The 72,089-nt window shown below is 43.6% G+C and overlaps 2 protein-coding genes across 2 annotated transcripts in view; both read left to right on the top strand.

The window, feature by feature from the left end:
* Nucleotides 1-1,774: 1,774 nt before the first annotated feature.
* Nucleotides 1,775-31,445, top strand: LOC311133167 (rho GTPase-activating protein 40-like; the record flags this gene model as incomplete). Its single annotated transcript, XM_084166608.1, is given in 17 exon segments — nt 1,775-1,850; nt 1,853-1,881; nt 1,885-2,030; nt 8,252-8,493; nt 8,998-9,266; nt 10,006-10,111; nt 15,250-15,413; nt 20,481-20,646; nt 20,788-20,879; nt 21,016-21,093; nt 21,279-21,438; nt 22,603-22,685; nt 26,515-26,730; nt 26,924-27,064; nt 27,271-27,407; nt 27,659-27,726; nt 28,490-31,445. Coding segments are annotated over 17 exon segments (2,289 nt in total). The 3' UTR covers nt 28,606-31,445.
* Nucleotides 31,446-70,703: 39,258 nt separating this feature from the next.
* Nucleotides 70,704-72,089, top strand: part of LOC311133225 (vesicular inhibitory amino acid transporter-like) — a gene marked incomplete at both ends in the record, with an annotated part of 3,014 nt that continues 1,628 nt past the window's right edge. The window contains one exon of the mRNA XM_084166712.1: nt 70,704-71,123. Within this exon, the coding sequence (XP_084022838.1) occupies nt 70,704-71,123 (420 nt within the window). The remainder of the gene's footprint in view (nt 71,124-72,089) is intronic.

A 72,089-nucleotide genomic window follows, 5' to 3' on the forward strand; every position in this document is an offset into this window, starting at 1 on the left:
TATACGCCCACCCATCCACCCCAACAAACCATCCTCCTTTCCTGCAGTTAAATTACCAAAGTGCCCTCTAGTGGCCTCAGCTGTCTGCAGAGCTCCGAGACAGGATTGTGTCGAGGCACAGATCTGGGGAAGGGTACCAATACATTTCTGCAGTGTTGAAGGTCCCCAAAAACACAGTGGCCTCCATCATTCTTAAATGGAATAAGTTTGGAACCACCAAGACTCTTCCTAGAGCTGGCCGTCCGACCAAACTGAGCAATTGGGGGAGAGGGGCCTTGGTCAGGGAGGTGACCAAGAACCTGATGGTCACTCTGACATGGCTCCAGAGTTCCTCTGTGGAGATGGGAGAATCTTCCAGAAGCACAACCATCTATGCAGCACTCCACCAATCAGGCCTTTGTAGTATAGTGGCCAGACGGAAGCCACTCCTCATGAAAAGGCACATGACAGCCTGCTAAAGACTCTCAGACCATGAGAAACAAGATTCTCTGGCCTGAATGCCAAGCGTCACGTCTGGAGGAAACCTTGCACCATCCCTACGGTGAAGCATGGTGGTGGCAGCATCATGCTGTGTGGATATTTTTCAGCGCCAGGGGCTGGGAGACTAATCAGGATAGAGGGAAAGATGAACGGAGCAAAGTACAGAGAGATCCTTGATGAAAACCTGCTCCAGAGCGCTCAGGACTGGGGCGAAGGTTCACCTTCCAACAGGACAACGACCCTAAGCACACAGCCAAGACAACGCAGGAGTGGATTCGGGACAAGTCTCCAGCCAGAGCCCGGACTTAAACCCGATCGAACGTCTCTGGAGAGACCTGAAAATAGCTGTGAGGATCTGCAGAGAAGAATGGGAAAAGTCTCCAAATACAGGTGTGCCAAGCTTGTAGTGTCATGCCCAAGAAGACTCTAGGCTGTAATCGCTGCGAAAAGTGCTTCAACAAAGTACTGAGTAAAGGGTCTGAATACTTATGTAAATGTGATGTTTTTAGTTTTTTAGTTTTTATACATTTGCAAACATTTCTAAAAAACTGTTTTTGATTTGTCATTATGGGATATTGTGTGTATATTTATGAGGGGGGAAAAAATCAATTTACTCCATTTTAGAATAAGGCTGTAATGTAACAAAATGCGGAAAAAGTCAAGGGGTCTGAATGCTTTCCGAATGCACTGTATGTCTGGTGTTTCTATGTCAAATGGTTTTGTTATATTTCAGTTTTCTGTGATATATACAAAGTTTAATATTGGGATGCAAACTCAAAATATATTTCTACTCTATATCTGACATGGTACAGGTGTCTTATTGTTTTAAGCCCATAACCATGTGTGTAATGTGTATACCTTTGTTTCAAAGTAGATTTGTTTAAGACTACTAAGAAACACTCTGATTTAGCCCACTGCAGTAACATGTTTTAACTTAAGTAACCTACTGTCCATACCAAACATAATATATCATACTAATTTGAGTGTCCCGGATTTACCTCTACTATGTTACGTCTAGTCGATGTAATGTAACCTAACGTAAAGTAACATATCATACTAAATGGAGTGGCATGGATTTTTGTCAAATAAAGACTGCCTTGGTAGGTGGGGGTGTTGTAGACCCACTGGCTAGAACCAGCTAGGCATGCTGCCCACAACTCCCAGCCCCCTATCCCTACAACCATCAGCCTGGCCTTCTCCTTTCCTGTCTCAGGATGCGACGGACAGTGTGACGTCCCACTAACACAGTGAGACCAATGAAACAGTCCCTGTTCTAACCTCCTTGCTGACTGTAATGTGTTTACAGCCTGAGGAGATTACAAGGAAGCAGCTTGCAGAGTTGAGCGAGCGGGGAAAGCTGGGGGCAGCTAGGCAGGAGGCAGCTGCTGTTTTCTATACTACTAGGCTGCAGTAGGCAGCGTTAGCAGCAACAATCACAGCCTGCCTGGGGTAGAGGGGGAGACAGGCAGGATGCCATTGTGGAGAAGTGGCTCCCGGGCCAGGCAGCAAGGCTCAGAAAAAGCTAATGGACCACCCAGACCCAAGGCAAGGTAGGCCTGTACTAGGCCCTTATAGGCCCTAACCTCAACTCAACTCTGGGTTTATGGGACCGGGCTGCTGCTGGATTATGTCAATTAACTCTCTTTAATCCCCTTCACCCCTTACTAGACATATAATAGACTGAGTTACCGTGTTGACATATAGAACTTAATTCTGAATGAATCGCTTACTTCTACCAATGCTCTTATTTTTACTCAGAAGCACAATACATTGTGTGCTGGGAATAGACAAACATTTTTGAGTACTGATTGATTGATAATGAGCTATGTTGTCAACTTCCAACCAATCAGAGCACTAACCAGAGCACTTTCCTTCACTGAGCCTTTCTGTTCGTCCTTCTTCCCTCCATGTACTGTGGTGATCACCCGTGGAAAAGTCTCTATCCCAGGTCTGCATTAGTCTGCGTACCAGTCTTTTTGACATTTGGCAAATGACAGGAGTGGCAAGGAGTGGAATGTTATAGCTGAACAGAGACGGCAACCAGGCTAGGTCTGCATGACTTAACTGTTGAATTCTCTAGTACATAAGAGGATTCCAAAGGAATTCAGCTGTTAGGATTAGGAATGTGGCCTAGTAGTCGCTAGTGTATCAGTGATGAGACGACCGAGTAGATTACTTCATTTCTTGACTTTGTAGCCATTGGGTTACTCTGGGTTGTTACAGTATTAAATAGGCTTCAAGTCCACGTAGCAGATAATGGACCTTATCAGATATTTATGTAGTTGGTGCTGTATATTAACTAATATACATGGGTTCTAACTTGAAAAAGTATTTGTTAGTTTACAATTGTACAATGTACGCTCCCCGCATATAGAAACCACGAAGACTGCCGGAAAGCCCCGAACGCAAGATTGTAATTTTCTATGACTCCCACAGTGGAGGAATATATTGCCTGTATCCTACTGTACATGGTCAACTGTAAGTGGCACTTCACTTTTTAGTATGGAAAACGTCTGTGAGGATTTTTCTACAATATTCACAACAAATTGACACAATTACAATCTTTATAGAAAGTTAATTCTCTCCACTCTCTCCCCGGTTTTAGCTTGCGGCTATCACTGTCTAACTGGCTAGGTTTAGGATATTTACTAGTCCATACCAGTGACAAACGTAGCGATGTTATCAACATATGGCAGTACACAAACCAAATCTAACTCACTTACAGTATATTACAAGAAATAGCCACGAATTCATTCAGAAATGGAGGAAGAGGATAGCTAGCTCTAGCAAGCTAACGTTATCTGCTGCCTCTTCAACAAGAAGCAACTGTGACCACATTGATCCTAAGATCCAAAAATAAACTTTCCCATGGCTCAAAATCCACAATCCACCCCTCCAAAGAAAGCCGGTCGGCGATTAGATCCATAGCCAAAGCGTCGCATTTCAGTTTAGCCTGCACTCGGCAGGCCATATAGAAAACTCCCCCAGAGCCACAGATCGACCGAATTACCGCATCGCGCAGTCCCCACAAACACCTTGAAAACTACTCTTTCCCATAGTACAAACCTATCTATGACAGCATCAGCAGTTAGCTACCAACAGCTGGCAGACATGTTTACATTTGGTTAGTTTTATCAGTGTTATTTAGATGGAAGACGTGAGCTAAATGTGGGAGCTCTATACCTAACTAACGTTAGCATAGAGGTAGCAAGCTCGCTACCTATCTCTTTCACTTACCGGGTTCACTGATACCTCAGGGGAATATTCCTGTGGTTGTAAACATTGTTTGGGACTTTCTAAGGATAGTGCTGCTCTGAGCTGATTGTATTTATTTTCAAATGCTTCAAGACTGGTTTTCAGACAAAAATAAAACAAAGCCTAATAAAGTATTTTTCATACCTTTTTCATTTGATTATAAAAGCATATGTAATATGCTACTTGTGTCACCACTTTCCTGCTTCCATACAATAGGCTGTAAGGTTCATTGAATCAAAGCGTAAACATATCACCCACAAATCAGCCTGAACTGCTTATTCTGCTGTAAGCGTTTATCTGATATCAATATTGAAGATAATGTAGAGCTTATATTTGACATACAATGAGGAGAGTTTTGATATCCAGCTGGTCTGTTGTTGATTAAGTCTCAAAACAACATGATTTCCCCCCCTTTCACGTGACGTAGCCTGTCTGTTCTGTTTGCATCATCTCTTGAAAATGTAGTGTTGGCGGGAGCGGAGATAGTGAACGAGGGAGAGTGAAAGAGAGTAGATGAGGTAGGAAGGAGGAGGTTCATTGGCAGATAATGCTGACAGGCCTGTTCACCTGGCTTTCTCAACCCTGTCACCTTACACAGGTATGGAGACTATTCATAACCAGGTATTTACCTTCAAGGAATGACGATGTCACTACAGCTATCTTCCTCATTTTGATTTATTGGATTGAGCTGATGGAGATTGTATTTAGCTGTAAAAACAACACCAAAAAAACAGTGAGTTTTGTGAATACGCAATACATTACATTTACATTTTAGTCTTAGCAGTTTGCTATATCTGCTACAGCAAACCAACTTATGGTCTGTGTCAATGTGGATGGTAAAAAGGAATGATTTAGATGTATTTGTATCAGTTTAGTGGCATTAAAAGGGCCACTGGTTTCTGATCTTGGTAGGTCTAATTAGGGTGGGAAATGTAACTTTTTGGTCCGCAGTGGTTAAAAAATAATGAAGATAAATCACAGAAAACACTGTACCCCATCCCGCTTTCACCACTCTACCATTGAGATTCTCTCTTCCAGAGCTGACACACACACCCATGCTTTTGATTTTTTTTTTTATGCTCTCAAATGCTCTGTGTGACCATCCACCAATGTGGCTGGTAAGAATAGACATTCTACCAGCAAATGTCAAAATCTACCAGCATTTCCCACCCTGGGCCTAATTATCTCCTATATGTCAACATTTCTGTTATCAATAACCTATCAGCTTTGGTGCACTGACATTGTCTTAGTTGGAGTTGATTTGTGATGGGAGTTTGTTTTGGACTTGGACTGGAGGGAGCTGCAATGTGTGTTTCTGTGAAAGTTGTGTGTGTTTTATGGGGGGGGTGGGGGGTGTTGCTAATGTACTTTGGCTCTAGATGTGTGGTAGTATAGGAGCCAGGACTACAGGGTTAGGGTCCCCAGAGAGAGGGGACAGCTAGCCAGGTGTTGATGACTGATGTGGTGTGGTGGCGTAGCCACCATCGCTCACACATTCCTTCTTCAGTCACGCCACATACCTCTAACTCTACATGCACTCGGCCAGCAAAAGCCCCGGAGCACTGACACATTTCTGACTAGAGCACTGACACATTTCTGACTAGAGCACTGACACATTTCTGCCCTACTCAGTTAGGGCAGAATCTTAACTTGAGATCACAGGCTTTACTCAGACTTTGAGTAAATCATGATGTCAATTATTGAGTAATGCGGCACTTATACATACTACAGTGCTATGAAAAAGTATTTGGCCCCTTTCTAATTTTCTTGACTTTTGCATATTTGTGATACTGAATGTTATCAGATCTTCAACCAAAACATAATATTAGATAAAGGGAACATAAGTGGACAAATAACACAACAATTACATATTTATTTCATTTATTTTATAAACAAAGTTATGCAACACCCTATTCCCCTGTGTGAAAAAGTAATTGCCCCCTTACACTCAATAACTGGTTGTGCCAGCTTTAGCTGCAATGACTCCAACCAAATGCTTCCTGTAGTTGTTGATCAGTCTCTCACGTCACTGTGGTGGAATTTTGGCCCACTCTTCCATGCAGAACTGCTTTAACTCAGTGACGTGTGGGTTTTCAAGCATGAACTGCTCGTTTCAAGTCCTGCCACAACATCTCAATTGGGATTAGGTCTGGACTTTGACTAGGCCATTCCAAAACTTCCAATTTGTTGCTTTTTAGCAATTTTCATGTAGACTTGATTGTGTATTTTGGATCATTGTCTTGCTGCATGACCCAGCTGCGCTTCAGCTTCAGCTCACAGACGGATGGTCTGACATTCTCCTGTAGAATTCTCTGATACAGAGCAGAATTCATGGTTCCTTCTATTAAGGCAAGTCGTCCAGGTCCTGAGGCAGCAAAGCATCCCAGTAATGACTGGCGAAAACCCACCACTGCATTCCACAGTAAGAACATCATTCCAAAGGTCAAGCATAGTGTCACGCCCTGACTCAGGGGACGCTTAAATGTTGAGTCAGGGTGTGTATATTCTTTGTTGTGTGTTTTCTATGTTTCGATCTATTATGTGTAGATCTATGTTGGCCGGTGTGGTCCCCAATCAGAGGCAGCTGTAGCTCGTTGTCTCTGATTGGGGACCATACTTAGGCAGCCTATTGGCACTAGTGGGTTGTGGGATCTTGTTCCGTGTAAGGTATGTTGTGTGTGCTACCTTGGACTTCACGTTTCGTTTAGTTTGTTGTTTTGTCTTTGTGTTTATTTGGTTTAATAAACATGTACGTATATCACGCTGCGCCTTGGTCTGACCCGTCCTTCAACGAACGTGACACATAGTGGTGGTGGTGTGATGGTTTGGGGATGCTTTGCTGCCTCAGGACCTGGACGACTTGCCTTAATAGAAGGAACCATGAATTCTGCTCTGTATCAGAGAATTCTACAGGAGAATGTCAGACCATCCGTCTGTGAGCTGAAGCTGAAGTGCAGCTGGGTCATGCAGCAAGACAATGATCCAAAACACACAATCAAGTCTACATGAAAATTGCTAAAAAGCAACAAATTGGAAGTTTTGGAATGACCTAGTCAAAGTCCAGACCTAATCCCAATTGAGATGTTGTGGCAGGACTTGAAACGAGCAGTTAATGCTTGAAAACCCACACGTCACTGAGTTAAAGCAGTTCTGCATGGAAGAGTGGGCCAAAATTCCCCCACAGCGACGTGAGAGACTGATCAACAACTACAGGAAGCATTTGGTTGGAGTCATTGCAGCTAAAGTTAGAAAGGGGGCAAATACTTTTTCATAGCACTGTATATGCCCATTCCACGGCACAGTACTGTCTCACTGTCAACACGGGTTACAATTAATCAACAGTAGTTTCCTTATGGTTGGCTGACTGACTGTGGAAGCAGAATGTGTTTATTGCTGATGCTGTTTGTTTGCCTATTTTGTCTGTAGGACTTAGTTATGTGGGTCATCATGTGCTGTGCGCATTCCACAGGTTGTAGCAGGTTCAGCCTATTTTAGGAGGGCACAGATGGAGAGGGAATGGGCTGTCGTGTGTGTGTACTACAGATGTTCTGTGATAAGTGCAGTTCTGTTCATATGATTTTGTCTGGAAGGTTATCTGAGCATTAATAGTCAGGCTTACAAAGTTGTGAGGGAAAATACCAGATACACCTTTTTCTTGAATATTATTTGTTATATGTTCTACGACTCTGTTGTGATTTTGAAGAACTGAACCTTTCTATAGTATGCCAGAGAAATAGTGTAGGATGCTAAAATGTTTTAAGAATGAGGAAAACAGAAATTGTCCACAAAATGAAAATTTGTATTTTTATCCATTACGGTTTTGGGACGGTTTTGGGTCTTTCTTTGGGACAACTTGCGAAATATCCAGAACGGTCAGCCTGTTCTTGGATATCAAGGGATTATCTGTTTATTTCAACATTATTCTAAGAAGCTTTTTAAACAGGGTCACAGAAACTGGCAACACCAGTCAATCCTCCCCTGTACCATCCCTTGTATAAAGGGCTGGATAAATGCAGGGGCTTACCGCCCAGGCCCGTGGGGGGGGCCCAAGAGGCAGCATGAAAATAATAAAATTATAATTATAATTGTTAAATAAGGAATTAATTATGTCAACCATGCTTAGAACATTATGCAACAGTTGACTAGATATCTGGAATTCATGTCGATACACATTATGCCATCACAATCAGTGGATGATTCCATCTCATTTTGACTACATAAATCAAAATGAGAGAAAAGCTTGGTGGAAAGAGCGCCACAGTGACATCTAGGGGTCAGACAGAGTAGCACGCCTGCGGGACTATTATTGAGAACAATGGAAACCTGAGTCTTTGTGTCCAGTCCACGCTCTCTCTCTCTCCTCCTTCCTCCCCTCCCTCCATGCATCCCTCCTCCAGCTTTTATCTCTCTATCTCTCTGGAATCTGGATCCTCCCCGTCTCTCTCTCACTTTTATTATCCTCTCTGTTCATCTCTGATATTTTATGATTGTTTCTTCCTGTCTATCTGGTTGTCAGGAGCCCTAGTCCCTCCGAGATGAACGGTAAGCCTTGGGCCAGGCCAAGCTACCAGGACCAAGCTGCAGCTGAACACACACAGGACAAATGTACAGCGTCCCACCAGGAACCACAACAACAGCACCCTGACAAACTGTGCCTGGACTCCTTCTGGAGTGAGGTGGAGACCATACGCAGCCAGGATAGCGGTTACATTGACCTTGACACTGACAGTGCCAGACGAGACTCCAGACACTCTGAAGGTAAACAGAGAGACAGAGGAATAGTGTCAGTCAGTCAATTACCTGCATAGGCCTATTGTTATAATGTAAACAATGAGAATTGGTTGTTATTTGGTTGCCTGTTGTTTTTTAGCGAGTTGTGTTGTGTTGAACCATGTGTCTGCCATGTGTCTGCAAAACATGGAACGACAATATTATGTGCAATATTGCAATGTGCTCTCCCTATAAAAAATACAGTTTTAGTCATTACTCAGACGGTACATATGTTATGCATGGAACTGCAAGTAATAGTATAATATGCACACTCACAAAAGCATGCATGCATCATGCAAGCACGCATGCAGGCAAGCACACACATACACACACACACACACACACACACACACACACACACACACACACACACGTACACAAGCATGCAGTATGTATAGTCTCTGTAATGAAGCTGTTACAGTATGTGTTTCAGAGGGAGAGCAATAACTAATAGGTTGATTTAATAAAGTCCTATTGTATTATGTGTTTCAGAAGGGGAGCAGGAGGAGCAGTGGCTCCAGGATGCAGGTCTGTCCACTCTGATAAGACAGCAACAGCAGAGACCAGACAGAGACCGGGAACAGGACAGGAAGGACCAGGATGTTGACCAGGCCATCCTACTGTCCACTCTGACCCGTACGCAGGCCGCAGCCGTCCAGAGGAGGCTCGATTCCTACACCCTGTCCCTGAGGAAGAGGAACAAACCCCCGCCGCGCGACGTCAGGGATGTCTTTAGCGTCTCACCCTCCTCTATCGCTCAGGTCAGACTGACCACTTACTTTCATACTGATACGGAACAGCCAGGAGGTTGTCCTCACTGTGTGACATGTTGTTTGGTACTGGCTCTGTTCAATCAAGGTGCAATCAATCCATAGCTTTTCTGTTTCCTGTGATAACAAAATGGATTTCCTGTACAAGCAGCTGAAACAAAACAAATACACACATATACAATTCTATGAATGCTTTCAGCCTTTTATTCTTTGATTTTGCACCAGCAGCCACTGCTGAGTCAAGTAGACATCAACAAACATGAAAAAATGCTAAACACCTTAGAGAATCTCTTTTGTTAAACAGTCTAATTCATTCATTCCTCTGGTGTCCATTCTCAAAGCAGCAGAACAGTTCTAACTGACTCTATTAAGAAAGACAGTTGACCTATCAGAATAAAGGGAAATCACGTCTCTGAGCAGCCCCGAGATGGGAATAGAACTGCTGTTCCTCTGATCATATCAGTTATTTAACACAAGAAAACACCTCTTCTCTCTCCCTGCTCCCATTCATCTGACAGTGAAATGATGCAAAAGGACAGCTAGGACCACAATGGAAATAAGTGTTGTATAATGCTCTCATGTGTTATTCTCTCTGGGATTTGTATTTTCTTAACTGTAGGCCACAATCATATATATAAAAAACAACAACATCAAATCAACTGGTACAGTAGCTTGTCAACCCCATTGGTAGACTTGTTTCTGATTGATGCCTTCTATCCTCCCCATGCAGACGCCTCTACCAGAGTCTCAAGACCCTGAGCCTATAGAACCTAGCGCATCTATATCATCTATACCAGAGGACAGCATGGACACTATCAACAAGACCCTACTACAAGGTATCAGCTAGCTCCACATTTCTACTCTGCATCCTTTGTTCTAATTTGTTCAGATTAATCCTGAACACTCTCTCCCCAGACCAGCTGGCCTTGCTAGTCATAATAAACTAAACTTAATTTAAGATCACCTTTGGGATCAGCATGCATTGAGCGAACATTCACTTGTGTTTTATTACCTCAGATATCTCCATTATGCTAACCATTATGGCTACTATGAGGCACACTATTATTTAGGGCGGCAGGTAGCCTAGCGGTTAGAGGGTTGGGTCAGTAGCTGAAAGGTTGCTGGTTCGAATACCCGAGCTGACAAGGTTAAAAATCTGTCGATGTACCTTTGAGCATGGCACTTAACCCTAATTTGCTTCAGGGGCGTCATACTATTATGGCTGACCCTGTAAAACAACACATTTCACTGCACCTATCCGGTGTATGTAATTTCAAATCCAATTTTATTTGTCACATGCGCCGAATACAACAGGTGTAAATGCTTACTTACAAGCCCTTAACCAACAATGCAGTTTTAAGAAAAAATAAGACTTAAGAAAATGTTTACTAAATAAACGAAAGTATAAAAAATAAATTAATAAATAACACAATAAAATAACAATAACGAGGCTATATACAGGGGGTACCGGTACCGAGTCAATGTGCGGGGGTACAGGTTAGTTAAGGTAAAATGTACATGTAGGTAGGGGTAAAGTGACTATGCGTAGATAATAAACAGTGAGTAGCAGCAGCATAAAAAAAAAAGGGGGGGGGGGGGGTTCAAATCAAATAAAATCAAATGTTATTTGCCACATGCGCCGAATACAACAGGTGTAGACATTACCATGAAATGCTTACTTACAGCCCTTAACCAACAATGCATTTATTTTTTAATAAATAAGTAAAATAAAACAACAACAACAAAAAAGTGTTGAGAAAAAAAGAGCAGAAGTAAAATAAAATAACAGTAGGGAGGCTATATACAGGGGGGTACCGGTGCATAGTCAATGTGCAGGGGCACCGGCTAGTTGAGGTAGTTGAGGTAATATGTACATGTGGGTAGAGTTTAAGTGACTATGCATAAATAATTAACAGAGTAGCAGCAGCGTAAAAAGATGGGGTGGGGGTGGGGGGGCAGTGCAAATAGTCCGGGTAGCCATGATTAGCTGTTCAGGAGTCTTATGGCTTGGGGATAGAAGCTTTTGAGAAGCCTTTTGGACCTAGACTTGGCACTCTGGTACCGCTTGCCATGCGGTAGCAGAGAGAACAGTCTATGACTAGGGTGGCTGGAGTCTTTGACAATTTTGAGGGCCTTCCTCTGACACCGCCTGGTATAGAGGTCCTGGATGGCAGGAAGCTTGGCCTCAGTGATGTACTGGGCCATATGCACTACCCTCTGTAGTGTCTTGCGGTCGGAGGCCGAGCAGTTGCCATACCAGGCGGTGATGCAACCAGTCAGGATGCTCTCGATGGTGCAGCTGTAGAACGGCCAGGTCTCTGACCTCCTCCCTATAGGCTGTCTCATCGTTGTCGCTGATCAGGCCTACCACTGTCGTGTCGTCGACAAACTTAATGATGGTGTTTGAGTCGTGCCTGGCCATGCAGTCATGGGTGAACAGGGAGTATTGGAGGGGACTGAGCACGCACCCCTGAGGGGCCCCCGTGTTGAGGATCAGTGTGGCAGATGTGTTGTTACCTACCCTTACCACCTGGGGGCGGCCAGTCAGGAAGTCCAGGATCCAGTTGCAGAGGGAGGTGTTTAGTCCCAGGATCCTAAGCTTAGTGATGAGCTTTGAGGGCACTATGGTGTTGAACGCTGAGCAGTAGTCAATGAATAGCATTCTCACGTAGGTGTTCCTCTTGTCCAGGTGGGAAAGGGCAGTGTGGAGTGCAATAGAGATTTCATCATCTGTGGAACTGTTGGGGCGGTATGCAAATTGGAGTGGGTCTAGGGTTTCTGGGATAATGGTGTTGATGTGAGCCATGACCAGCCTTTCAAAGCACTTCATGGCTACAGACGTTAGTGCTACGGGTCGGTAGTCATTTAGGCAGGTTATCTTAGTGTCCTTGGGCACGGGGACTATGGTGGTCTGCTTGAAACATGTTGGTATTACAGACTCAGTCAGGGACATGTTAAAAATTTCAGTGAAGACACTTGCCAGTTGGTCAGCACATGCTCGGAGTACACGTCCTGGTAATCCGTCTGTGAATGTTGACCTGCTTAAAAGTCTTACTCAAATCGGCTACGGAGAGCGTGATCACATAGTCATCTGGAACAGCTGGTGCTCTCATGCATGCTTCAGTGTTGCTTGCCTCAAAGCGAGCATAGAAGTCGTTTAGCTCGTCTGGTAGGCTTGTGTCACTGGGCAGCTCGCGGCTGTGCTTCCCTTTGTAGTCTGTAATAGTTTTCAAGCCCTGCCACATCAGACGAGCGTCAGAGCCGGTGTAGTACGATTCAATCTTAGTCCTGTATTGACTCTTTGCCTGTTCGTCGGAGGGCATAGTGGGATTTCTTATAAGCGTCCGGGTTAGAGTCCCGCTCCTTGAAAGCGGCAGCTCTACCCTTTAGCTCAGTGCGGATGTTGCCTGTAATCCATGGCTTCTAGTTGGGGTATGTACATACGGTCACTGTGGGGACGACGTCACCGATGCACTTATTGATGAAGCCAGTGACTGATGTGGTGTACTCCTCAATGCTATCTGAAGAATCCCGGAACATGTTCCAGTCTGTGCTAGCAAAACAGTCCTGTATCTTAGCATCTGCGTCATCTGACCACTTTTTTATTAACCGAGTCACTGGTGATTCCTGCTTTAGTTTTTGCTTATAAGCAGGAATCAGGAGGATAGAGTTATGGTCAGATTTGCCAAATGGAGGGCGAGGGAGAGCTTTGTATGCGTCTCTGTGTGTGGAGTAAAGGTGGTCTAGAGTTTTTTTTCCTCTGGTTGCACATTTAACATGATGGTAGAACGGATTTAAGTTTCCCTGCATTAAAGTCCCCGGCCACTAGGAGCGCTGCCTCTGGATGAGCGTTTTCCTGTTTACTTATGGCCTTATACAGCTCATTCAGTGCAATCTTAATGCCAGTATTGGTTTGTGGTGGTAAATAGACAGCTATGAAAAATATAGATGAAAACTCTCTTGGTAAATAGTGTGGTCTACAGCTTATCATAAGATACTCTACCTCAGGCGAGCAAAACCTAGAGACTTCCTTAGTATTTGATTTTGTGCACTAGCTGTTGTTTACAAATATACACAGACCGCCACCCCTTGTCTTACCGGAGTCAGCCGTTCTATCCTGCCGATGTAGTGTATAGCCCGTCAGCTGTATCTTGTCCATGTCGTCGTTCAGCCACGACTTGGTGAAACATAAGATATTACAGTTTTTAATGTCCTGTTGGTAGAATAACCGTAATCGTAGGTCATCTAATTTATTTTCAAATTATTGAACATTGGCTAATAGGATTGATGGAAGAGGCAGTTTACTCGCTCGCCGTCGGATCCTTACAAGGCCCCCCGACCTACGTCCACGATATCTCTGTCTCTTTCTCCTGCGAATGACAGGGATTTGGGCCTTGTCGGGTGTCTGTAGGATATCCTTTGCGTCCGACTCATTTAAGAAAAAATCTTCGTCCAATACGAGGTGAGTAATCGCTGTCCTGATATCCAGAAGTTATTTTTGGTTATAAGAGACGATGGCAGAAACATTATGTACAGAATAAATGACAAATAACGCGAAAAAACACACATAATAGTACAATTGGTTAGAGGGCTGTAAACATGCAAATAGTCTGGGTAGTCATTTGGTATTTTATTAGGATCCTCATTAGCTGTTGCAAAAGCAGCAGATTCTCTTCCTGGGGTCCACACAAAACATGAAACATGACTTAATACAGAACATTAATAGACAAGAACAGCTCAAGGACAGAACTACATACATTTTTTGTTAAAGGCACACGTAGCCTACATATCAATACATACACACAAACTATCTAGGTCAAATAGGGGAGAGGCGTTGTGCTGTGAGGTGTTGCTTTATCTGTTTTTTGAAACCAGGTTTGCTGTTTATTTGTGCAATATGAGATGGAACGGAGTTCCATGCAATAATGGCTCTATATAATGCATGTCTGGTGGGGGTAAGTGTGTGTGTCAGAGCTGTGTGTAAGTTGACTATGCAAAGTATTTGTGATTTTCAACACATTAATGTTTCTTATAAAAAGAAGTGATGCAGTCAGTCTCTCCTCAACTCTTAGCCAAGAGAGACTGGCATGCATTGTATTTATATAAGCCCTCTGATTACAATGAAGAGCAAGACGTGCCGCTCTGTTTTGGGCCAGCTGCAGCTTAACTAGGTCTTTCCTTGCTGCACTGGACCACACGACTGGACAATAATCAAGATTAGACAAAACTAGAGCCTGCAGAACTTGCTTTTTGGAGTGTGGTGTCAAAAAAGCAGAGCATCTCTTTATTATGGACAGACCTCTCCCCATCTTTACAACCATTGAATCTATATGTTTTGACCATGATAGTTTACAATCTAAGGTAATGCCAAGTAATTTAGTCTCCTCAATTTGTTCAACAGCCACACAATTCATTACCATATTCAGTTGAGGTCTAGAACTTAGGGAATGATTTGTACCAAATACAATGCTCTTAGTTTTAGAGATGTTCTGGACCAGTTTATTAGTGGCCACCCATTCCAAAACAGACTGCAACTCTTTAAGGGTTTCAATGACTTCATTAGCTGTGGTTGCTGATGCGTATATGGTTGAATCATCAGCATACATTGCCAGTGGCAGGTCATTGGTAAAAATAGAAAAGAGTAGAGGGCCTAGAGAGCTGCCCTGTGGTACACCACACTTTACATGTTTGACATTAGAGAAGCTTCCATTAAAGAAAATCCTTTGAGTTCTATTCGATAGATAGCTCTGAATCCACGATATGGCAGAGGTTGAAAAGCCATAACACATAAGTTATGGTCAATAATATCAAAGGCTGCACTGAAATCTAACAGTACAGCTCCCACAATCTTCTTATTATCAATTTCTTCAGTAATTTGATTAACTGTTCAGCAGTCTTATGGCTATGTGACATTAAAACATATTTATATATTTTTTTACACTATCATTAACACATCAACGTGTGTGTTTGCCAGAGCTCAGCTTGGAGCAACAGCAACAGCATGGAGGAGCTCCTAAAGAGGATATCTTCATCACAGACATCGCATACTGTGAACAGGCGGCCATCTTGTTGAAACAGGCCATGCTGCCACAGATACAGAACAACGACCGGAAGAGGAAGGAGGACGGCACACTGCCTGTAAGACTCTCTCTCTCTCTCTCTCTCTCGCTCTCTCGCTCTCTCTCTTTCTATCTCTCGGTGCAACTTCCTCGCACTTTCTCTATCTTCACACACTGGTGTCGCCTTACATCATTGAAAGCACTGAAACTCACACCGAAAAACAATTCTCGGGTTAATCCCCCTGTACAGTATGTTAGATAAGTGTTATGACCTGTATTAGAATGAAGGATTTAGTATAGGACAAAGAAAGGATGGTTTTATGTACATCTTCATTTCTAAGTACATGTTTGTCTTCCTCACGCAGAGCTTGAAGGGAAACGAGGTGAGACACCTCACTCCTAATATCATAGAACCGGGGTTACATTAAGTAACCTTAAATTCTATTTAAAATACTTGTTCGTTGTCTCACGATGGGGAGACGTGGTGAGACACCTCACTCCTAATATCATAGAACCGGGGTTACATTAAGTAACCTTAAATTCTGTTTAAAATACTTGTTTGTTGTCTCACTATGGGGATATAGCCAACTCCTGTAGTGCTCATATACTCTCCGAAGCCAAGTCTAGACAGGATCAACCCTTAGAAGTCCTGACACTAAGCACCATGTGCATTAACAAGGGCGCAGTGACGTTGTCCCAGCTGGTACTCGATGTCGGACCCTCCAGGCCCTCTAGGTTTGGACGCCATCGCTCACGATTGGCCGGCAACGACACTTTGTGTTCCCACCATTTCCCCTGATCACAGCTACACTAGACAGGGTCATTTTGAAAGGCCACTGGCTGCTCCTGATAGCCCCATACTGGCCAAGACTTGGTCCAGCCTCCTGTTGATTAAATTACATTTTTACCCTCATCAATCAACACACTACCCCATAATGACAAAGCAAATTGTATCAAATTTATTACAAATAAAAAACAGAGACCTTATTTACATAAGTATTCAGACCCTTTGCTATGAGACTCGAAATTGAGCTTAGGTGCATCCTGTTTCCATTGATCATCCTTGAGATGTTTCTACAACTTGAAACGGAGTCCACCTGAGGTAAATTCAAATGATTGGACATGATTTGGAAAGGCACACACCTGTCTATGTAAAGTCCCACAGTTGACAGTGCATGTCAGAGTAAAAATCAAGCCATGAGGTCGAAGGAATTGTCCGTAGAGCTCTGAGACAGGATTGTGTCGAGGCACAGATCTGGGGAAGGGTACCAAAAAAATTCTGCAGCATTGAAGGTCCCCAAGAACACGGTGTCCTCCATCATTCTTAAATGGAAGAAGTTTGGATCCTCCAAGACTCTTCCTAGAGCTGGACGCCCGGCCAAACTGAGCAATCGGGGGAGAAGGGCCTTGGTCAGGGAGGTGACCAAGATCCCGATGGCCAATCTGACAGAGCTCCAGAGTTCCTCTGTGGAGATGGGAGAACCTTCCAGAAGGTCAACCATCTCTGCAACACTCCACCAATCAGGCCTTTATGGTAGAGTGGCTAGATGGATGTCACTCCTCAGGAAAAAGCACATGACAGCCCGCTTGGAGTTTGCCAAAAGGCACCTAAAGACTCTCAGACCATGAGAAACAAGATTCTCTGGTCTGATTAAACCAAGATTGAACTCTTTAGCCTGAATGCCAAGTGTCACGTCTGGAGGAAACCTGGCACCATCCCTACGGTGAAGCGTGGTGGCGGCATCATGCTGTGGGGATGTTTTTCAGTGGCAGGGACAGGGAGACTAGTCAGGATCGAGGGAAAGAGAGATCCTTGATGAAAACCTACTCCGGAGTGCTCAGGACCACAGACTTGGGTGAAGGTTCACCTTCCAACAGGACAACGACCCTAAGCACACAGCCAAGACAACGCAGGAGTAGGCCCAGCCAGAGCCTGGACTTGAACCCAATCTAACATCTCTAGAGAGACCTGAAAATAGCTGTGCAGCAACGCTCCCCATCTAACCTGACAGAGCTTGAGAGGATCTGCAGAGAAGAATGGGAGAAACTCCCCAAATACAGGTGTGCCAAGCTTGTAGTGTCATACCCAAGAAGACTCGAGGCTGTAATCGCTGCCAAAGGTGCTTCAAAAAAGTACTGTGTAAAGGGTCTGAATACTTATGTAAATGTGTTATTTAAGTTCTAGTTTTTTATACATCTGCAAAAATTTATAAAAACCTGTTTTTGCTTTGTCATTATGGGGTATTGTTTGTAGAATGATGAGGGAAAACAACTATTTTATCGATTTTAGAATTAAGGCTGTAACGTAACAAAATGTGGAAAAAGTGAAGGGGTCTGAATACTTTCCGAATGCACTGTATTTGGCCGCAATTTCGGCGTGCCATGACGATGGCCCGGAGGGACCCATGGGTGGCCACCCATTGCTCTCCAAGTTTATGAAGTGAGTTAGACGTCTGCATCCAGCGAAGGACCGTTCGGTGCCAAACTGGAACCTTGACGTGGTGCTGGCAGCACTTGTTAGGCCACCCTTCAAGCCCCTGGCGTTAGCGTCTTTGAAGCACCTATCCATGAAGGTGGCATTCCTGTTGGCTATTACCTCCACTAAGATGGTTAGTGAACTTTATGCTCTTTCAGTGAGCGCTGAATGTTTCTGAATGGGTGCAGGCAGGGGGAGTGTTATCCTCCGGCCTAACCCCTCTTTCTTGCCAAAGGTCCTGTCTGACAGACATGTGAATTGGCTCTCACATTTGTCCGCATATGCACCTCCCATGGCTGCGAGTGGGCTGGGTTTTTCCCCAAGTGTGCTGTGCCCGTTGAGGGCACTAGACACTTATGTTACACGGACTAAGACAATATGACAGTCGGATCAGCTGTTCGTGTGTTATGGTCAGAGTTCTGGGGAAGAGCCTATCGAAACAGAGACTCTCACATTGGATTGTGGACATTATTACTACAGCATATCAGCTGGCCGGCCGGCCTTTGCCGTCTGCTGTGGTGGCATATTCTACTAGAGGAGTAGCTACATCATGGGCCCTGCTCCAAGGAGTTCCCCTTGATGAAATCTGCACCTCGGCTAGTTGGGCGTCGGCTATCACTTTTGCTAGGTACTATTGAGTCAATGTTGCTGCCGCCAACCAGGTCGGGACGGCCATGTTGGGTGTTGCCTCCACTTCCCTGGAGGGGGATGGAGGGACACAGCAACCAAGACTGCCCTGAGCTCAGTCCTACGGGATTTTACTCTTGTCTGGCCATGCCTAGTTCACCGATTTAATCTGGTATTGTGATATGATATTGCAGTGATCAAATATAGTGCTACATAACAAAGGTTACGTATGTAACCACGGTTATGTGAGCTATTGGATCACTCCAATCATCTTGTCAGTGATCTACGACGCCTCGAAAAAAAACATGAGGTGGGAGTAATACGGCAGCAGCTATTTAACGGGGTCAGTCGCAGCACTACCTGGTACACGGGACTAATATGAAATTCTTACTCGGAATGTATCCTGCCGAGCGGAAGGATACCATTTTGGATTGATCCAATAGCTCACATTACCGTGGTTACATACGTAACCTTTGTTACCTGGGTTAAGCGTGTGCTAGATGACGCTAAGCCATGAGATTCTCGTAATTGGTTTTAGCTAGCGAGTAGTCCCCCAGTGGGTTACTATTCTAGCTATAGCTAGCACCGTGTTAGCCGAGGAGAACCGTGTTGCTCTTCGGTCTGGAGAGCCTCTTTTGACCATTGTATTGTGCGGTGTAACTGGTCAGTTTAGCCGTCGGTAGCTAGAAAATCCAGGAATTCTAGTGCTTGGCTTAGTTTGCCGAGTACGGGGAAAGCAGTAGCCATAACTCTGGGAGAGATGGTTCTGTTAGCCGGGTTATACTGTACATGTGCTACTCAAAGCCTGACCGTGGGGTCCGTACAGCTCAACAAACTAGTAGGAGCCTAGTAGCTAAACACCTCACTGTAGTTAGCTCTTTGTTAGCCGTAGAGCACCGTGTTGCTCTACAGGCTGAAAATCTCCCATGACTGCAGTACTGAGAGGCAAAACAGGTCAGCATAGCCAGCGAAGTTGCTGGTAAGCTAAACGAGCGGAAGTAATGCTACCCAGTTTAGCTAGGAAGAGCTAGCTCTGAGCGTGTACTGGCCAACATTCTGTGGAGCTAGTCCTGGCATTAGCTAACTAGTGTTCACCCTGTAGGTTAGTAGTCTAGCCATTGCTAGTACACTGCTAGCTGAAGACAAAGTGTGTGGCGTAAGTTTTTGGTGAGCTAGCTGGTTAGCTTCGCGTTGTAGCGTGGGCTAACTGAGCTCCAGAAGTCGACACAGATGGAATGTGTGTCCCTCCCTGACATGAAAGACCCACACTGGCAAGACGCTGGTCTTGTCCTGTGCAGGGGTAGAGGTAGCCATAGCGCCGGTATGGAAACCCGGGCTATGCGTGTGCTGTTCGATGTTAAACTGTGCAGCTAACTAGTCCTGTTGTAAGGTAGCTAGTGTTCACCCAGTGGGTTAGCAGCCTAGCTATAACAAACACACTGCTAGCTGAAGAGAATATGCATTCTTCTTTAGCTAGCTAGGTTAGCTTAGAGTGTGGCTAACCAAATCTCAAAAGTATCTTTCCTTTCTTCCATCTCAGTGGGAATAAGCAGCACAAAGCAGGTAGCTTAGTGGGCTGGTAGGGCAAGAGTTAGCCGTGTGGCACTAGCTGAGCCAGATACTGAGAAGTAGCTTTCGACGAGAAGCTGCTGTCCTAAGCTCAGTGGAGTCCTTGACGGCCCACCTGTGAACAGGTTAGCAGGAAAGCAGTGGTCCATGTCGATGTTGAGGAGAGTTTTAGAGGATCTAATCGAGTCCGTGAGGAAGGTGAAAGAAGTGAAGATGGGAGCGGACTACGGCCCAGTATATGGGAAGTGGAGTGGTCCACTATTGGCCGTCTACGACAGACGACTTGTGATGGGATCAATTCAAATAGAACACGTTAAGTAAACACACAAGGCCAACAATATCTTTGTTTTCATTTTTTGAGTTATAGGCATTCCATACAGAGAGAGAAAGGGAAATATGAAGAGATGTTTAACAAAAACAAACTGTTGTTTCTGATCCCTTGCTTATATTCCCCCCCCCACCACACACATACAGAGGATGATCTGCCCTCAGTGTCGTCTGGGTGTGACTCGTATCCAGGACCTGTCCAATCAGGACATGAAGAAGGTTCGTCAGCTGGCCCTCATCGACATGACAGCGCTCTGCGACCTGCTGGAGCTCGACGTGAAGAGACACAAAACTTGCAAGAGGAAGATACTAGGTATGTGAACTCCCTGTAACATGACATGCACACCACATGCCTCTCCTGTCTCTGCTGCTAAATGCATGTCAAGCCCTGGGAGAATGCCAAGTTGTATAGGGTTGCTATGCTAACCTCTCTCTCGCGCTCTCTCGTTCAAAGAGAGCACCCTGTTTGGGGTTCCCCTGGCCACGCTGTTGGAGAATGATCAGAAAGTCAAGCCCACTGCCACCACTCCTCTTATCCTGCAGGCGGTAAGCTAAACAGCTTTAGTTAACATCATCCCATTTCTAGTATCTACTGTATATTGAAAACCTATGCAAGAGCATGATGACCTGCATGACTGCTGTTGCTCTTAGGTTTATTTATATTTCTCTCTCTCCTCTATAGCTGCTCTCTTTCCTGGAGAAGAGAGGAGTAGACTCAGAAGGCATTCTGCGGGTTCCAGGTTCTCAGTCCAGAATCAAGGTGAGATCATTTCAGGATGAACAGACACTTTTTTCACACTCATTCATATCCTCCCTGTCCCTTTCTTGGCCATGGCATATTTTGAGTGTTCATATGGAAGGAAGGAATATGACTGAGAAAATAGCACACAGAACTATACCTATTGTTTACTGAATGTTATCTGTTTTGTCCCATGTTTTTATTAGAAGCTGCAGCAGGATCTGGAGCAGAACTTCTACAGTGGAGGATTCAGTTGGGAAGAGGTCAGCCCTAACGATGCTGCAGCGTTAGTGAAGAAGTTTATCAGAGAACTGCCTTCTCCACTGCTCACCACAGAGCACCTCAACACATTCAGCGCTGTCAGGGGTGAGCCAGAGCAACAACAAACCATACACCATATTATTCCTCTCATGCAAGGAATTTCATACACAAGACATCAACTACATGTGCACCAACACGTGCTGATTCATCGGTCATGAGTTGGTCGGAGTAACACGCTCATTATTATGTGGCCTGTGATTACTCAGGCAGTCACAGACCTGCATGCTGTGCATATAGCATAGCTAAGTGTCTGAGTGTCATTACTGTATCGACAGCAGAATATAACCCTGCATGCTCAGTCACGCAACCCATAGTGTGCATAGTCATAACTATCTAAGCATTTAGCATAATTACCTAAGTCGTTATTACTGTATCGATAGCGGAATATAAAAACTCTTATCTCTTATTAAAGGTCTAAGAGAAGATAAACAACTCGATAGCCGTTAAGCTGTTCTAATGTAATGTGCTAATAATGCAATCGCTCCCTGTACCATTTAATGTCATTAAAGAAATAATGAAATGATAGACGACAATAATAAATAACGATCTGATTGATGATGACTAGCTAGGCCTATAGCTTGTGAGGTGAATCTTTATCATTTTTAGACACCTCTTCTTCTGCAGATCAGGTCGTTGTTGAGCTAAAGGAGAGAAAATTAGTGTTCAGTTCAGATCTATTTCTTTAAAAAATATATATTTTAAGGTCTACTCTGAGTTTATTGAACAGATAGAGAGAGAGGATAACTGTGGGGATGGATAGAGATTGTGCTAAATGGCAGTAGGCCAGATTCAAACCTATGCTGACACTGCATGTGTGCTGGAAGCTGCGTCATTACCCAGAGACCAGCCAGGCCACAGTTCAGATCTACATTATTTCTATGGTTAATTCACACTCAGCCTTTCTGTTGATTATTTTCTGTATTGTTTTATACATACATTCCTGTGTGTTCAGTTCATTCACACCTTGTCCGCTGTTTGCTCTACAGCAGGGTTCTTCAATTCCGGGCCTGGAGGGCCGAAACACTTCTGTTTTTTTATTTCTACCTGGTAGTTAATTGCACTCACCTGGTGTCCCAGGTCGGAATTAGCCCCTGATTAGAAGGAGAGGATGAAAAACAGAGGTGTTTCGGCCATCCAGGACCGGAATTGAAGAACCCTGCTCTACAGAAATAGCATACTGATAGTAATTCTCTGTCCTCTCCTATCCAGACATCCCTGAGCTGAAACAGAAGCTACATGTTCTGAACCTTCTCATCCTTCTTCTGCCTGAACCCAACAGAAACACACTAAAGGTATGTTGATGGATTTCAAACTGAGGAAGCGCTATAGAGATTTGTTCATACAGTCAACTCCTAATACAGTGAGTGAAAAAAGTATTTGATCACCTGCTGATTTTGTACGTTTGCCCACTGACAAAGAAATGATCAGTCTATAATTTTAATGGTAGGTTTATTTGAACAGTGAGAGACAGAATAACAACAAAAAAATCCATAAAAACGCATGTCAAAAATGTTATAAATTGATTTGCATTTTAATGAGGGAAATAAGTATTTGACCCCCTCTCAATCAGAAAGATTTCTGGCTCCCAGGTGTCTTTTATACAGGTAACGAGCTGAGATTAGGAGCACACTCTTAAAGGGAGTGCTCCTAATCTCAGTGTGTTACCTGTATAAAAGACACCTGTCCACAGAAGCAATCAATCAATCAGATTCCAAACTCTCCACCATGGCCAAGACCAAAGAGCTCTCCAAGGATGTCAGGGACAAGATTGTAGACCTACACAAGGCTGGAATGGGCTACAAGACCATCGCCAAGCAGCTTGGTGAGAAGGTGACAACAGTTGGTGCGATTATTCGCAAATGGAAGAAACACAAAATAACTGTCAATCTCGCACGGCCTGGGGCTCCATGCAAGATCTCACCTCGTGGAATTGCAATGATCATGAGAACGGTGAGGAATCAGCCCAGAACTACACGGGAGGATCTTGTCAATGATCTCAAGGCAGCTGGGACCATAGTCACCAAGAAAACAATTGGTAACACACTACGCCGTGAAGGACTGAAATCCTGCAGCGCCCGCAAGGTCCCCCTGCTCAAGAAAGCACATATACATGCCCGTCTGAAGTTTGCCAATGAATATCTGAATGATTCAGAGGAGAACTGGGTGAAAGTGTTGTGGTCAGATGAGACCAAAATGGAGCTCTTTGGCATCAACTCAACTCGCCGTGTTTGGAGGAGGAGGAATGCTGCCTATGACCCCAAGAACACCATCCCCACCGTCAAACATGGAGGTGGAAACATTATGCTTTGGGGGTGTTTTTCTGCTAAGAGGACAGGGCCACTTCACTGCATCAAAGGGACGATGGACGGGGCCATGTACCGTCAAATCTTGGGTGAGAACCTCCTTCCCTCAGCCAGGCATTGAAAACGTCTGACCTCTGTGATTGCCAACAATGGTTTTGCCACCAAGTACTAAGTCATGTTTTGCAGAGGGGTCAAATACTTATTTCCCTCATTAAAATGCAAATCAATTTATAACATTTTTTACATGCGTTTTTCTGGATTGTTTTGTTGTTATTCTGTCTCTCACTGTTCAAATAAGCCTACCATTAAAATTATAGACTGATTGTCATTGGGCAAACGTACAAAATCAGCAGGGGATCAAATACTTTTTTCCCTCACTGTAAATACAATGGCTCGGGACTGGGATTACATGCACTGAACCAGATAATTTATTTGAATTTGAGGTGGCTACTAAAGGGTTTAGTAGATAGTAGGCTTACGTTGTTCCGTGAGGTACCCAGATGTCTATAGTGATGCAATTTAAATGGCATGCACATCTTAAACCTTCACACTTACAGTGTCTTCAGAAAGTATTCACACTTGTTGACTTTATCCCATAGAAATTGTGTTATAGCCTGAATTTAAAATTGATTAAATTGAGATTTGTTTTGTCACTGGCCTACACACAATACCCCATAATGTCAAAGTGGAATTATGTTTTTAGAAATGTTTACACAAAGAAAAAAAATGAAAAGCTGAAATGTCTTGAGTCAATAACTATTCAATCGTTTTGTTATGGCAAGCCTAAATAAATTCAGGAGTAACAAGTCACATTTGCTTAACAAGTTGCACCAACATGGATTAACTGTTAAACTGGGTTAAATCAAGGTTTAACTATTAATCTTGTTGCACCAAATTTTAAACCTAGGTTTTAAATTAATCCTAGTTAAATTAAATCCTTCCTCTAATCTAAATGTCGTTTTCACTTTAAACCTAGATTAATTTTAATTCTGTTGCTCAAAAAAAAAAATATATACAGTGGGGGAAAAAAGTATTTAGTCAGCCACCAATTGTGCAAGTTCTCCCACTTAAAAAGATGAGAGAGGCCTGTAATTTTCATCATAGGTACACGTCAACTATGACAGACAAATTGAGAAGAAAAAAATCCAGAAAATCACATTGTAGGATTTTTTATGAATTTATTTGCAAATTATGGTGGAAAATAAGTATTTGGTCAATAACAAAAGTTTCTCAATACTTTATTATATACCCTTTGTTGGCAATGACACAGGTCAAACGTTTTCTGTAAGTCTTCACAAACTGTTGCTGGTATTTTGGCCCATTCCTCCATGCAGATCTCCATTAGAGCAGTGATGTTTTGGGGCTGTCGATGGGCAACACAGACTTTCAACTCCCTCCAAAGATGTTTATCCAAAGCGACTTACAGTCATGCGTGCATACATTTTTTGTGTATGGGTGGTCCCAGGGATCGAACCCACTACCTTGGCATTACAAGCGCCGTGCTCTACCAGCTGAGCTACAGAGGACCACAACAACATTGTAGTTACTCCACAATACTAACCTAATTGACAGAGTGAAAAGCAGGAAGCCTGTACAGAATAAAAAATATTCCAAAACATGCATCCTGTTTGCAACAAGGCACTAAGGTAATATTGCAGAAAAGGTGGCAAAGCAATTAACTTTTTGTCCTGAATATAAAGTGTTATGTTTGGGGCAAATCCAATACAACACTTTACTGAGTACCACTCTCCATATTTTCAAGCATAGTGGTGTCTGCATCATGTTATGGGTATGCTTGTAATCGTTAAGGACTGGGGAGTTTTTTAGGATGAAAAATAAATGGAATGGAGCTAAGCACAGGCAAAATCCTAGAGGAAAATCTGGTTCAGTCTGCTTTCAACCATGCACTGGGAGTTGAATTCACCTTTCAGCAGGACAATAACCTAAAACACAAGGCCAAATCTACACTGAACTTGCTTACCAAGAAGACAGTGAATGTTCCTGAGTGGCCGTGTTAGTTTTGACTCAAATCTACTTGAAAGTCTATGGCAATCTAGGAATGATCAATAACCAATTTGACAGCGCTTGAAGAATTTTGAAAAGAATAATGGGCAAATGTTTCACAATCCAGGTGTGGAAAGCTCTTAGAGACTTACCCAGAAAGACTCACAGCTGTAATCGCTGCCAAAGGTGCTTCTACAAAGTATTGACTCATGGGGTGTGAATACTTATGTAAATGAGATATTTATGTATTTCATTTTCAATAAATTTGCATAAATTACTAAAAACATGTTTTCACTTTGTCATTATGGGGTATTGTGTGTAGATGGGGGCTAATAAAATAAAATAAAAAAAGTTTCTCCATTTGGAATTCAGGCTGTAACACAACAAAATGTGGAATAAGTCAAGGTTTATGAATACTTTCTGATGCCACTGTACATAACAATGTAGGAGGGGCATTAATGATGTGTCATGTCTTGCTGACATAATATAATCTGTAACTGTGTGTTAACTCCTCCGCGTATGGCATGAGAGGGCACTCTGTTTCTAGCTTATATTTAATACATTCACATAACTAGTCACCTTTTAGCTGACACATTTAATGGATGACTCAAAATATCTGATCTAATTTAAAGTATAAAAGTATGTTAGGCTCCTGCCTTGATGGTTTAAAAAATGTGTGAACATTGTTTTCTTTGTTAGAATTATAAGAAGGGGGAGAAGTGTATATCAGACTAAAAAACATCTCCCTATGTCTCTATCACCATTCAAGTCAACCATATCAATCGCAACAACAACAAAATATCAACGTTGACAGGCTCTGTTGGAGTTTCTGAGTAAGGTGGTGTCCAGAGAGAGGAGGAACCGTATGAACCTGTGGGCCGTGTCCACCATCATGGCCCCTAACCTGTTCCTCCACAAAGCCATGCCCTCCCGCCTCACTGACGGGGGGCCAGGGGTCGAGAAGGGACAGGCCGAGAAGGCTGCTGACATCATGAGGCTCCTCATACGCTACCAGGACCTGCTCTGGACCGTAAGTTAAAGACCTCCAGGCTCTACCACCAACATCTACCAAAACACAACATTCAAGTATCTTTTTAATCTTCTTCCTCCTTAGCATCTAGGGTGAGTGGTAGATTCACGTTACACAACTCACACTTACTGTAAACAAAATGCCGTCAAACAGCTGAACCGGGTGAATTAAAGAAATTGCTTCTTCCTTTTAGATCCCTAACTTCGTGATGAGCCAGGTGCGTAAACTGAATGAGAACCGTAACCGGAGGTACCAGTTCTACGACCGACGCATCAAGAACCTGCTGAGGAAAATACACCAGGACAGCAAGGACAAACCTGACAAGAACTCAGAGGTAGGCTCTTAACTGGCCAGGATGTTTGTTGTGGATTTGGTTGGGAGAAGAAGACCCTAGGTCACTTGTAAATTAGATCTTTAATCTCAACGAAGGTCACTCATATAAAGGATGTGAATAAAATAAGCAGAAGATTGTATGTGGCTCTGGATTTCTCTGCTAAATGATGCAAATATTATTATCCCCTCCCTCATCTCCCCCACCAGCCGTGTCGTACAGTGAAGATCCAGGTGGGAGATCTGATGAGCAGCACCATGGAGGTGCAGGTGAACATCAACTCCAGGGCTTCAGACCTGCTGGCTCAGTTCCACAGGCACCTCTGCAGCTCAGACAACACCAAGAGGTACATTACACTACAATCAATCAATCAAATGTATTTAGTACAAAGCCCTATAGACCAACACACAGTTTTTCCCGACTACGTCAGCTGACCAGGGAAAACTCTGCCCTAGTGATGACCTCTAAGCAGAGGACTATAGAAAACTAATGCTTCAGAAATACTGCATTGACTATTTACCGGGTAGAAATGGAAGTTGTGAAAGTGTTTAACAGAATAACAGAATAAATTGCATGTCTGTCTGTTCTTTATCACAGGAACGGTTCAGTAAATGGTTCGGGATCCTACCCGGACTGTGCCATCTATGAAGTGGGTGGAAATATCGGTAGGTACCACAGCACAAACCTTCGCTCCGTAGTGAGACTATTTACCAGACCTGGCTTGAGTGTTTGCTTTCTTTCTATTGGTTCAATTGCAACAGGCAAGCTCAATCAAGCACAGCTAAATACATTATTTAAAATAGCATTTGAATCCAGGTTTGCTATCTTCTCAGGCTGTAACTTGTGTTGTTGTTTTTATCGCACTGCTTTGCTTTATCTTGGCCAGGTAGCAGTTGTAAATGAGAACTTGTTCTCAACTGGCTTACCTGGTTAAATAAAGGTTAAATAAAATCAATAAAGGCTGAGAGCCACATTAAAAGGTTACATAAGTGACTCTGACATTTGCACGTCTTTCTGCTCTTTGAACTGATTAAGCTGGCCAGGTCTTATGCAATGAACTGGAGAGAGAGAGGGGAAAGACAGAGAGGGTGGGGGGAGAGCGAGCCATCTGTGTGCATCTGCAGTTATCGGAGCAGACAAATGCTTACACATGTAGCTACTGTACGATACTGTGCTCTCACAGACCCAACCACTCATACACACTGTTTCCTTAATCATTCACATTCACATTCACACACTTGCACCAGGTGCAATGTTGGCACCTGGTTTGTCAGTAAAGCCGAAAACACTGTTTCAAACTGTTTTCAACATCTCTCTTGCAGAAGAGATTTTATCTCAATGAGAGGAACCTGTATAAATAAGGGTTAAATTACAAAATCTGTCCATCAGTATGGATTCAGCCTTGTGTTGATCTGTTCTGTCCCGTAGGTGAACACTGCCTAGACCCAGAGACCCATCTCCTGGACCTGTGCAACACCAACCCCAGTGGGGAGTGGGTCATCAAACTGAAACCCCTGGTCACCACCAGGGGGCTGCACCAATAAGAGACAGCCGCAGGCAAAGGGAGAGACCAGTAGGGGGCTTCAAGAGCCAGCCAGAGGAGGAGGGAGACCAGGAGGAGGAGAGGAGGAAGAAGCTGCTGCTGTTAAAAAACAAACCACCTCAAGACTGAGCCCTCTCTCCCCCTTTCCTTTTCCCAATGCAGGGGAGACCAGACTAGGTGGAGCAAAGCAGAGATAGACAGAGAGGGAGAGCTACTGCTCAAAAACACTCCACCTTCAGATGGAGGAGAGGCTTTGGCTGCTTCTTGACTTGTCAGCTCTCAGCCAATCACCTCCCAGCGTCCGCAGGAGCCCAGATGGGGATCTGATGCACCGCTGGCTACGACAGCAGCCGCCGAGTCTCTCTCACTCTCTCTTTCTTTTTTTTGTATCTCTCCATTCTTTCTGCTCAGACATTTGATCACAAAAGGAATGGGAGAGTGAGGGGGACAGTCAAAGACTCTAATGAGCTGATAGCCCCATGCCCTGTCCCCTGTGTATGACTTTGGCTCTGTTCTTTCTGGGGCCTTTGGGCCCTGTCCCTGCAGACTCTATAAGAGCCCTAATCAGAGTAGAGGACAGAGATCCTTCTTCTCTTTAAGGGATCAAAGGTCAGCCTTTAATACATTACTACTGGACCTCTAAAGGGAACGGTTGTTTAATAACAGAGAGTGAAGCTGGTCTTCGTTTCTTTTTTCTCATTTTTGTTTTTGATGAACGAAGGATTTTAAGTATTGAATCTGGCGATGGATTGATTGACTATTTATAATTGATTGGATGTGTCTATCTGTATGTACGTGTATGTAGTCATGAATGTTGTCCTTTGAAATGAATAGGTATGTTTGTTGCTGAAATAGTAACATAACAGTCATGTAAGCTCATCCAGTCTTTTTGGGGACTTTTACAGTGGTCTTGCTCTTGTACAGTACCTTTGTTGATGAGCTGTATTTTGATGCACCTCCGCATCCCTCTTTTTCTATTTCTATTACCCATTTGTCCTCAGTTCCTCTTGAAAATACATTTCGTATATGAAATCTATTAATAGTGTTTACATGTTTTGATGATGCTCAGATGTTACAAACAGTATGCACCACCATCAGTGGAGGCTGCTGAGGGAAGGTTGACTCATAATAATGGCTGGAAAGGAACGAATGGAATGGCATCAAACACATGGAACCCATTTATGTCACTCCAGCCATTACCACCAGCCTGTCCTCCCCAATTAAGGTGCCACCAACCTCCTGTGACCACCATGTACATTATCTTCTACATGACAACCTACCATGAGTGGGGTCTGAAATTATTGACACCCTTGATAAAGATGAGCAAAAATGACTGTATAAAAATAAATTATTCAAATACTGAGCTATATTGTATGGTAAAAAAATAGGGAAATTATTTTATACTAATACAATTGCTTTTAGAAAGAGATTTTGTTTACAAATAATATAATTCTCAAAAAATATGGGGTAAAAATGAGTGACACCCGTTTTCAATACCTTTCAATACCGTGTGAAGATAACGGCACTGAGCCTTTTTCTAAAATGTTTTATGAGTTTGAGAACACATTGGGAGGGATCTTAGACCAGTCCTTCATATAGAATCCTTCCAGATCCTTGATATACTTCATCTGAGCTCATGGAATGCCATCTTTAATTGAAACCACAGGTTTTCAATGCGTTTCAAATGTTGATTTTGTGGCCAATTAACCATTTATTAGTAGATTTTGATGTGTGCTTGGGGTTATTCTCTTGCTGGACGATCCACTTCCGGCCACATTTCAGCCTCCTAGCAGAGGCAACCAAGTGTTGGCTAAAATGTCCTGGTACTGGGTAAAGTCCATGATGCCGTTGAACTTAACAAGGGCCCCAGGACCAGTGGAAGCAAATAACCCCATAATATCAAAGATCCACCACCATATTTTACAGTAGGTACAGTGCCTTCGGAAAGTATTCAACCCCCTTGACTTTTTCCACATTTTGTTGAGTTACAAAGTGGAATTAAAATAGATGTAATTTTCTTTTCTTTTTTTACGATCTACACAAAATACTCTAATGTCAAAGTGGAAGAAAAATTCTAAAAAATAAAATGTAATGTATGAAAAATATGTCCTCATTAGATAATTATTCAACCCCCTGAGTCAATCCATGTTAGAAACACCTTTGTCAGCAATTACAGATGTGAGTCTTTTGGGGGTAATTACAGATGTGCAAGAGCTTTGCACACCTGGGTTGTACAATATTTGCCCATCATTCTTTAAAAAATTCTTCAAGCTCTGTCAAGTTGGTTGTTGATCATTGCTAGACAACCATTTTCAAGACTTGCCATAGATTTTCAAGCAAATTTAAATCCAAACTGAAACAAAGCCACTCTTGGTAAGCAACTCCAGTGTAGATTTGGCCTTGTATTTTAAGTTATTGTCCTGCTGAAAGGTGAATTAGTCTCCCAGTGTCTGCTGGAAAGCAGACTGAACCAAGTTTTCCTCTAGGATTTTGCCTGTGCTTAGCTCTATTTCATTTATTTTTATCCCAAAAATAATTCCCTAGTCCTTGCCGATGACAAGCATACCCATAACATGATGCTGCCACCACTATGCTTGAAAATATGAGTGGTACTCAGTAATGTGTTGTGTTGGATTTGCCCCAAACATAATGCTTTGTATTCAGGACAAAAAGTTAATTTCTTTGCCACATTTTTTGCAGTATTACTTTAGTGCCTTATTGCAAACAGGATGCATGTTTTGGAATATTTTGATTCTGTACAGGCTTCCTTCTTTTCACTCTGTCATTTAGGTTAGTATTGTGGAGTAACTACAATGTTGTCGATCCATCCTCAGTTTTCTCCTATCACAGCCATTAAACTCTAACTGTTTTAAAGTCAACATTGGCCTCATGGAAAAATCTCTGAGCGGTTTCCTTCCTCTCTGGCAACTGAGTTAGGAAGGACGCCTGTATCTTTGTAGTGAATGGGTGTATTGATACACCATCCAAAGCCTAAAAATAACACCATGCTTAAGGGAATGTTCTGTTTTGTTAATTTTTTTTTTTCATTTATCAATCATGTCCTTCTTTGCGAGGCATTGGAAAACCTCCCTGGCAGTGCCGACTCTAGCCTATTGGGGGCCCTAAGCGAGATTTGTAAAAATCTAAAAATTGTTAGCTGACATGGCTAATCGAGTGACTGTCACTGACTGATAAAACAAGAGAAAAACTGCTGATGCACAACCAAATTCTGAACTTGCACCTTGTGTATTCTACTATTTTAACTCTCAACAGTAAGTTTAGACCCCGACTGAGTTTCTAAAATATAGATATTTATTTTTGGGTTGGGGGCCCCCTAGCGGCCGGGGCCCTAAGCGACCGCTTATGTCGCTTATGCCTGGGGCCGGCCCTGGTCTTTCGGGGGAAATTCACTACTCACTGAGGGAACTTACAGATAATTGTATGTGTGGGGTACAGAGATGAGGTAGTCATTCATAAATCATGCACACAGAGTGAGTCCATGCAACCTATGTGATTTTTTAAAAAGCAAGTTTGTACTTCTGAACATATTTAGGCTTGCCATAACAAAGGGGTTGACTACTTATTGACTCAAGACATTTCAGCTTTTCATTTTTTATTAATTAGTTTATAAAAATCTAAAAACACAATTACACTGACATTATAGGTTATTGTGTGTTGATTTGTGACAAATGATGAATCTCAATTTAATACATTTTAAATTCAGGCTGTAACACAACAGAATGATGAACAAGTCAAGGGGGTTGAATACTTTCTGAAGACACTATATGGGATTATTTTCTGCTCATGCGTTCTCATTTCAACGCCAAACCCACCACTTGTGTGCGTGGCCAAAGAGCTCTATTTTCATGTCATCCAACAAATGTAAACGCCTGGAGTTTGCTAAACGGCATTGGCACTTGGATTGGAACCGGTGCTTTGGTCAGATGACATGAAAATAGAGCTCTTTGGCCACGCACACCAGTGGTGGGTTTGGCGTCGAAATGAGAATGCATGAGCAGAAATAACTTGGGCGGAAGTGGATCTTCCAGCAAGACAATAACAAGTACATATCAAAATCCACAAATAAATTGTTAATTGGCCACAAAATTAACATTTTGCAATGGCCATCTCAGTCTCCGGACTTGAAACCCATTGAAAACCTGTGGTTTGAATTGAAGAGGGCAGTCCATAAGTGCAGACAAAGGATATCAATGATCTGGAAGGATTCTGTATGGAAGAATGATCCTTCCCAATGTGTTCTTCAACTCATAAAACATTTTAGAAAAAGGCTCAGTGCTGTTATCCTCGCAAAGTGAGGTATTGAAAACAGGGGTGTCAACATTTACCCCTACCTTTTTCAACAAATAAAAAAATACTTCTTAAACCAAACCTCTTTCTCTAAGCAATTGTATTAGTATAAAATAATATCATTTCCCTTTTTTTTTGTATACAAAGTAGCTCAGTATTTGAATTACTTATTTTACACAGTCATTTTTGCTAATCTTTATCAAGGGTGTCAATAATTTCGGACCCCACTGTATATGCTACTCTTCTCAGACATTATGCACCACCACATACAGTATACACAGTTTAAAATGCTTACACATGCTCAAACACACACGCTCAAACAAACTATATAGATCTAATCTCAGTCACAGAAAGTAATTGTTCTATACAGAGCCAGAGCCACAGAGGAGTCACTTATTCTGTTTGATAAAGAGAAGGGTAATAAATGGGTGTGATATGGATGTCTGTGGTTGTGTTGAGCTTCATTACACAAGCCCAATTGGGCTGTGGCTGAGTCCGTGGCACAGTTCAGTGCCCCAGCACAAAGCACTGATGGAACACACACACAAAGCAGTGATGGAGCAGGCCTTCTGCTGACATTAATCAGTGGAACTAGGTCACCTTTAAAGCTCTGTTATTCTCAGGGGAACTAGTGACACTATACATCCCAGATACCCCAGCCCAGGCCAGAACACATGGATATGTGTACATACTGTACACACATGCATACTCAATGCACACACACAAAATCAGCTGAACAACAAACTGGGTCACGTATGTGGAGTACTGATGCATGTTCTCTCTATATTGTATTGTTCAATGGCCAATTATGTGTCTTTTCTTTAGGGTGTAATGTAATTCAAGCCCTTAAAACAGTGTAATGCAAGTGCTATGATGACCATTTGTGTGACAAGCATCTAAGAGATCGACATGAGAAATAGCACATGAAAAAAGAAATGGAAATAAAGTTATTTTACTTTAAAAACCTGAGTAGATGTGTTTTGAGAATGTCTTCAATGAATGGACTTAGCTTTGTAATAATCAATTTACTATCATTATCTTCTAAATCATGACAACCTACCATGGGGTCTGAAATTATTGACACCCTTGATAAAGATTAGCAAAAATGACTGTATAAAATAAATAATTCAAATACTGAGCTATATTGTATGCAATTAAAGGGGGAAATTGTATTATTTTATACTAATACAATTTCTCAGAGAAAGAGATTTTGTCTAACAAGTAATCTTTTTTTTCTTAAAAAGTTAGGGGTAAAAAATATTGACACCCCTGTTTTTAATACCTTTCAATGCCTCACCTTGAGAGGATAATGGCACTGAGCCTTTTTCTAAAATGTTTTATGAGTTGGAGAACACAATGGGAGGGATCTTAGACCATTCCTCCGTACTTAATCCTTCCAGATCTTTGATATACTTTGTCTGCGCTTATCTACTGCCCTCTACAATTCAAACCACAGGTTTTCAATGGGTTTCATGTCCGGAGACTGAGATGGCCATTGCAAAATGTTTATTTTTTGTTTTTGATGTGTGCTTGGGGTTATAGTCTTGCTGGAAGATCCACTTGCGATCAAGTTTCAGCCTCTGGCGGAGGAAACCAGGTTTTTTGGCTAAAATGTCAACCACAATATTTTACAGTAGGTAAGGGGTTCTTTTCTGCTCATGCGTTCTCATTTTGACGCCAAACCCACCACTGGTCTGCGTGGCCTAGGAGCTCAATTTTCATGTAATTTGACCAAAGCACTGGTTCCAATCCAAGTGTCACTGCTGTTTAGCAAACTCCAGGCGTTTACATTTGTTGGATGACATGAAAATAGAGCTGTGTGGCCACTCACACCAGTGGTGGGTTTGGCATCGAAATTAGTACGCATGAACAGAAGAGAACCCCATACCTACTGTTGTCTCGACTTCCGCCGAGGCTGCCTCCCCTCCTTGTTCGGGCAGGTGTCGGCGTTCGTCGTCACCGGCTTACTAGCTACTGCCGATCCCATTCTCATCACTCCACTTGCCATGTCTTGTCTTGTCAATCACACACACCTGGTGCTCATTCCCCTAATTAGTATGTGTATAAGTGTTCCCTCTGTTCCCCTTGTCTTTGTGAGTGATTGTTTCATTGTGAGAGCGAGTAGCTCGGTTGAGCTACTCTTCCATTTGTTATTGCCAAGGTGGAATATTTCCCTTGTGATAGTTTTGTTTTGACGCTTGGTGCGTTTTATTTATGTAAACGGAATAAACTCTGGACTTCGGTGTTTTACCTCCTGCGCCTGACTCCTTCATTCAGACCTCATCACAGAATCACTCACCCGCTGAATGGAGTCAGCAGGAGAAGACCGCATGCCTGGAGTTGTGGCAAGGGTCCAGGAGCATTCCTTGATTCTGGCCAGCTTGGGGGAAGCGATGGATCGGGTTCTTCAGGTAGTACAATGCCTGGAGAAGAGAGGACCCGATCTATCGAGACCAGCTGGTCAACCGGATCCAGCCACCTACACCCCAGCCCCTGGAGGGATCCAGATATCCCGGCCACCGGCGTTTGATGGGACGGCAGCGCGATGTAAGGGATTTCTACTCCAACTAGAGTTGTATTTTTCCAGCATCAGGCCGGCGCCACTGGAGCGGGAGAAGGTTGCCGTCCTCATTTCCTGCCTTTGTGGGAGAGGACTACGGGGACTTTGCTCGCCTCTTTCGGGCCATTTTCAATCACCCGCCTGAGGGTCGAGAGGCGGGCGAACTACTGGTCCATCTGAGGCAGGGGACGAGGACCGCACACGACTACGCGCTGGAGTTCCGGACGCTGGCAGCGGGGTCCGGGTGGAACGAGCGGGCCCTGATCGACCATTTCCGGTGCCACATAAGGGAGGATGTCCAACGGGAGCTAGCCTGCCGTGATGCCATGCTATCGTTCTCCCAACTGGTGGACATGGCCATCCGGCTGGACAATCTGCTAGCAGCCAGAGGACGTCCTGGTAGGGGTCTGCCCGTTCCCACTCCGGACGACTCTGACCCCGAGCAGATGGAGCTGGGGGGAGCCGCCGGTCGAGAGAGCGCAGGAGGACAGCGACAGTGCCACTCTGGTGGCACAAAGGGACAATCCACCTCACGTCGCAGTCAACATTCCTTTGGGTCTGGAGGTGGTAGGCAGGGTACTCACACATCACCCCAGGTAACGAACACCCAAACTTGTTCAGAGCCCTTTGCGGCGCACTGTACCTTATCTATCTCCTTTCCCGATCACCTGGTAGTTTCCCAGTGTAAGGCGCTAGTCGATTCAGGCGCAGCTGGGAACTTTATGGACAGGGCATTTGCACGCCGTCAAGGCATTTCATTGGTTCCCCTATCCATTCCACTCCCCATCAGAGCACTTGATAGTCGACCATTAGGGTCCGGGTTGGTTAAGGAGGTTACTGTACCAGTCACCATGATTACACAGGAGACGCATGTTGACCAGTAGGTCGCCCGCCAGTAGTTCGCCTGCCTCTCGACCCTCAGGCGGGTGATCGAAAATGGCCCGAAAGAGGCGAGCAAACTTCCCGTAGTCCTCTCCCACAAAGGCAGGAAATGAGGACGGAAACCTTCTCCCGCTCCAGTGGCGCCGGCCTGATGCTGGAGAAATACAACTCTAGTTGGAGCAGAAATCCCTTACATCGCGCTGCCGTCCCATCAAACGCCGGTGGCCGGGATATCTGGATCCCTCCAGGGGCTGGGGTGTATGTGGCTGGATCCAGTTGACCAGCTGGTCTCGATAGATCGGGTCCTCTCTTCTATCACTTTTTTGATTATTGAGTCTCCTGCTTACCTTGTAGTCTTAGGTATTCTGTGGTTAGCCCTTCACAACTCCAATTTTTCATGGCCGCAGAGGGTTCTTACGGGTGGTCGCGTGAGTGTCCGGGTAGGTGTCTAGGTGTTTCCGTTGGTGCGACCACTGTGGAAAGTCCAGACAGTAACCCCACCTTGCACATTCACCCTGAATACCATGATCTGGCGCTCGCGTTTTCCAAGACGCAAGCGACTAAATTACCACCTCATTGAGAGGGGGATTGCGCGATAAACTTTCGGGTAGACGCTGTACCTCCCAGGAGTCATGTGTATCCCCTTTCGCAGGCTGAAACGGAGGCTATGGAAACATACGTCACCGAGTCCCTGCGCCAGGGGTATATACGTCCCTCCACTTCACCTGCTTCCTCAAGTTTCTTCTTTGTGAAGAAGAAAGATGGCGGTTTACGCCCGTGCATTGATTATCGACCACTGAATAAGGTGACAGTACGATTTAGTTATCCTCTTCCCCTCATTCCTTCAGTGATTGAGTCAATGCATGGGGCCCGTTTTTTCACCTAATTAGACCTCAGGAGTGCCTACAACCTGGTGCGTATTCGGGAATGGGATGAGTGGAAAACAGCATTCAGCACAACATCGGGGAATTATGAATACCTGGTGATGCCCTACGGTTTGATGAATGCTCCATCCGTTTTCCAGTCCTTTGTGAACGAGGTGTTTCGGGACATGCTTGGTCGCGGTGTGGTGGTCTACATCGATGACATCCTGGTGTATTCCGCTACGTGTGCCGAGCATGTGTCCCTGGTTCGCAAGGTACTGGTCTGACTGCTGGAAAATGATCTTTATGCCAAGGTAGAGAAGTGTGAGTTTTTCCAGCAGTCAATCTCCTTCCTCGGATACCGCATTACTACCACATGTGTGGAGATGGAGGGAGATCGCATTTCAGCCGTGCGTAATTGGCCGACTCCAACCACGGTGAAGGAGGTGCAGCGCTTCCTTGGCTTTGCCAACTATTATCGGAGGTTTATTCGGGGCTTTGGCAAAGTCGCACCTCCCATTACCTCCTTGTTGAAGGGTGGGCCGTCCCGGCTCTGCTGGTCTGCTGAGGCTGATTTGGCCTTCAGTAGATTGCGGGGTCTGTTCACCTCCGCCCCGGTACTGGCTCACCCCGATCCATCACTACCGTTCGTAGTGGAGGTGGATGCGTCCGAGGTAGGGATAGGCACTGTCTTATCCCAACGCACAGCAACGCCACCCAAGCTCCGCCCCTACCTTTTATGTAAACGGAATAAACTCTGGACTTCTGTGTTTTACCTCCTGTGCCTGACTCCTTCATTCACACCTCATCACAACTGTAAAATATGGTGGTGGATATTTGATGTTATGGGGCTATTTTGCCTCCACTGGACCTGGGGCCTTTGTTAAGGTCAACGTCATCAAGAACTTTACACAGTACCAGGATATTTTAGCACATTCAGAGATCGATTTAATTCATAGATTTTAAACAAAAAACACTTTCTGTTTGAAATAGATGGACAAGATTAATATGAGATGAAAGGCAAGTTCCTAACGAGTTCAGGAAGCCAAGCTAAAGCTCTGCGTGGTGTTCACAGCGGTTGGGGCAGATATTTTGATCAAGAGAGACCTTTAGACAATATGCACATTTTCTCTAACACTAAACATACAAATATGGATTTTACAGTTATAAGGAAGGTGAAATATTATTGTTATTGGTTTTGTAATTTAGAAACACATATAAGCCATTTCAAGCCTTATTCATACATTTTTATTGAATAGGAATTCATATTTTCATATTTCTATCATATTTGTACTGTGTACTTGAGCTTGTGTCCTCAAAAGTGACTACACCTCAGCAATTTTTTACAAGAAAGGTGAGATTTTAACCTTTCTTGGAGTATGCAGCATTACTAGTTATTGTTTATGGTCCTCTCATGATAAATCATATTTTGGGGGGATTACTTCGATTACATTTTAGATTACATGTAGTTATATTTAAGAGGTTTTAAATATCTGCTATGAGTTAAGATTCAAAGATTTCTGCAGAAAGAATGAGGTTTCAGCTATCACATGACACCTTGAGTTAGATTTTAAAATGTTGGTTATTGAACTACAGTTGGTGAAGTGGATTTAGACCAGGTAATGGCATTATGGTAACGGAATTACATCATGTGTCCCTGATCTGTACTATACAGAAATGCATAATTATGGATATGTATCCTGAATATGTACACAAAGGTAGAAATATGCAATATCCTTATTTTGCATATTTGGGTACTATTCTACACACTGGCTATTATTGAAATGAGCTCCGCCCCCAAACAAGACACATTTGGTTGGTCCAGACCAGACCAAATCTGAAACAATCATAGACGTCTATATTTCACAAGTTGGACAACACAGTAGAGCACAGTAGAGTACAGCACAGTAGAGTAGAGTTTAGTACAGTACAGTAAAGTAGATATGTTCAGTACAGTAGAGTAGAGTACAGTACAATCCAGTACATTATACTGAACTCTACTCTAGTGTTCAGTTCTGTACTGTACAGTACTGTACTTTTCTTTGCTGTACTGTTCTGTACTGTACCCTACTGTGCTCTACTGTACAATGCTGTTCAATCTTGTGAAACATAGACGTCTATGATTGGTTCAGATTTGGTCGGTGATCAGTGGGTGAGGATGCTTGTTACAGTAAATGGAAAGAGGGTAGGTGGTAGGTGTCATGGTAGGTGTCAGTAAGAGCCGGGAGAGGTGACATTAACTGGAGAGCGAGAGGAGAGAGAGAAAGAAGGAGGGAGAGTGGCAGAGAGAGAGAGAGAGGGAAGGGCTGTCCAGACTGTTTTCACCGTCTTGCTTTGACCAGCAGACAACAGAAAGAGGGGGGGAAAAAACAGTTATGAGCTGAACTTAACAGTATGCCAGTGGAAGTGAGGATAGTAGCAGGTGACCCAACTGTGGTTTGTGACTACTATGATTTCCCATTGTAGCCAATTCAATTGCAGTAATTTCATGACAGATTTTTCTACAATTCCGTTACCAATTCCGTTACCCCTTTTCCATCTGTATGACCAGAAATCAAAGCCTTTGCTTATTCCTATTGTTTAGGATGAAAAATGGTTGGAAAATTGATATATGCCTTCATTTCTCAAAGTTATAGACACTTATGAACTTCACATGTTGGTAATCATGGGTCCTATTAGATGGAAATGCCCTTTGTTTTTTTGTATGTGAAACAATATTGTAAACTGTACTGTATTAATTCATTCAACACTGATTTTGCAGGTGCATCCATTTCTGCTATTACACACACACACACACACAAACACACCACCACCACCACCAACAACAACAACAAAACCTATGTGTGATTGAGCTGGCCTAATCAATTAATAGATGGACCTTGTAATGGCGGAGGGAACAGGGAAGGGAGAAGGCTGATCTGTGTGTTCTCTGATTAATCAACACATTAGCACCTGGAAAAACTGTCTCAACTAACTAGTTCATTAACTGGGATTATTCTAGTAAATGATTACACAGGATTACCTGTACACTAGCCTTCGAAGCCCTGGCTTCTCACGTACCATTCAAAATAGTTGAGTCAAGGAGATGAGATTAGGAAGGATGGCCACACGAGACTACCAGTAGACAGAATATTTCTGTCCTAATCAACTGCACTATATGGGGTAAAATTAAGTTACCATAGCCTTACAATACAATGCAATGTCCAATTTGCATCAGAGACTGCCCTTTTCTTGGTACGGCAGGCGGCAGGTAGCTTAGTGGTTAAGAACGTTGTGCCAGTAACCGAAAGGTCACTGGTTCTAATCCCCGAGCTGACTAAGTGAAAAATCTGTCGATGTGCCCTTGAGCAAGGCACTTAACCCTAAATGCTCCTGTAAGTCGCTCTGGATAAGAGCGTCTGCTAAATGACAAATTTTTATATATATATATATTATCCATTTCAGCAAAGTAAAATGTTCAGTTTGGTATACCCAGGCTAATACAGCCTGCTCCTACTACAATAGGCCTACTAAATCTCAGACACTATAACTATATTTCTGACCTCCTGCTGCTAGATCTAAATGACTGTAATCAGTGGATGAATGGCAATCAGCTGCTTTGTATAGAGAGGTGATGAAAGAAACCCCCCTACTCTCTTCCCTTCTACTCAATCATACCCCCTCTCTCCACCAATCACAGTTCTGCGTCTTCCTCATTGAAGGGGCAATCATGACATCTACTTTTTCTATCTTTCTCTGTCTGTACTCCAAACTGGACCACACTTCCTTTATAGCTTTATAAAGGACAACAACATTACATAACAATTTATAGATGACGCTCAAATACAAAAATTACAGAATGAATTGTGGAGAGAATGCACATATTGGAAAATATATTTAACTTACTACGCTACATGGCAAATACACTGTGTTCCTCTTTTTCTGCAGTTTACAGGATAGACTGACATCAGGGCATCTTACGACTATCTTCTTCTCTAAAGAAAATGTGTCGAAAATATATAGCTGTTGTCCAGAATTAAAGGATGAGAGAATGAAAGAATGCAGTGAGGTGGAAGACAGACAGATAGAAGTGTGAGACAGAGAGAGGGCCGGGGGGAGAGGAGAGGAGGGGAGGGGGAGTAGATCTGCCGTGAATGAGAACGTCTCCCCCCTCAGTCACATGGCCTCTCCCACCTCCTTCCCTCCTTCTCCCCCTCTAGCTCTCATCCCCCCTCTACTCCCTCTCGCTCTGTCTCCCAATCTCTGCTCCCAGCCCTCTCTCTCCCCCACTCTCCCCTCAACCCCGCTTTTCCCCCTCCCCCCTCCTCCCACTTTCTCTCTGCTCCCAGCCAAGGGTGGGATTCTAGCATTTATCTGTAGCATCCAGCCCTCGAGTCTCCTAGCAACATGGCATGGATCATTTAGCTGTCCATGCTCTATTTTCCCAAATTACCATGTAATGATGGGATGTGTGTGTGTGTGTGTGTGTGTGTGTGTGTGTGTGTGTGTGTGTGTGTGTGTGTGTGTGTGTGTGTGTGTGTGTGCGCGCACCCATGCCAACTGTATTTATTCAACATTATTTTGTTTTTCTGCATTCAGTTAATGCATGACTCTTTGTACACACTATTACTACACACTTATTTAGACCAAACAATATCAATAGCACGTTTAATGAAAAAACGCGAGCACACACACACACACACACACACACACACACACACACACACACACACACACACACACACACACACACACACACACACTTGAGGTTATTCTGTCAATATGTGTCACTCTCAGCTTCAGCAGGTGCATAAATCCTCTACAATCAATGGAGAACAGGCCAGGAGTGCTAGGTCCTCTGTTCTCAAAGCCTTGTGCCTCAGAATCAATTAGCATTTAAATTAATGGCAAGCGTAATGAACACATAGAATGCTATCTGCTAAGAGAGAGGCAGGCAGGCTGCTGCCAGCGCCATGATTCCAAATCTGCATCAGGAAATACATTGATACAGTCAAAGGAACATCAAAGATATTCCAATATCTAGTTTTCCAGTTTAGAAAAAAAAAGAAATCTGTTAAATTAAAAATAGGTCTGGATAGACCTAGCTATGTCATGACATTTCTATATAAAAAGTCCCATCAATAAAGTGACTTATAATTAAAGATGAAATGATGAGATCAAAAAACTGCTATCTTTGAATAATATGCTTGAGATGAAATATACTAAACGGAAAACCTAATCTTGTTAAAATGACCAGAGTGATTTTATTAAGAGAAGTAACATACAATTTATATTTATATCTCAGTCATTCAAATCAGATGGATGGTGTCTGCTGGTAAATACAACTACACACACACACACATTACTCAGCGGGGTTCCCTCCTAACAGAATATGTTTGTGTATTTCTGTCAGGCTGCAGACAGCAGACACTCTGAGATGTTGGTGACACACACACCTCTGGCTGTTCTTTCCAGCATGTCACATCACACCAACAGACACTCAGTCCCCTGGGGCAGCACGAATACTGAGACACTCACTTACACCAGGAGAGAGAGAGAGAGAGAGAGAGCAAGAAACAGAGTGAGAAAGAGAAAGAGAAAGAGAGAGAGAGAGAGAGAGAGAGTGTTCACCCTGTGATCGCAAAGAGAGTATGAGACACAGCTCTATATCAGGACAAGAGAAAATATAATATAACTCCCTAAAGCACTGTAGAGTGCTCTTCATTGTAAAACAGAAAGAGGAAGAAGAAAAGATGAGACGAAGAAAGTGCTTCCCTATTATGACTCACTACTTACAACTCCTCCCCTCACCCCGGAAAGGATGGAGGGATGGATTAGGAGAAAGGGGAAGGGATGAGGAGAGGGGGGATGAGGAAGAAAGTGCTCCCCTACTTCCTGAACATGACTCATGACTCCACCCACCCCTCCCTGTCCCACTGCATTCTACAAGGAGAAGGGAGGGACAATGAGTGGAAGGGAGGGAGGGATGAGAAGAACTATGAGAGGAAAGGATGATAGGAGGGATGACAGGGATGCTTCATCCCTTCCTCCCTCTCCACACGTGATTCCCATCATCCATACTGACAGTCCCGCCTCAGTCCTGATCCACCCACACAGCTCTCCCACCACCCATGTCCCAGACAGAGACAGAGACAGAGACAGAGACAGAGACAGAGACAGAGACAGAGACAGAGACAGACAGACAGACAGACAGACAGAAACAAACACAGACAGACAGACAGACAGACAGACAGACAGACAGACAGACAGACACACAGACACAGACACAGACACAGACACAGACACAGACACAGACACAGACACAGACACAGACAGACACAGACACAGACACAGACACAGACACAGACACAGACAGACAGACAGACAGACAGACAGACACAGAGACAGACAGAGACAGAGACACAGACAGAGACACAGACACAGACACAGACACAGACAGAGACAGAGACACAGACAGACAGACAGACAGACAGACAGACAGACAGACAGACAGACAGACAGACAGACAGACAGACAGACAGACAGACAGACAGACAGACAGACAGAGCTCAGGAGTATTTCTGTCTGTAATAAAGTCCTTTTGTGGGGAAAAACTCATTCTGATTGGCTGGGCCTGGCTCCCCAATTTGGTGGGTCTATTCCATCCCAGGCCCACCCATGGCTGCGCCCCTGCCCAGTCATGTGAAATCCATAGATTAGGGCCAAATGTATTTATTTCAATTGACTGATTTCCTTCTATGAACTGTAACTCAGTAAAATCTTTGAAATTGTTGCATGTTGCCTTTATATTTTTGTTCAGTATACAGTCGTGGTCAAAAGTTTTGAGAATGACACAAATACTATTTTTCACAAAGTCTGCTGCCTCAGTTTTGATGATGGCAATTTGCATATACTCCAGAATGTCATGAAGAGTGATCAGATGAATCGCAATTAATTGCAAAGTCCCTCTTTGCCATGAAAATGAACTTAATCCCCAAAAAACATTTCCGCCCTGCCACAAAAGGAGCAGCTGTCATCATGTCAGTGATTCTCTCGTTAACACAGGTGAGAGTGTTGACGAGGACAAGGCTGAAGATCACTCTGTCATGCGGATTGAGTTAGAATAACAGACTGGAAGCTTTAAAGGAAGGGTGGTGCTTGAAATCATTGTTCTTCCTCTGTTAACCATGGTTACCTGCAAGGAAACATGTGCCGTCATCATTGCTTTGCACAAAAAGGGCTTCACAGGCAAGGATATTGCTGCTAGTAAGATTGCACCTAAATCAACCATTAATCGGATCATCAAGAACTTCAAGGAGAGAGGTTCAATTGTTATGAAGAAGGCGTCAGAGCGCCAAAGAAAGTCCAGCAAGCGCCAGGACCGTCTCCTAAAGTTGATTCAGTTGCGGGATCGGGGCACCACCAGTGCAGAGCTTGCTCAGGAATAGCAGCAGGCAGGTGTGAGTGCATCTGCACGCACAGTGAGGCAAATACTTTTGGAGGATGGCCTGGTGTCAAGAAGGGCAACAAAGAAGCCACTTCTCACCAGGAAAAACATCAGGGACAGACTGATATTCTGCAAAAGGTACAGGGATTGGACTGCTGAGGACTGGGGTAAAGTCATTTTCTCTGATGAATCCCCTTTCCAATTGTTTGGGGCATCCGGAAAACACCTTGTCTGGAGAAGGCAGGGTGAGCACTACCATCAGTCCTGTGTCATGCCAACAGTAAAGCATCTTGAGATCATTCATGTGTGGTGTTGCTTCTCAGCCAAGGGAGTGGGCTCACTCACAATTTTGCCTAAGAACACAGCCATGAATAAAGAATGGTACCAAAACATCCTCAGAGAGCAACTTCTCCCAACCATCCAAGAACAGTTTGGTGACGACCAATGCCTTTTCCAGCATGATGGAGCACCTTGCCATAAGGCAAAAGTGATAACTAAATGGCTCGGGGAACAAAACATTGAAATGTTGGGCCAATGGCCAGACCTTAATCCCATTGAGAACTTGTGGTCGATCCTCAAGAGGCGGGTGGACAAACAAAAACCCACAAATTCTGACAAACTCCAAGCATTGATTATGCAAGAATGGGCTGCCATCAGTCAGGATGTGGCCCAGAAGTTAATTGACAGCATGCCAGGGCGGATTGCAGAGGTCTTGAAAAAGAAGGGTCAACACTGCAAATATTGACTCTTTGCATAAACTTAATGTAATTGTCAATAAAAGCCTTTGACACTTATGGAATGGTTGTAATTATACTTCAGTATACCATAGTAACATCTGACAAAAATATCTCATAACACTGAAGCAGTGAACTTTGTGAAGACCAATACTTGTGTCATTCTCAAAACTTTTGACCACGACTGTAGCTGCACCAGTATTAGAGAGGAGGTGCAGTACCACTCTCCACTGGTAGACTGCACTGTTGCCTCAAACCGCTTGTAGGCTCCTGCCTCCTTCCAGACTCATGCCAGTTCTCACTCCTCTCCTCTTTCCCTCCCTAATTTCTCTTCTATTTCTCCCCTTTTTTCTCTTCCCCCTCCTCATACCCAAGCCCCACTCCATGCATGTCTGCCTTCGAATTATTGTGACTATGGCAACGATCAGGGAATATGGCCTGTGGACCGATGTACTATTACTATACCAAGTCCACTGCCTTAAAATTGTGTAATGCTTCATAATGCTCATTCTAGACATTCAGCTTTAGGCAAAATACTCTCCAGAAGCGGGTGGGCGGGGCAAGCAGAGCAAGGCGGGTGGACAGGACGGGACAGGCAGAGCAGTGACTGTATGCTAGCAGGATAGTCTCCATATCTCCAATCATCATGAACGTATCTTTCCAGCCTGATCTCAAATCAAATTGTATCAAATCAAATGTTTTTGTCACATGCGCCGAATACAACAGGTGTAGACCTTACAGTGAAATGCTTACTTACAAGCCCTTAACCAACAATGCAGTTTTTATTTAAAAATAAGTGTTAAGTAAAAAATTAAAATTAAAAAAAATAATTAAAGAGCATCAGTAAAATAACAGTAGTGAGGCTATATACAGGGGGTACCAGTACAGAGTCAATGTACGGGGGCACAGGTTAGTCGAGGTAATTGAGGTAATATGTACGTGTGGGTAGAGTTAAAGTGACTATGCATAGATAATAAACAGAGAGTGGCAGCAGCGTAAAAGAGGTGGTGTGGGTAGAGGGGACGACAACAATGCAAATAGTCCGGGAAGCCATTTGATTAGCTGTTCAGGAGCCTCCGAGGAGGAATGCCCACCCGGCCCTCCCCTGTTCGGTTTATGTTTGGCGCGGACTGGGGGGGGGTACTGTCACGCCCTGGCTCTGGGACTCTGTTATGTTGAGCCAGGGTGTGTAGTTTCTATGGGTTTGTTTTCTAGGTTCTTTATCTAGCTCATGTGTTTCTGTGTTGGCCGGGGTGGTTCTCAATCAGAGGCAACAAGTATCAGCTGTTGCTTGTTGTCTCTGATTGGGAACCATACTTAGGCAGCCTGTTTTCCACAGTGTATTGTGGGATCTTGTTCCGTGTATGGTTTGTGTTTTGTTACCAAGGACTTCACGTATCGTTTTTGTTGTTTTGTTCGTGTGGTGAATATTTAATAAAGTATGTTCGCATTCCACGCTGCGCATTGGTCCACTTCCTCCTACGATCGTGACAGAAGATCCCACCAAAACAGGACCAAGCAGCGTGTCCAGGAGAAAGCGCCGGGTAAGGAGCTGGAGAGGTTGGCGATGGCCCAGGTGGGCCAATGGTGGTCCTGGGAGGACATGTCGCGGGAAAAGGGCCATGGGCTAAAGTTAAGGCCCTGGCGAGAGAGGAGGTACGGCGCCAACAGTGCCGTCGTCAGACAGGCGAGAGGCAACCCCAAGAAAATTTTAGGGGGGGGGCACACGGCATGGATGACGGGGCAGCATGAGGCAGCTACAGGGCGTATCGGGAGAATAGGAGAGGAGGCCACCAGGTTAAGGGGGCTATTGGTCCAGAGGGAGCAGGAGTTAGTGGGTCAGAGGGAGGAGCTACTGGAGGCGATAAGGGAGAAGGAGAGAGTAGAGGCACGGCGAGAGGAACTGTGTAGGCAGCTGAGGGAGCGGAGGGTTATGAAGAAACCCAGTCCCGCTCCTCACACCAAGCAAGTGGTGTGTGTCACCGGTCCGGTCCGGCCCGTTCCTGCTCCCCACACTAAGTTAGTGGTGCGTGTTCCCAGTCCGGCCCGACCCGTTCCTGCTCCCCGCACTAAGTTAGTGGTGCGTGTTCCCAGTCCGGCCCGACCCATTCCTGCTCCCCGCACTAAGTTAGTGGTGCGTGTTCCCAGTCCGGCCCGACCCGTTCCTGCTCCCCGCACTAAGTTAGTGGTGCGTGTTCCCAGTACGGCCCAACCCGTTCCTGCTCCCTGCACTAAGTTAGTGGTGCGTGTTCCCAGTCCGGCCCGGCCTGTTCCTGCTCCCCGCACCAAGCCAATGGTGCGCGTCGCCAGCCCGGCCCGGCCTGTTCCTGCTTCCCGCACCAAGCCAATGGTGCGCGTCGTCAGCCTGGTCCGGCCCGTTCCTGCTCCCCGCACCAAGCCAGGGGTGCTCGTCGTCAGCCCGGTCCGGCCCGTTCCTGCTCCCCGCACCAAGCCAGGGGTGCGCGTCGTCAGCCCGGTTCGGCCCGTTCCTGCTCCCCGCACCAAGCCTGTGGTGCGCGTCGTCAGCCCGGTCCGGCCCGTTCCTGCTCCCCGCACCAAGCCTGTGGTGCGCGTCGTCAGTCCGGTCCGGCCCGTTCCTGCTCCCCGCACCAAGCCTGTGGTGCGCGTCGTCAGTCCGGCACAGCCCGTGCCTGGGTCACCGGTGCCTGTCAGCTGCTCCACACCGGAGCCTAAGCAATCCGCTCCACCGATGTCCAGTCCAGCTCCAGCCAGCGGGGCCAGACCGGACCAGGGGCGCTACGGGGGGATTGTTGGAGGGTGGTGGTCAAGCCCGGAGCCGGAACCGCCTCCGAGGAGGAATGCCCACCCGGCCCTCCCCTGTTCGGTTTATGTTTGGCGCGGTCGCAGTCCGCGCCTTTGGGGGGGGGGTACTGTCACGCCCTGACTCTGGGACTCTGTTATGTTGAGCCAGGGTGTGTAGTTTCTATGGGTTTGTTTTCTAGGTTCTTTATCTAGCTCATGTGTTTCTGTGTTGGCCGGGGTGGTTCTCAATCAGAGGCAACGAGTATCAGCTGTTGCTTGTTGTCTCTGATTGGGAACCATACTTAGGCAGCCTGTTTTCCACAGTGTATTGTGGGATCTTGTTCCGTGTATGGTTTGTGTTTTGTTACCAAGGACTTCACGTATCGTTTTTGTTCGTGTGGTGAATATTTAATAAAGTATGTTCGCATTCCACGCTGCGCATTGGTCCACTTCCTCCTACGATCGTGACAACGTTAGCCATCTAGCTAGCGTTAGTGTTAGCCACCTAGCTAACATTTGGAATTAGTAACATATCATATGTTTTGTAAAGTCATAACATATTGTACAAAATGCTATTCTTAACCTAGTGTACAAATTGCAATTCGTAACATATCACACGAAATGGATGATGGACATCCACAAATTAATACATACCATACAAAATGTAACATATCATACTAATTGGAAGGTCCAGGGATTTACTATGTTACGTCTACCCCTGAGTCCAGGTTGATCTTTCTGAGAAAGACAAGACAAAACTGTATTGGAGATGATTGAACTAAATACAAAAATACCAGAAATCAACAGTAAAAAAAAAAAATTATCAGCATTTTATTGAATGAATCTTGAAAGAAAGGAACATTAATACATTTTATCTATGTATCCTGTTCAAAATTATTTCTGCCTTTCGATGCTGATGTGCATAATGTTGATTTTTACTGTTCTCAGTCATTTTTTTGCTATCCTATATTAATTCAGTATTTGTTCAACGTCATTTAAATAGTGTTGATTAAATTAAGACCAAGAGAAGGCTTAGTCTGTGTCTTGTTAATTGGTCTGATAATCTTGTTTAACTAAGTGAATTTAGACCTGGGTGATTCTACGGAAGTCGAGAGAGGACATATGAATAAATAAAGAAACAATCTTTATTATGATCACGACATAAACGTTGTTTTGTCAAGATCACAAGATCATTTTCTGGTGCTCACAGCATAACAAAAGTTGTTTTGTCGGGATCATGAGATAATCTATAAATAGGAGTAGCCATATTGTTGATAGATTGACAGTGGATCAGCGCATCCTTTTTATTAGGGATGATCCCAGGCAGAAATTGCATTATGTCTGTCAGTTATAGATGGCTTCCAGTTCTGGCTCCAATAAATACAATCACATTTTAGAAAGTATTAATTTTGTTGTGTACACAGCCTGAATTCAAAATCTGTTAAATTAATTTTTTACAATATCCCATAATGACAAAGTAATGACATGTTTTAGAAATGTTAGCAAATTTATTGAAAATGAAATACAGAAATATTTAATTTACATAAGTATTCACGCCCCTGGGTCAATACTTTGTAGAAGCCCCTTTGGCAGCGATTACAGCTGTGATTCTTTCTGGGTAAGTCTCTAAGAGCTTTCCACACCTAGATTGTGCAACATTTGCCCATTATTATTTTCAAAATTCTTCAAGCTCTGTGAAATTGCTTGTTGATCAGACAACCATTTTCAAGTCTTGCCATAGATTTTCAAGCAGATTTAAGTCAAAACCATAACTTGGCCACTCAGGAACATTCACTGTCACCAGTGTAGATTTGGCCTTGTGTTTTAGTTTATTGTCCTGCTGAAAGGTGAATTCCTCTCCCAGTGTCTGGTGGAAAGTAGACTGAACCAGGTTTTCCTCTAGGATTTTGCCTGTGCTTAACTCCATTCGGTTTGTTTTTTATCCTGAAAAACTCCAGTCCTTAACGATTACAAGCATACCCATAACATGATGCAGCCACCACTATGCTTGAAAATATGGAGTGTGGTACTCAGTATATAGAAAATGTTGCAGTACTAAAACTACTTTCATGCAATTCTACTCATTTTGCCATGCGACGGAGAGAAAATGTTGCAGTTTCAAATGTAATATTCTGCAATTCTACACATTTTGCCATTAGGTGGAGAGGAACTTTTGCTGTTTTAAAGCTAATTTCCTGCAATTCTACACATTTTGCCATGACTTATTACATGTTCCTATGACAGCTGAGTGAGAGTGACTAACAAAATCAATGGGGGCCCCCTGGAGGTATTATTATTGATCGCCAGCAGCTACTCTTCCTGAGGTCCAAACATATTAAGGCAAATCACACACAAAATAAAAAATAAAACAAAACAGTACATCATATAACATCATTACACCACTTCATATCTACATCACTAAATGTATAATACCACCATACAACAATATTAAAATGCATGTGTTTGTGCTCAATTTCCACATTATTCATTACAATATTTAGTTGAGGTTTAGGGTTTAGTGAATGTTTGGTTGGTTGGTTCCAAGTAGAAAAGTGGAAAAACTGCTGACTTTCTAACTCTTAACAGTAAGTTGAGACCCCGACTGACTTCCTCTGCCTATACGCAGCGCGAAGTCTACGTATAGGCAGCCAGTACGCCACCGAATCAGAACCTTCAGCTGGTGTGCAGCCAGTCACTTAAAAATTGAGCATTTAAATTGATATTGCTCTTTTCATCCTTCAAAAAGCACCAGCTGTAAGAAATAAAATGACTGGGACTAGGGAAAGAGAGGGGGACGGGGAGAAAGAGAGAGGGGGTGAGAGAGACAGACAGTCAGAGAGCAAGAGAGAGAAAGCTGCACTCAGCTCTTTTGTGCAGGACTTCCCCACCCTAAGGAAGATAGCGTAAACCAAAAAGGACAAGGACAGCACCCTGACATCTCCCCTCACCTCAGGCACTCCAACAGCAGGAGCCCAGGCCCAGACCCACACAGCAGGTCTGTCCTCCCCCCTGCCTGCCTACGACCACCAGAGCCAAGACCACACTACCATCAGCCTGCTGAGAGACAGGCCGGCTCTGTTAGAGGTATGGGTTACTGAGCTAAAGGAGCAGCCCCCCCCAGCTACACCATCTCCAGCCCAGACACAGAGCTTCTACAGGACCAGATCAACCAGTGCAGGACCCAGCTGAAGAACTCTGTCCAGGAGCTGAGAGAGAGCCTCACCACAGCGCTTGAGGAGGTAAAGGCCACCATGAGGAGAGAGCTAGTGCAGGTAAAGGAGGAGATGGCAAAGGAGATGTCTGTCATCAAGAGGGTGCTGCAGCATAGAGAACAGACTGTAGAGACCCCTAGAGAGAAACTGCAGCCCCTCACCAAACCCCCCCCCCCCCCCCCCCATACCGACCACCCATTACCCACACCCCCAGTCAACAAGGAGGCTCACATGGGGACACCTACTACAGAGAGAAGCTCTCTGGCCCCCCTGACACACCCCTACACACCCCTCCTTGTACACAAGCCCTGTGTACCCCAGCCCCAGCCCCAGACCCACTACTCTGGTAAAACCCAATGAGGTGGCCATCCTCATTGACTCAAATGGGAAATTCATCCAAGAGGATAAACTCTTCCCCCACCACAAGGTGTCCAAAATATGGTGCCCAAAAACGAAGGATGCACTCCACATCCTGTCCCAGCCTGACTTTGGCACACCAGGCCACATTATTATTCACACCAGCACCAACAACCTGTGAGAGGAGCAGGACAGAGTAGGCAGCCTGGTCAACAGAGTAGCAGAGAGAGGGCCTCTGAGTGGTTCCCCAACTCCCACATCACCATCTCCACTCTGCTGCCTCGAAAATACTTTAATCCCTGTACAATTCAGAGGGTGTGGCAGCAGACTGGACCGGGCCCAGCCTACTACCCTGCACCAGACCATCACCTCTACCAGACCAGAGAGGAAGCTCCCCGGCCCAGACCTGGCCCCCTCCACTCCACAGGGCCCAACATCAGGACCAGCGCAGCTACGTGGAGGTCCTCAGAGGACAGGAGAACCCTGTAGGATTGAGTGAGATTAAACAGCTCCTCCAATACATCTGCACTAAACGCGCACACGCACGCACGCACGCACACACACACACACACACACACACACACACACACACACACACACACACACACACACACACACACACACACACACACAGTCCTAAAAGTTTACTTGTTCAATGAATAGGAATATATATATATATATATATATATATATATATATATATATATATATATATATATATATATATATATATATATATATAACCGAACAAATGTTTGCTGTTATCCTGTTTAACTCACTCTTAACAACTTAGTAGTTAGTAGTTACTGTATTTTTGACTGTGCTGTTCTTTCTTTTTGCAACTTGAAATCGCTATCATTTACCATGTGGAACATTCAGGGCCTAAACTCATCAACCTTTGTACTGAAGAGTTTATCACTGGAATTTTTAAAAAATCTTAAAGATGTTGATGTCATCATTCTGCAGGAGACATGGTGTAAAGCAGACATTGTCACTCACTGTCCCACGGGCTACAGAGAGGTAATTGTGCCATCACAGAAACACAGCTCTGTCAATAGAGGCAGAGTCTCTGGAGATTTGATCATTTGGTACAAATCCGACCAACAAAATCTAATAGATCCCCTCAAAATTGGTAAATATCACATTTGGTTAAAACAGAAAAAATTCCTTGTACTGACATAAAAATATATGTTCCTTTGCGCAATATATATCCCCCGTCAGAATCCCCTTATTACTCAGAGGAGATATTCCCCACGTGCCATTTCCAGGCGCAGGGAAATGTGCTCATCTGTGGGGACACAAATGCGCGCACAGGAACACTATCTGATCTAACGACCACACGATGGGACAGCTTTATTACAGGCCATACTGTTTCTAACTGTCTTAATCTCCCCCATAGAAACAACAGTGACAGCACCATCAACAAAAATGGATGGGATCTATTGCAGCTCTGTCAAAGCCTGGGTTTGTACTTTGTCAATGGTAAGTTACGGGGGGACTCTTTGGGGAGATTCACCTATTGCTCCCCTCTTGGCCACAGCACAGTAGACTGTATGATTATAGACATTGACCCTTTCTCTCTCAGCTCATTCACCGTCAAGCCACTAACACCTCTGTCTGATCACAGCCAAATTACATTGTACAAATTACAAATTACAGACAACCACACATTTACAGCCCAGTAAGCTGTACAACATCAGAGATTCATACAGATGGGCCCAAAACAGCACAGAAGAATACCAGAAAGCAACCAGTAACCAAAATATCCAAACACTCTTAGATCACTTTCTGGATACCACATTCACTCACAGCAAAGAAGGTATCAATCTAGCAGTAAAAAACATCAACTATATATTCAGGCAAACGGCAAAAAGAAGGACAACTGAAATTGATTTTTTTTTTTTACTAAACTAAAAAGACCACAGATGACAACTGGTATGATGCAGATTGTAAAATTATAAGGAAAAAAGTTAGAACATTATCAAACCAAAAGCACAGAGACCCAAATAACGGTGAATTACGCCTTCATTACCGTGAGACTTTAAAACTCTATAAATGTACACTCAGAACCAAAAAGGCACAGCACAACAGCAAGCAGCTGACACTAATTGAGGAGTCCATAAACACAAACAACTTCTGGCAAATTGGAGAAATTTAAAAAAAAAATCCAAACAAGAGGAATTAGCGATACAAAATGGTGACATATGGACAACCCATTTTAAAACACTGTTCAAATTGACACAAACGCAGAACAATGCCATATTCATGAGAAGTTGAATGGATTAGAAAAAGCTATAAGGGACAATCAAAATCCATTGGACTCCCCAATTACTGACCAGAAGCTCTATAAGAAACTTCAGGCCCTCAAATTAAAAAAAGGATGAGGACCTGATGGCATCCTAAATGAGATGCTCAAATTCACTAGTGCAAAATGTAAATTGGCTATATTAAAACTGTTTAATTAGATACTGAGTGTAGGTTATTTCCCTAACATCTGGAATCAAGGACTCATAACCCCAATCTTTAAGAATGGAGACAAATTTGACCCTAACAGTTACAGAGGCATTTGTGTGAACAGTAACCTGGGGAAGGTTTTCGGTAGTATTATAAATGTAAGAGTTCTAAACTTCCTTAATACGCACAATGTCTTGAGTAAAAGCCAAATTTGATTTATACCAAAACATTTACACCCTAAGCATGTCCACCAAAATGTATGCTTAGTTTATCGACTTCCAAAAAGCATTTGATTATATTTGGCATACAGGACTGTTCTACAGTTATTGAAAGTGGTGTAGGGTATAAAACATAAGACATAATTAAATCAAATTTGTATCGCAAATTCCACTTGTTTGGATTTATTCATTTTTTTTCAATTTTTCCAGAATATGTGCAGCATCAAAATTGGCAAGAAAATAACATAATTCTTTAACCAGGGACGGGGCCTTCGCCAGGGTTGCAATCTGAGCCCTGCACTCTTCAATATTTACATCAACAAATTGGCCACTATTCTAGAAAAATCCTCAGCCCTTGTGTCTCCACAATTTAGAGGTTAAATGCCTGCTCTTCGCAGATGACCTGTGCCTGCTGTCACCCACAGCACATGGCCTATAGGAGAGCCTGGACCTGCTAGAGCAGTACTGCCAGACCTGGGCCCTGGCAGTAAACCCCCAAAGAACTACAATAATGATTTTCCAGAGAAGATCCGGATCTCTATTAAAACTGATTGAATGTGTCATTGAACCGATTGCACTTTATGGCAGTGAGATGTGGGGTCCACTTGCAAAACAAGATTTCACCAAATGGGACAAACACCCCATTTCCAGAGGAAAACTACAAACAATGCATGCAGGGCAGAATTAGGCCAATATCCACTAATAATAAAAACTCAAAGAGCAGTTAAGTTTTGGAAACATCTAAAATACAGTGACCCCCTCTCATATCATTTCCAAGCCCTGCAATGCCAAGAGCTGAGCAAAGAAAAGAGTCCCCTCATCCAGCTGGTCCTGGGGCTGAGTTCACAAACCTGTTCTACTAAAACACTGAAAGCCTCAGGACCAGAACAAACCAAATGACAACACAGTCAAAACAAAACTACATTGCTTATTGGGAAACACAAGCACAAAGTAAAATGCAGTGCTATCTGGCCATAAATCGACAGTACACCGTGGCTAACTATTTGACCATGGTTACTGATCAAAACCTTAGAAAAACCTTGACAAAGTACAGACTTAGTGAGCACAGCCTTGCCCTTGAGAAGGGTAGACACAGGAAAACCTAGCTCCCTGTAGAGGAAAGGCTGTGCAACCACTGCAGAACCTAAAAGAGAGAGAGAGAGAGAGAGAGAGAGAGAGAGGAGAGAGGGAGAGAGAGAGAGAGAGAGAGAGAGAGAGAGAGAGAGAGAGAGAGAGAGAGAGAGAGAGAGAGAGAGAGAGAGAGAGAAGAGAGAGAGAGAGAAGAGAGAGAGAGAGAGAGAGAGAGAGAGAGAGTCCCGTGTAGTTCAGTTGGTAAAGCATGGCACTTGCAACGCCAGGGTTGTGGGTTCGACTCCCGGGGGGGCAGTATGAAAAAAAGATACGAGCATCTGCTAAATGACTAAAATGTAGAGAGAGAGAGAGGCAGACAGGGAGAGGCAGAGCGAGAGAGAGGAGAGAGGGAAAGAAAGAGAGAGATCAAGAGAGAGAAAGAGGGTACTATTCATCTCCTGTCCTGTAGCTGCTGATAACAACACAGCTTTAGGAGGGTGATTACCCCAGTCAGGTGGCTGGGTGGAGGTATGATCACTACAGAACAAAAGAGAGGAAAGGGATGTAGGCGAGAAGAGGAGAGTGGAGGAAGATGTGAGGACATGAGAGATGTAATGGTTAATGGTGGATAATGTTGGCAAGGCAACATGAAAGAGTGAGTAAAGGGGGGCTAGGTGGGGAGGAGGTGCACATAAAGACACAGAGGGTGAAAATTATAGCAATTCCCCCAGCCACTTATAATAATAACTTATTATAGCAATTCCCCCAGCCTGGCTGCCTGGTGCACTTATGGATGGAAACAAAGAACTGAAAACTGGCAGTGATTATGTGGAGGAGGCGAGTCAGACAGGGGTAGGGGCACAACCATCCAGCCCAAAATGACAACCGTGTTGGAGGCTACCACAGAGGCAGGAGTGGGGGGAAGGCTGAAGGGAAGACAAGGATTGTGGAGGAAACCATCTAGCTAAAGATGTAGTCCTTTCCACTCACAGCCCCCGTCATCCAGTATATGGTTTGAAAATGGCAGATTTTGTCATTGATAAGCGCCTACATTGGAATGCAGTGGCTGTAGAGTAACATGCTATACATGACGTCAGAGCTCATGTTCTCCACTTCACAGGTTTTGACTGACAGCCTTTATAAACTTGAGCACAGCGCTACAAGACGATTCCTCCGTCTCCTCCCGCTAATTGGGCTACTTTTGCACATTTATTGTCTGAGTGAGGGAAATGATGTAAATCGAGAGGTGTCGATGTGTTCTGAAAGATGAGATGTTGATGATTATATCAACAACGCGAAGTGGTAGGCCACACAAGCTCACAGAACGGGACCGCAGAGTGCTGAACTGTGTAGCGTGTGAAAATGGTCTGTCCTCGTTTGCAACATTCACTACTGAGTTCCAAAATGCCTCTGGAAGCAACGTCAGCACAAGAACTGTTCGTCGGGAGCTTCATGAAATGGGTTTCCATGGCCGAGCAGCCGCACACAAGCCTAAGATCACCATGCGCAATGCCAAGCGTCGGCTGGAGTGGTGTAAAGCTCGCTGCCATTGCACTCTGGAGCAGTGGAAATGCGTTCTCTGGAGTGATGGATCACGCTTCACAATCTGGCAGTCCGACGGACGAATCTGGGTTTGGCGGATGCCAGGAGAACGCTACCTGCCCCAATGTATAGTGCCAACTTTAACGTTTGGTGTAAGGGTTGGGGTGAGGTGTGACCCAGGTGCAGGATATACAGTAGGCAGTAGGCAGAGTTGGTGAAACAAGGATCTTTACTGGTGGTCCCGAAGCCAAAATACAAAATAACTGACTTATCACGATAAAAGAAAGGCGGAGCAAATAAGTCTCCAAAAACCATCTGACAGCCAAAATACGAAATACTACCTAGGACTGAAACAAATAACGAAACAGGGAGAACACTTCTCAAGTACCTGTACATAGATCTCCGATCAGACACTGAGTAGTACTGCTGGACATAGAGAAACTAGCAGAGAAAACTGAGCAAGGGAACACAGGGAAGTGAGGGCATAAATACACAGGTGAACCGATAGACACGGGTGACACCAATAGGATGATGGTTAGTCCCAACTGTGAGTGAGGAGGTGCCTAAGGTTGTCGGAGGATGACACCTAGTGGGTCGCTCCGGAACTGCGACCCCCTCCTGTAACAGTTTGGTGGAGGAGGAATAATGGTCTAGGGCTTTTTCATGGTTCGGGCTAGGCCCCTTAATTCCAGTGAAGGGAAATCTTAACGCTACAGCATGCAATGTCCTTCTGGACGATTCTGTGATTCCAACTTTGTGGCAACAGTTTGGGGAAGATCCTTTCCTGTTTCAGTATGACAATGTCCCCGTGCACAAAGCGAGGTCCATACAGAAATGGTTTGTCGAGATCGGTGTGGAAGAACTTGACTGGCCTGCACAGAGCCCTGACCTCCACCCCATTGAACACCTTTGGGATGAATTGGAACGCCGACTGCGAGCCAGGCTCAATCGCCCAACATCAGTGCCCGACCTCACTAATACTCTTGTGGCTGAATGAAAGCAAATCACAGGGCTGTGTTCCAAACAAAAGTATACAAGTGTAGTTAAAGGCTCTTTCCTTGAGTCATAAAAGTGCATTGAAATTACTTAGGAACTGTGAACAGTTTGGAGAGGTGTGTGGCCACTTGGAGACACCAGTTAGACCTCTCACTCAAACCCTTGGAATCGTTTTTCTTATCTTGCACCTACTCCACAATGTAAATTAATATTCTTATTATGTTACTGAATGTATCCAGAGTTTTTTCAGATTTTGTTATTGACAAATGCTGTGAAAAGTACAGTAAATATAAAATGCACATAAAATCAACAGTGTAATGTTTGGATTCAGCCTTGTGTCAGGTGAACTGTTGTGTCCTCACCTTTGATTAGATCATTTCCCCATAATCTACAAAGTGTTCTCTTTCAATTGCTACCATGGTCATGCATATGCTTTTATAGTTATTCTGTTAGAAACATTTCAATTTGGCCCTATCCATACAGGCCCACTTCCACAAGTAAAAGGGGTTAAATGGTAGACAATCTAGTATATATGGCAAAATGACACTTAGGCAAAGGAAATTCATTTTCTACATTTCATAATGTAATTTTAAAATCTGAGGGTGACAGAGACAGACTACCATGATAATCCTTCTATTTCCTCATGTTCTACAGTATCTCTGGAGCCTCATCAGAAATCATTGCACACAAACCACAAACACTGTACATCTTTTTTAACTTCTGTTTCTTATAAACATAATTTATCAGATTTCCAAAAAATACAATTCCTCCTAATATTCCTAAATGGAATTTTTCGAGATTGGTCAGACCTGCCGCTGATCAGGTTAAAAACTCTGCCCAGAAACAAACCATCAGACACACAGAGGTAGCTAGTGTGTGTTCACATGGTCAGAGAGAGCTAGGGTGTGTGACAGGGATTGATGGAAGCTCCTGACCAGAATCAAAGATAGAGGAAAAAGACAAATGAGAGTGGAAATGGGAGCATTCTGCTTCGAATGTTTTAGTTATTTTGAGCTCCCAATATCAAGATAAGCCTAAAGAATCAACCTTAGCTTTTTTATTGCCTCATTGGGATATGGGTTATACGTGTCATGAAATACAAAGACTGTTGCCTGTTAGTCTCTCTAGACGGGTTGGCTCCCACATTGTACCAATGCTCCAGCTAGGTCTAGGTTTCCGAGACGAGTTGCCTATTTTAATAATGTATCTGCAGTCAATGCAATGATCACTAGAAAATACAGTGGCTTGCGAAAGTATTCACCCCCCTTGGCATTTTTCCTATTTCGTTGCCTTACAACCTGGAATTAAAATGGATTTTAGGGGGGTTTGTATCATTTGATTTACACAACATGCCTACCACTTTGAAGATGCAAAATATTTTTTGGGTGAAACAAACAAACTTGAGCGTGCATAACTATTCAAGTCAATACTTTGTAGAGCCACCTTTTGCAGAAATAAGACATAAAAACTGAAAACTTGAGCGTGCATAACTATTCACGCTAACTATAACTAAATGTTTCCCCTTGAACCACTTGAGTGTTGCTTTAGCAGTATGCTTAGGGTCATTGTCCTGCTGGAAGGTGAACCTCCGTCCCAGTCTCAAATCTCTGGAAGACTGAAACAGGTTTCCCTCAAGAATTTCCCTGTATTTAGCGCCATCCATCATTCCTTCAATTCTGACCAGTTTCCCAGTCCCTGCCGATGAAAAACATCCCCACAGCATGATGCTGCCACCCCCATGCTTCACTGTTGTTTGGGGAGTCTCCCACATGCCTTTTGGCGAACACCAAATGTGTTTGCTTATTTTTTTCTTGAAGCAATGGCTTTTTTCTGGCCACTCTTCCGTAAAGCCCAGCTTTGTGGAGTGTACGGCTTAAAGTGGTCCTATGGACAGATACTCCAATCTCCGCTGTGGAGCTTTGCAGCTCCTTCAGGGTTATCTTTGGTCTCTTTGTTGCCTCTCTGATTAATTCCCTCCTTGCCTGGTCCGTGAGTTTTGGTGGGCGGCCCTCTCTTGGCAGGTTTGTTGTGGTGCCATATTCTTTCATTTTTTTTAGAATGGATTTAATGGTGCTCAAAGTTTCAGATATTTTTTTATAGCACAATCCTGATCTGTACTTCTCCACAACTTTGTCCCTGACCTGTTTGGAGAGCTCCTTGATCTTCATGGTGCTGCTTGCTTGGTGGTGTCCCTTGCTTAGTGGTGTTGCAGACTCTGGGGCCTTTCAGAACAGGTGTATATATACTGAGATCATGTGACACTTAGATTGCACACAGGTGGACTTTATTTAACTAATTATGTGACTTCTGAAGGTAATTGGTTGCACCAGATCTTATTTAGGGGCTTCATAGCAAAGGGGGTGAATACATATGCACGCACCACTTTTCCGTTATTTATTTATTAGAATTTTTTGAAATAAAATATTTTTTTCATTTCACTTCACCAATTTGGAATATTGTGTGTATGTCCATTACATGAAATCAATTTCAATTACAGGTTGTAATGCAACAAAATAGGAAAAATGCCAAGGGGGATGAATACTTTTGCAAGGCACTGTATAACCTACTATCAGCGTTTCATAGCTCAGTGGAAAACAGAAGACAATGCAACATGCCCAGCATTCTCATCCTCTCCTCACATTGGCAGCTAAACTGTGTCTGGTGCACCTTGTACCTCTGGTGTCTCTGCGATTTCATTAGCCAGTCTAATGTTACATTACATGTGTTAAAAGGGCTCACTTGACCTTTAGATGGGGCCTACTCTCAGTGCACCGGGGAGTGGGAGAGGGAGTCTGAGAAGGCCACAGTATCAGTAGGTCACTTCCCTGTGTGTCTACCCTCCTAGACAGCAGCCCCGCGGACACACAGGCAGCTGCTACTAGCCAGACCACACCCGGGTTCAAATACTATTTGAAATCATTTAAAATACTTTAGCTGGGCTTGATTGAGCTTGCCTGGTACAATGGAACCAACAGAATAGTTGCAAAACTCCAAACTCCATCCATCTGGCACTTTAGGAAGGCTAGAGCAAACGCTAACAGTATTTAAAAGATTTCAAACAGTGTTTGAAACCAGGTCCGGCTGCTGCTGCAATGCACCCTGGGGCTGTGCTTGTGTTCCATTGCTCCCCCAAATGAGAGGCTCAATGCTGTTTAAACAGAACACGAGTGAGATCAGAAAGCAATCAGTGGTGAGCAACGGTGACACAGGGAGCCCCCGGGGCGAGCATAGAGAGATGGAGGGGGGATCTGATATTTCTAAAGAAACTGTAGTAGTACTGTATTGAGGGTTGTTGTTTACAGTAAACATTGTGAGGAATCAGCAAAGACAAGTAACTACATAGGTGTAATACACCAACCTAATTCAGTGTTTTGTTGTACATAACATACCAGTAGGATATGGCCAAAGACAAGCAGGACCAGTGCAGATATTGTTCCTGGCACATGACATCATACATTTGTATTGTTCCTGGAGAGACAAACCAATCCCTGGGTGTAGAGAGCCTGTTCTCCTGTAGTGTGATTGTGCAGTGTCTGGCACATCAGTACAGGAATCAATAGTTGGGTCTATTCTACTGGGCATGTGTGACTGTGGCTATTATAGTGTGACTGGTGGGTGATGATAAGTGCTTGAGTTTTACTAAGTGTGATTGTGCAGCCCACAATGGACATTAATGACATCCAGAAGTGGCTTTGGCAAGCTGGATGGGGGACGACACACGCACACACCAACAGAGAGAGAGAGGGAGAGAGAGACACACAGAAATATGCACGCGCATACATACACACACACACACACAATCAACCGTTTTCAAAGGCAAACAGCATTTTTTATTTATTCAACCTGACCGAAGCTATACTAAGGTAGACTACAACATTCCAGTTCAAAAAACAACACAATTACAAGGTTTGAGTGCCTTGTACCTTGAAAGTGGAAGATCGAATCACATCCTGTATGAGTATAATTGACTTGCTAAATGTTTACAGACAGCAATGGCCTGCGGTGGGAAAGAATATACTGTCGTGGTCAAAGGTTTTGAGAATGACACAAGTATTGGTCTTCACAAAGTTCACTGCTTCAGTGTTATGAGATATTTTTGTCAGATGTTACTATGGTATACTGAAGTATAATTACAAGCATTCCATAAGTGTCAAAGGCTTTTATTGACAATTACATTAAGTTAATGCAAAGAGTCAATATTTGCGGTGTTGACCCTTCTTTTTCAAGACCTCTGCAATCCACCCTGACATGCTGTCAATTAACTTCTGGGCCACATCCTGACTGATGGCAGCCCATTCTTGCATAATCAATGCTTGGAGTTTGTCAGAATTTGTGGGGTTTTGTTTGTCCACCCGCCTCTTGAGGATCGACCACAAGTTCTCAGTGGGATTAAGGTCTGGGGAGTTTCCTGGCCATGGACCCAAAATGTCGATGTTTTGTTCCCCGAGCCACTTAGTTATCACTTTTGCCTTATGGCAAGGTGCTCCATCATGCTGGAAAAGGCATTGGTCGTCACCAAACTGTTCTTGGATGGTTGGGAGAAGTTGCTCTCTGAGGATGTTTTGGTACCATTCTTTATTCATGGCTGTGTTCTTAGGCAAAGTTGTGAGTGAGCCCACTCCCTTGGCTGAGAAGCAAGTGATCATCAACTCACTGCATTGTTTAACGTACTAACCTAGGATTTCAGATAATTACTTTGACAGAAATGGCGACTTGGAAAGACTCATCAAAAGGCATCTCAAAAAAATTGGGGGTACGCTGGCAGCTTCAGCTTTCTTAGTCATATACATACACCAGGGTGGTGTTCAGTAGGGAACACCATAGCAGGAATCTGTGTTCTTATTGGTCAAGCTTCAGGTAGTACACTACCTCCCCGTTTCAAAACGTGTTCTCTCTACTGAACATGGCCCAGGGCTGGGAGTGGAAGCCCAGGGAGCGCTGACGATTTAGTAGCGTTTCTCACACACACATTCAAGTTTAATGAGAACAAAACGCTTCTACATGATCTACTGTGTCTGTCTGTGACTCACTATTGACTCACTGCTGTACTCACTACAAGGAGACAAGCCATGAGCTGCCACACACCCCCACACCCCCAGGCTCTAGAGCTCCCATGCTGGAGTAAGTGTGCTATCCATTGATTATTTCCCATTGCCACTAGCATGACAGTCAATTATTATATACAGATGAAACTATGTTATGTTACTATATGTCTATTTCAATCATTTGTAGATTCACTACCTATTATTTATCATTCTAACTGCAAACGTTATGAATCAGATATGTCTGAACAGTCTATCAAACAGTTCATGTGGGAGTCTACCATTCAGGCTTATTGGGGCTACTAGGCTTTTTATCCTCAGGGATTCCCTCAGTGGAGACTGTTTGCAGTGGCACCTGAGTAATGGTTGGTCGCTGTCCACTGCTGTGGCGCTGAAGGTCGAAACATCAGAACTGCGCTATCACCGCTGTCCGTGGTGTTGAATCCACCATCGCCACTATTTGCTGCTTTGTTTAAAAGACACTTGGGAAAACACTAGCCAAGTACCCAACCATGTATGGCCTGAGTCCTAGTTGAAAGTGGTTACGTTCTGGGTTATGATGGTGGTCCTTTCTCGGCAGTTAGTGTGATAAATCAATGGCGTAGTTTATTGTACCAGCCCCGGGCCATAGCCGTTAGTCCCAACGGACCAGCTGAGTTTATTGTGTTCAAAACGAGGGGTAAAAGGCAATTACAATGTTAATGTGTCGCAGCAGGGAGGTGGAAACCGGGCTAGCGCGAAAAGACGAACGTCAAAGGCGATGGAGTGAGCAGAGTCACTCTAGTTTAACAACAAACGGCGTCTTGGGAGCACGCGGAACCCCAGGAAAAACAAAGCCACTTAACCAGGAGAGAAAACAGCCGGCACCGACAGTAGAGACACCACCGACCACACATGCGCTTCTGATGAGAAAATAGCTAGGCCTACTTTATGAAAAATGAACAAATTAAATAGGCCTAAACTAATTTTAATGATTACAATGACAATGCATTTGAAATAAATCACATTGGTTGCTCTTTTTTAAAAGATTTGTATATGTGTTGTTGTTTTTTACCAGAAATGCTATAGCTCGCCTGGCAAAGAGCATACAGGCCCAGCATGGCTAATATAAACCACTTCTCCGGTAGCCCTCTCGAGGCCTCATAATAAGCCATTAAACAGACGCATTAGGGCCATAATGAAAAGGCTCTTAGTGTTTACCACCGCACCACCTGCATGCATCTCTGGGGTTGGTTTTCCTGACAGAGACAGATAGAAGCATGTGAAAAAGTAAAATCTACATCTATTGCCTATTTTTCTGAGACTGTAGGCCTAGGCCCCTACTCACTTTTCAATCAGTAGCCTTGTCTTTTTCCCCAGGCTGGTATTCATTTAGTCAAGATGATAGGCCTATAGGTAGTTATATTATTTCATAGAAATAACACAATGTTTGTTATTTTTCGGTTTGGTTGTAGTAGGGTGTCTATGCATTTAATTGAAGTTGGCAATGTAATTTGGCTCAATATTGGCTAATCAATGAGATAATGCAGTCCCTGCCCACCTGTGATTGTGATGCTAATGTTATTGGATTCAGGAGAGAGAAAAGATCTCTGGATAGGCTAATTTCCCTGCGCCTCGCGCCGTCCCCAGAGAGACCGAATGTCTTTTCAGCTTCCCTTATTAATTGAAGTGTGTAAGGGGTTATTTTCTGCCTCGCTGAGCAGTCTATGACGGGACCACATCAGTCAGTCAGTCATCCAAGGGTTAAATTAAAGGCTAAAGTAGGCCAAGGTAATGCAATTTCAGAGGCTCAATCTGGTGGACTATTTGAGACGTTTTTCTTAGGATAAAAAATAGGCCTACACTCTTGGTGCTATCTAGAACCTAAAAGGGTTATTCGGCTGTTCCCATAGGATAACCTTTTGAAGAACCCTTTTTGGTTCCAGGTATGACCCTTTTGGTTCCAGGTAGAACCTATGGGGATAGCCGAAGAACCCTTTTGGAACCCTTTTTTCTAAGAGTGTTGCCTTGAATGAAATCATTGGATCATATTACTACATCATGATGTTAGACCTAAATGTTGTTATTGTTATATCATACATACATCTCCCGATTGGCGCAGTGGTCTAAGGCACTGGAGATCCTGGTTCGAATCCAGGCTCTGTCGTAGCCGGCCGCGACCGGGAGACCCATGGGGCGGCGCACAATTGGCCCAGGGTAGGGGAGGGAATGGCCGGCAGGGATGTAGCTCAGTTGGTAGAGCATGGCGTTTGCGCCAAGGTTGTGGGTTTGATTCCCACGTGGGGCCAGTATGAAAATAATAATGTATGCACTCACTAACTGTAAGTCGCTCTGGATAAGAGCGTCTGCTAAATGACTAAAATGTAAATACAAACTTGATGTGACAAGGGGTAACCTACTTCTGTAAAATGGACACAGCTGACATCAAAACACAGGCATACAGTAGCCTAGACTATGTTTACCTCGTGTGAATTCATACATCTGTCGCCAATATGAAGTCCATGTTCCCTTATAAGCCAATTGTTTTAGGCAAAGCATGAGCGAGCACATGTTCCAGTCTGTACTGAGCATAATCAAGAAGCTCAGGCTGTGTGCCTGTGACTTTCAATCTCTCTCAGGCGCACAGTGCAGTGCTCTGAGTGATCTCTCCCCCCATTTCCGGCATCATCACGGCTTCAGTGACAGTGAGCGTTTTCAGTTCTCTCCGCTGAGTATATTGTAGGAGTCTCCCAACACCATACATACTGATTCACGTGCCCGCGGCGCACGTACAGAGTAGACAAGGGTGGTTCACACACTTTCTTGTAGAATCTCTCTCTCTCTCTCACACACACACACACTTGAGAAAAATATATTATTTATGGAAATTGTTCGATTGTTATTTTACTAAACTATTTGTGGCATTGCTTGCTATCATAGCCTACATGTTTTGGTTGGGTAGGGTTATATTTCAACCACTTCTAAGGATATTTTACAAACATAATCTCTTCAATCTCTACAAACATAATCGCTTCTATTGTACCAATGAGTCATTTTGTGGTTCGTGGAGGAGGAGAGGGGCATGAAGCCAAAGAACCAATTGTGCCAGCTCAGCCATGTGTGTAATGGGGAAAAGGACCGAGCAGACTGCTGCAGAGCCGAGGGTGAAACTGGGGTGGGAGGGGGACTAGAGACCCACCGGTGAATGGATGTGAGGAGAAGAGACAGCAAAATCACAATGGGTGAGCTTTCGATTGACTCCACCATCATGCAAAAAATATGGCTTGTGAATATTTTTTCCCCATCCCTGTTAGGCCTATACAACACATAAGGGTGCTTAAAAAACAATAGAGCATCAAACCGGATTGGCAATTTGCGATATGAGACAAGCGCTTATTGGCAATCTTCACTTAATCTGTATTCTCAGTGTGACAACTAATAGTTGAGAATCCTCCTGGGACCTGACATCTTCACCCGTCATTGCCTTCAATGATAGGTGATAAACTGAGAAATGACTGAATAAAATCACTTTCACCTACATGCAATTCAACAGGAGACCATTAATATTTTCGAATAAAACAAAAGATGGTGAGCAAAACACACAAACACAGACACAGACACAGACACACACACACACCCCTACACACACACGTTAATATAGGCACATTGAATTGCTGATTATATTTATCACGATTAAAATATAATATTATGTACAGGTTGGTATAGCTGCAAAATAACTGCATGGCCATATCTAAAGACTGGATGGTGGTGGGAAAAATCTGACAGATACACGCAGTGAGACAACGTGCTCTCAGATTCACTCGATCTTCATTTGCGAATTCCATTAAAGTTAACTGATGAGTTTTGGGGTTTTGCACCTGCATAGTCCTGCCATCACACAAAATACCACGATATTAAAGGTCCAATTCAGCCGTTTTTATTTCTATATCAAATAATTTCTGGGTAACAATGAAGTACCTTACTGTAATTGTTTTCAATTCAAATTGTCAAAAAGAAACAAAAATAGCTTCTTAGCAAAGAGCAATTTCTCAGCCAATAATTTTGCTAGGACTGTCTGGGAGTGGTCTGAGTGAGGAGGGGAAAACTGAAAACTAGCTGTTATTGGCAGATAGGTTAGGAACTCTCTTTCTTATTGGTCTATTAACTAATTTGTCTGTTGATGGCAGGCCAAAACTCCATCCCACCTAAACAGGCTGAAATGTCAGGGGGTCTTTTCAAACAGCTCTTACACTAAAATAGCATTATCATAATCTTCACAATTTCACAGTATTATTCCAACCTCATAGTTTTGAAATATATATAAAACACAGGAAAATCACGTTTTTGACTGCACTGGGCTTTTCTTTTAGTGCAGGTATAAACATTTTTGTTTTGACAATTTCACTTATATTCTTCATAATACACATATTATTAAAACGAGTCTCTGCTCATTTCATAAATGTAAAGAAAAATTATATCATTAATAAATAATAGGCTAATAAACAATGTCGTTTTATGTAAGCAAGTCTTGCTGTGGGTAGCGACCTTAAATTCAGCGCTGTAACCCCCCTTTCTTTTCGTGTCATGGTTGTTCTTTTCATTTTACAGGACATTCAATCAGACAGTCGTAAGTACATATCAGAGGAGGTCTGGACGGGCTGATAACCCTGCCTGTGATTAACCCCTTCACTCACTCTGGGGACCGCGTGTATATCACTGCCTTCTCTCTCAGCAAAGCAGAAAATACCGTTTATGTTTGCCGTGCAATGTGTAAACCCCCCTTTCTCTGGTATTTTAGGGGGGGGAATGTAGGCTACATTTTAAACCATAATAGTGGGAATTGAGATGGCATCCTAAGATTTAAATATGTATAAAATTGCCAATCACTGGTGGGATATTTTAACAATTGTTTTTTATAAGATGTATTAAAGGTATTTTCCTGATAATGTTTGATGTTTTAGTGTCGTCTATTTTTTTTTTAGGAACAAGATGCACCTGGCAACTGGGCTGTAGGCTAAAATGAACATATTATGGTAAGCTGCTACATGGAGCCTTCAGTGGGTTTGTATTCCACTGAATATAGTCCAGCAGACAGACTACAAAAATAGGCTAAACCCATCCATGCTTTCCTTCAGGACTCAAACAACCAAATCGGCGACGTCGATCAGTCGCTGTTTATCTGCGCTGGGTGCTGAACCTCAATCAGAAAATAAACAAAGCACCAATTAAGGGTATAAAGACTAAAGCGCTCCAATCTAGTCGACATTATTAGTCCTCTAACTGATGAATGAATTCCCCCATGCCCAGAACAACATGCGGTTTAAAATCTCAGAATATCAACAGTCACTCGGTTGAAAATAGGACATTTCTGAGGATTTTAAAAACAAACACAGGCCTATAGCTTGGAGCTAAGAGAGAAGCATCGTCCTATGTTCCCACGGCAGAACGCCAAAAAGAGCTGTCAAATAATTTAAATGGAAGTCACCTAAATTACACAGCATTTTCCAAATCAAATTGTACATTTCATTCAGCACCAAATAGGTTGAATGGAAAATAGCAATAGGCCTAGAAAACTAAACTCATCCTAGGAATTAGAGTCTGTGTCACGCTCTAACATGAACTCTTTATTTTGGCCCCGGGAAACACTGGAATGCGGCACACGCAAACGTTCAGTGACGTGAGAAATTAAAAGCTGTTGGCGTGACTTGCTGTAGGTCTATAGTAAAAATGTAGCTAGACATTTAGCTCGCTCCTATTTGCAGGCTTCTGCGACGTCCGGTCCTTGCACACTGCATGGGTAGGCCTAAGCAGGAGAGCAGTTATATCAAAATATTCTTAGATAGTATTACTTTTAAATTAACTTGGAATTACTATTTCTGGCAAGTTATTCGTTTATTGTTATTAAGACTATTACAAACTAGGCCTACATGTTGTTATTTAAAGTTATTAAATAGATGTGGTATACTATCTGAAAATGACAATAAAAAAGATACACTGTTTGGACTCTGCATGCAGGAGTCAATACTTTCACTTAATATTTATAGCCACAGTCCCGTGTAGCTCAGTTGGTAGAGCATGGCGTTTGCAACGCCAGGGTTGTGGGTTCGATTCCCACGCGGGGCCAGTATGAAAATGTATGCACTCACTAACTGTATGTCGCTCTGGATAAGAGCGTCTGCTAAAATGACTAAAATAAAAGTAAAATAAAAAAATTGCCTAGTTAAAAGGAAAATCCATATCCACGTGTATAGCAATAAACCTGGAGATGATCCCATATTTAAGCCTACAATCCCCTTACACTGTTTAAATTCCAACTCATATCAATCTCAAATAAATAGTTTGCTATAGTTCTGCCAATCAAAAGGTAAATTAAAAACACATTAAGTAGATAGCTTCAGACAAAATATTATCTTGATGACGTACTTTACGGATACAATAAAACTTGCTATAGCCAATGCATTTATCCTGAAAAATGCAGCAGTTTTATACCCAATTTCGAAATGAATTATTGGCTCCGTTTTAGAAACAAAATCAATTATATTATTTTTCGATTTAGATATAGGCCTAAGGTAGGCCTATAAAGAAAACCGGCGTTCTTCTAACGAATGGAGAAGTTTTGGTGCGTAAAATGCAAGCCTGAGAAATAATGCAGAATTTAAATCAATAGCAAAAAACATGTTTTTCTCTCTCGATTGGCTACATGGAATTAACTTCCACCTTACCATCGATAGCCTATTTTAAACAACGAAACAAGAAAATAAGCATTTTCTTCATGAATAAACGACAAATAATTTGAAATTCGATCCATATTAATTCCAGTAGGCTAGGCACATCAACTATCGTTGCCACAGAAGACACGGGCGTCCACTTGTCGTAAAAATAAATAAAAACTAATGGTCACACAACAAAATGTTTGTCCAATTCTAGTCTGAAAGTTACATAACCCGGTCCAACGAGTTGATGGGTTTCTCCCTTCAGTTTCCACCTAACTCCTTTTATACACGTAACGTAATGCAAGACTCAAAGCCTCCAGAATGTCATTGGATGTTAGAATGAAGTTTTGTTGAATATGGGGGTGGGGAGGGGACAGGGTACCGCAAGCACCTCCCCTAGAAATGCAGCAAATCTCTCCCGTTTTCTTCTGTGGGGTGGCTGCGCGCGCTGGGGGCTGGAGAAGTGCTTCACGAAGCGTAGTCCTTGCATTGGCAGGCTGATGATGACACGTGCCTCCTCCTTGCCACCCTCAAGCTCCAGCATACTGCATTGGCCTCAGTAACGGCCAAGGAAAACCAACTGTGGAAGCGTTGCTGCAACCGTTATTATCAATAAACCAACTGAATATTAAAAATTGCAACGCGCAATTTTGCGTAATCCTAGAAAAACCGTGCATCAAGTTCGGACGTTTTCGTCGAGCTAAAGACTAGAGTGCAGTCACAAGATGCAAAGACGGAGAGCCGACGTCTGAAGGTGAAATGAACCTGGGGATGATCAAGAACAGAATGCGTACTTTGATCAAGAAGTGGAGATAACAACTGAACAACCATCAGGGCTTTATAAAACCACCTTCCTTACAATAGCCTAGTTTTATTCATATCCAGAAACAGAGCTGCAATCTAGTTGTTGGCTATTTATTGTATTTGAACAAAAAAAAAAAAAAAAAACGTCACCGACAGGTAGACAGAGAACGCAACAATGGCACATTTAATCCGAAGCAAGTTTCAAAATAAACTGTCAAATGCGGCCACCTCCGTGTCGAATAAATCCACCGCGAAGGTGAGCGGCATGATGGCCAGGATGGGCTTCCAGGCCGCCACAGACGAGGAGGGGCTGGGATTCGCCGCCTGCGATGATTTGGATTACGACCACCGGCAAGGACTGCAGATGGACATCATGAAATCGGATGAAATGGGTGGTGGTGACGCTGGAGAGGGGAGTGGAGAGGTTGGGATGGCTGGAGGAGAAGATGGAATGGCGGGTGGGGACAGCCACTACCAGAGAGATGGCACCGGCCCTCCGCTCTCCGCTTCTAAAGCCTCAGGTCTGGGCGAAGAAGAAAAATCACCGAAAATCACGGCTTGGGAAGCTGGCTGGAATGTCACGAATGCAATCCAGGTAAAGAGGCATAATTGAAACAGCATGGCGCTTGCAGGTGTCCTCTCCCACTCATTCATTCATTCATTACTTTGTGTTACCTGCCATATATAGGCTAGCCAAATGTAAATAAATGTAAGCCTAAATAGATTTTCTTTCAGTCAAGCCAAATTGATTGCGAACACAAATCCCTCGTGAAAAGGCAAATGGAGGCTAAGGCATTCGATGTTCCAACAGTCTCGTAAACCCGACCCTAGGCAACAGCAGTGACTGTGTTAAGCCGGAACATTTAAAAATTGTGGGAGGCAACCCGGATGTCTAGAGACACTATTATTCCAAGGGTTTGTTATATCAATTCAAAAAATTAGCCCGAGCCCAATTCACACAAAAACAACCTTTTGATTTTGGATTAGGAGATGAATTAGGGTATTTGGAGATCATTTCTGTGGTTTGGGAAGGTTAATAACCTATTAAAAAACTGGATAATCTACACGCTGTTACAATAAGAGGTTAACCAAGGCGAAAAACGTAATGTTTTGTTGTATTTCATTATCTGAAGCCATATACATAGCCTAGAGAATAATGATAAAATATCTAGGATATAAACACAAATATTCTAATTCCATGGACTCCCAGTTGATAGAAGAAAATGAGGCGTACTGATCTGTTGATGCGGGTTTACGCACGAGCTTGGCTCTGTTGATCTGGAGCGCATTCAAGCAGCAGTTATACTATTCGAAAGTACTGAATCTCCCCTTCAGATCGACAGGTGACCTTCTAGATAGTCATTTCGTCAAGGTCATTAAGATATATAGACTAAACTATGCTACTCTGTGCTTTCCTCGATAGCCTATCATATACTTTATAGCTAGTCTATAGCTCATTTCATCGTTGCATTAAGCACAGGCTATGCGTGTCTATCACCTACAAAGTTGTAATACCTGGCTACACAGTGTAATAACGGGTCTGGGGCGACCGTTGAAGTGT

This window comes from Coregonus lavaretus (assembly GCF_964263955.1).
Source record: "Coregonus lavaretus genome assembly, chromosome: 8".
Classification (NCBI taxonomy): Eukaryota; Metazoa; Chordata; class Actinopteri; order Salmoniformes; family Salmonidae; genus Coregonus; species Coregonus lavaretus.